The sequence below is a fragment of the Zingiber officinale genome, chromosome 1A, assembly GCF_018446385.1.
Source record: "Zingiber officinale cultivar Zhangliang chromosome 1A, Zo_v1.1, whole genome shotgun sequence".
Taxonomy (NCBI): domain Eukaryota; kingdom Viridiplantae; phylum Streptophyta; class Magnoliopsida; order Zingiberales; family Zingiberaceae; genus Zingiber; species Zingiber officinale.
The window spans coordinates 187,030,460-187,101,378 of record NC_055987.1 but is presented as its reverse complement, the minus strand read 5'-3'; the positions used below and the strand labels follow the sequence as shown (position 1 = coordinate 187,101,378).

The following is a 70,919-nucleotide window of genomic DNA, read 5'->3' as shown; positions in this document are numbered from 1 at the left end:
TGTGAAGAATGGAATGATTGTTACTCTAGGAAATAAATGATTTCAGTTCTACATAATGACTAATGAAATAATCATGTGGCAGGAATGGGAATGGAGCTAGTTGAATAGCCATCAAAGAAAAACCACGTTTGCTTCGGAGGAGAGGGAGGAATATATACGCCGCTAGTGAGAGAGGGAAGAGAAGCCAACAAAAAAACCCTATATCGCGGCACCTTGCAAGACACCGCAGGAGAGAGAGGAATGCACTGCCGGCGAGAGAGGGAAGAGAAGCCAGCAAAAAACTCTAGATCACGACGAAAGAGGTTTGCTTTGGCGAAGAGATCGTCGCGCGTGGGCGATAGAGGGAGGAGCTTCGGCGGAGAGAGATCTTGGCAGATCTTGGCAAGAGAGGTTTGCTTCGGCGGAGAGCTCGTCGCGCGTCGACAATAGAGAGGAGGAAGAAACGTGATCTCGTTTTTTCTTCTGTTTCCTTAACTTAGCAGACATGATTTTTTTTTTTTTCTTCCACCACACCAAACCCACCGCACAAAACCGCAGGAGATCCATTCTGTGCGCGCGTGTGTGTATATATATATAAATCAATTTAATCAATTTTGATTTGTTCAACCGGTTCGACCCTCAACATGGCCGAGTGCAATAATATATTGTTCAGTTATAGAAATTCGAGTTAAGGGTCTTAAATAATCATAATATGTAAAATTAACTCATATTTTTTTTACTCGTTCAACCCAAAAAACTGAATGGCGAGCCAATGATTTTTCCAAACTCAACTCCTAATACAGAATGCTCAGGAGGAAAGACTCCTAACCTCTTTCAATTTTTATTTTTTGTAGTTTTAAGAAGCAAAATTTTTACTAGCAGGATATAATGCAACATTAATTTTTCAGCCAATAATGCCAACATTTTATTCTCCAATCTCACAGCCAAAGTCAGCAATTTTATCTGGAACAATAACAGTACAAATGAAGGGAACAGATAAATAAAATTAAAATACCTGCACGCTGCATCAAGATTGAACTAGATAGTCGATGTGCGAGCAGCATCCAAGCAACGTCACATTCCTGCACGTTCAATCATCGTCTGTTCAAATTGAACTTACCAAACGCGAGATAACAAGTTTCCGATTTACCCTACACATGCAGATAGTTCAAGGAAACAACGGCAGATGTTGCAGCCCTGTGTTCTCTGGAAGTCCCATCATCAAATTAAGATTCTGCAATGCTTGACCAGAAGCTCCTTTCACTAAATTGTCGATCTGTACAGTCAATGATGCACTTGGTTAAGCAGCTACAAGACTGATGAGTGTGATCAAATGAGTGATTGCAGCAAACATCAATGTAGTACATACAACAGAAATTATGATAGCTCTGCCGGGGATTCGATCTTCGAAGACATTCATCAAGCAATAATTTGATCCTCGTACATGACGGGTCTCGGGTACACGTCCTTTATCTAACAGTTTAACAAATTCTTCCTCCTGCAATGGACTACTATCTATTAATGAGACAACTACAAAAACACAATGTACACACAAAGTTCATAGATGGAAATGGCAAAATAACCAATTGTACCTACACAACTCGGTTGCAGAGATAAAGTTATTTCTCACAAAAACATATTATGACAAAATATTCACTGTTGCATCAGTTTGTAGAATTCTAAATGCTATGCAGGCATCTTTCCGCACATGATTGCCTGTGAAATGGCATAGATAAAGTGATATCTAATCCATCAACGGTACCTGATAAGTAGATTTCAAAAGGTCATATAAATCACTGGCATTTACTCCAGGAGCCATTTCAATATATATGGTCGACTGCATCCCACGGCTCTACGTATCCACATGAATGGATATAAAATGAGTATCAGAACTGCAAGCGAAACTTCAAGACAAATGATTGCAAAATAAGATAACAGCATAAACTTTACCATAGGAATCAAATGGGGAGTGAAGCTAACAGTTACTCTAGAATTTGAAGCATCTGTAAGTCCTTGTTCAATTTCAGGAACTGAGAACAGGAACAAAAACTGTATTGTTGATAGTATTTATGCAATGTAAGTAATATAAAGAAAACAAATAATTTTCATTAAACACTTGAGTAGATAGAGAATAGATCACCATGTCGATGCTTGGTGATTCCGTAAGAATGAAGACCTTCAGCAATTTCAGTGTAAAGATTAGCCTCCTTTGCTCCACGACCTATATCATATTCAGAATGGGAAATTACCAAGAGAAGATCCGGTACTTGACTCTAGTATTGCAGGAATAAATTACATATAAGGAGGTAAAGTCCGTTCAGACCTGCACCACTAACTCCAGACTTTGCATCAATAATGATATTCCTGGTTTCAATTAAATGAGCCTACAAAACAATTGATAATCAAGAAGATAAAGATTATATCTCCTGCAATATATTCAATATCTTAACTTTGACACAAAATATGATTATAGGAAGCAGTACTTTGTTTATTGATTGATTCTCTGAATGGAGTTGCGCCATGGCCAAAATTCACATGTGAAATATTGTATTAACCCTAAATTAAACAGACATATACCTATCTAATGGTTACATGTACCATAATATATTATATTCACTTCGGCAAGTCAGGAAAAGCTATTTAATGATTTGGATATAAACATGTCATATAGACTGCTGTAAACTTTGCTTTATAAAGGCTTCATGAAGTCTAAATGGGAACATTATGTATGCTTCATGAAGTCTAAATGGGAACATTATGTACCCAGTACCCAAATCCAAATTGGAGTTAACACTCAACAGTACAGCTCAAAATCTTCCTATGAATGTACCAGAAGTCCTAGCTAAACAATCTTTCTTAGAAGCAATTAGAATTTGAACCTTTATCAATGGAATAAGAGGAAGTTGGATGGATGTTGGATAACAGCCAGGATTTGCAACTAGTAGTGCATTTTGTATTTCATCTCTCGAAACTTCTGTCAACCCATATATAGCTTCTTTCTGGATTCAGGATAAGTCATCACCAAACTTTAACATATGCTGAAAGTGTTAGAATAAGAATAAAAACAAAATAGATTACATACAACATTTCAACTAAGAAAACTCGGTATTTCTGAAATCTCACTAGGAAAACCTACAACTGCCAGTATGTTAGTTTACTATAAATTTGTTTACTTGTACAAAAGTTTCAATTTATATCTGAATCTGAAGTTAACAACCAAATGCAAATAGAAACCAAAAAACATCAGACTAGATTTCATAAGCTGGATGATTGATGCAGTATGCCAGGACTAATGTAAAGTTCCCTAAATATCCTTCTTCTGCTACTTTACAACTAATATATGGAAAATTATTGGAGCTACGAGATCAATCAATCTGGAATCACCAAGAAGAAATTCCAGGCTTCTGACAAATCTTACTTTGGACTCTAAATTATGGAAAAAAGAATATCATACCAAATCTAAAATGCAACAATAAGACAAGGTAGGAAGTCTAGAGTTCAGAAGCTGAAAGAGAGAGAAACCTTACAGTAAGAGCTTGAACCTTTCCCTCAAAGAAACTTCTCCACTGACTAATGTTTTGGGTCATAAGTTTTCCAATCATAAAAATAACTCTCTACTCCCAACTCTTGTCTACTAAAAATGTTGACTGAAATTGTGCAAAATGTTACTAAACATTTGATGATCTCAAGGTAGCTTAATCTTTGGTTGCTGAGTCCCAATTATCTCAGAAGATTTCAATCAAATAATCAATTAATGCAACAAATCCTGATCCTCAACCCCATGATCATATAATAATAGCAAACATATCAACATATAACACACTCAAACAAGCTCAAACAGTAAGAAGGGGTATGTTTAACCAACAAGAAGACAACAGATCTATCTGTGTCAAAACAACCCATATTTTGGTTGTCAAAAGAAAAAAATGGTAGGCAAGCATTACAAGGCCCTGCTACTTACCAGCCAATAAAAGAGGGAGAGATTGTGCAATATTAAAAGTATATTAGCATAATAGGATAAGAGAGGTTATAAAAAAAACAACAGTTATGTAGTCATCACTTTTTTGACAGGAAATTTCATGACTAAGAATGAACTAAGGTAGCACTGACTCAATTAAAATTTCGTAACACAATAAAAAAATACTGCATAGATAAAAAATCATTGAAGATGATTACAACACAGTTCACTCTGAAACCAAAAGAAATAATAAACTCATTACCTGTAATTCAGGTGCTTTATGAGGCAGGCCATACCATTCTTCATATTCATTGATGTTACGCAATCGAAAATCCTGTAAAACTTTTCTCAGTTAGTTTTGACAAATAGGGAATAGACAACTTCAAAGTGCATTGTAACAGTTGAGTTCTTCATATGATAATTGAGGATTACAAAAAAATGCAAAAAAAAGCATACTGCAGAGAGATCGACAATCTTTAGATCCCTGGGAAGGCCTTTGATAATATCCTGCAAGAAGAATGGATCTAACAATAAAGTTAAAGAAACACGAGTTTAAACGAACTAGGATTTTCTTTAACTTCTGGAATAAAAATATAGACTTGATTGTCTTTAGAAAAATATATTCTATTATTGCATATATAGAGAAAAAACCTGTGTTGTGCCATGTGGCAAACAACAAAATACAGCATCCACATTAGAAAAGTCAGCATCTTTAACTGCAACCATATTAGGCAAGTCCTGAATACCAATAAAACACGACGATGAGCTTCACACATAAAGCAATAAAGTGTACCAATAAATTAGTGATGCACAACTAGACGCCATCAGGAGTATATCACATTAGCAATCAAGAATCATAAGGGAATTAGAGAATTAACACTACAGAAAGATTACAAAACTAATCACTAAAGCCAGCCTACAAATTCATAGTGAATGATTAGCCTCTATAATTGACTTCTAATATCCGATTTAATGTTATAGGTTATGATTCATTGGTTCATATACTTTTCTGTAAAAAAAGATAGAAAGTATTCAAAAAGCTAACCTCCTGGTCAACAAAGTAAGATGTTTCGTTTTGGATTGGAACAGATAAGAGAGAATGATTTTACAAACATACCTGTGTAATCAAGTGAGGAAACACCGATCCAAATGATTGCCCTGCTTTTCTATCAGCAGTCATCAGTGTAATACCAAAATGTGGGTGATTTGCTAGGAGCCGAACAATCTATTAAACAATTAAACATCAACCCATAATAATTTTAGTGAAATTATATTTTCAGAGAATGCCGATTCATTTGCAAATAATGACCTGTATGAACAATTCAAAAATAATAGTTTACTACCAAACTCACATAATCCCAAAAGTAATCAGACAAATAAGGTTATTGGTGTAATAATGAACCTGAAAAAGTATAGCTTTGGAAGAATTACTCTATTCATATTTGATGGCATCAAATAATCCGAAGGACAGCCAAGGATATTCTTTATACAACAGTAAGAATGAGCCACAAACATAAGCATGTAGAAACTTAAAAGAATAAGACTCCAAAGGTTCTTGTCCACTTTAATCACCCATTCTTCCTAGTAATGATATCTTCATCAGTGTTTGTTTGTTGAATAATCGATCCAAGGTATCTATCTACGACTCTTGTGCTTCTATTTTCATACATTCAATTTTGATTCCACTTTTTTAATATCTTAGTTTGTAAAGTTTTCACCCATAAATGAAGCAATTCGCCTAACGACAATCCAGGATGAGATAAAGAAGTAACCTATACACGAATAACATACAAATATCTTAACAATTAGACAAAGAAATTGATTGATGCACGAATTTAAATGCATTGAAAAGATGAATAACTAAAAATTGGACAATCATGTATAATATGTGAGTATTTGGATAATAAATGTTAATCAACTCCATAAAGTTTTTAAGTAACACCAAGAAACCAAGAAGAGGAATAATTCTTAAATTTTGATTACCCATAAGATGTTTATTAGGGCCATAATAGACCAAAAGCACTTCCTTTTATAGAAATGAATTCTTCACTTGCTTTACCTTTCACAGATCTTGTTGATTACCACAAGGATGCATTCATGATTTGTATACTAGTTAAGTATGCAACAAAAGATGGTTACTGGTCCAACCAAAGATATGTAGAACTATCATGGAATAGGTAATTAATCCTTGCACGTAGTTACAGATTTTCTTCAATTCTCCTACCATCAAGAAATCCATTGTATCAAGGCATATGACAATCTTATATAAGTTTTAAGACTCATGATATTAGAATGTTAGCTCACATGAGCTCGGTAAGAAAAATTAACTAAGCACTAACAGTAAAATTTCAAGCTTCTGTAGAATAGCGAATTTGAATAAATAAAGAAATCAGTATAAAGATAAAACACAATATTATGCTCAAATATACAACAAAAACTAACAAATTAAATTAGTATAGTATAAGTTTCTACGGAAAGTAAGCCCATAAGGGGACAAGAAATTTGTACCTCAGCTCCAGTATAACCACTGGCACCTAAAACTCCAATGTGAACCTCCTTCCCTGGGTACTTTACATTTGTCTTTTGGCACTCCAATGATTTAGAAGCCACAGATGCCCTGACAACCAGTACAGGACCTCTTCCTCGACTAATATTAAATCTCTTCATCTCGTTCTGACATCAAAGAAGAAAATTGAGAACCCAAAAATAATGTTGTCAATAATACTCCAGAAATGAGAACTGACCTTGCCACGCCAGCCAGCATCCACCGGAAGCAACCTAACCACTGTTGAATGCATTTCAAGTTTTCCTACTGCTATTCTTTGTGCAAACTAGGTTGCTAAGACTAGATAAAAAGCACAATAAAGCTCCAAAAAATGGAAAGGTATATTTCATCGTGAAAGGAAATCATGGAATAAATTGCAAATCAAGACAGCCATTGATAAAGACTCACAAAGATTAGCTTCTTTTGAGAATTAGTTCAAAAACTCTAAAATAACATTTTAAATGTGTTTATTAGGAAATCTAGTAGTCCCATGTACTAGGGATGAGTAAATGCTGTTGATATTTCTTAAGCTTGCTATCAAACAAGAGACTAAATTTTTATGTGTTGCCTGTCAAGATAGCTTTGATAGCATTGATGAAGTGTATAGATATGCTATCAATTTAAGCTAGGGGCAACATCCACCTGGAACAGGACAATAAAAAATACAAAACTCGACAGGGATCATGTTGGTTATTAATATAACTACAGTTTATAAGTAGTAAATTATCTTTTCTACAAGTAAGATACTCATGCAGTCAAGGGGCTATGAAAATGTATCACCTTTTTGCAATAAGTGAAATTTAGTAAAGAGGAGAATAACATCGTTTTACCAACAGAATTTGGGTGAATATCTCCGGAACTTTAAGTTTTCAGAAATCCTACTAAGAGCTTGCAAATTCGATGCATCTAGACACAAATTCATAATCAATAACGAATCTAGCCTGAACATTAACATTTGATTAACTTGCTAACGTGCATGAAGCTAAAACGCTAAATCTTTTATTCAACACCCAAGGTGATTGCAGTAGCGCTATTCACATGAGTGGATAACCAGACACATACCAAAAACGTGGCAGTGGCTACGGATCGATGCCGGTAGGAAATTGATAGGAAGACGGACACCCGCGCGTAAGTGCAAGGAGGAAGGAAAAGAGGTCCCCGTCGAATCTGATGAAGGTTTTGTTGTCCCTGCAGGAACGCAACCCGCACGTGGATCTGAGAAAAAAAAAGACGAGTTACTTTCGTGATTCTCCGAGTACCTGAAGGAGGTATCGCGCTTCTCTGACTCGGTGCTGAGGGAAAGGACGTCTGTCTTGAAGGACCGAGAGAAGGTGGCGATGACCGGATAGACTCTGGAATGGGAAAGCTTGCTCGGTGCTGCAGGCGGAGTGCTCCAGCGAAGAGTCACGGAGAAGGCAAAGGGGATTTTGAGATGGCTCGCTCGCTTCCGTCCGCTTGCTTCCGCCCGTCTTCGAGAGGATGAAAAATAGAGACAAAAACAATTACTGAACCCCCAAATAATACCGAACCGAACCCAACAACCCATCCCGTTTCGGTTCAGTCTCAACTCAACCGAATCCAGTCCAAATTGACTCGTATTCGAACCCAATTAAATCTAATTACAACTTAATTGAGCTCCATTTAGACCACCAATAGCCCTTAAACTTATTTGGTTTAGCTTTAATATGTATAATTTTTTGTTCTTTGTTTTTATAAATTCAACAAACACTTAATTGTGCTCAATTCATACACCACAGCCACCACTCTGTGCACAAATAATCCATAAACAAAAGAATACACTTCAAGGAACACAATTCGACGTGGACGATCAGACAAACGACCCAATTCGCCTCCCCTTGGCCGCCGCCGTCACCGCGTAACTCCGGCTCCTCGGGAACAGATAATCGGAACCACGCACTAGGTCTTCCTCGAACACGCACGGCTTATCCTCGTCGATCCTCCCAATCGCCACGGTCCGGCTCCTCGGAACCACCGCCGGCTGCGGCGGCGGCGGCGGCACCGACGACGTCCCCTTTGCAGCCATGACGAGGTCACGGAAGTCCTCGTCGCCGGAGACGCTGGACCTCCCGGACTGGACGCTGAAGCTCCGGGGAAGCATGGACGCGGCCTGCTGGCCTAATCCGACCGCGCCGCCGTAGCTCATCTTGGTACCGCAGCTGGTGATGCCGCTCACGTAGAGGTCGCACACCCGGTGCAGCACGCGCGCCGGCGCCTTCAAGCACCGGCTTATGAGGCTGCTAGCCGCGGCGCCGCTTCGCTTGCTCAGCATGGTGGCGGCTCGAATGGATTGATCAAATTAAATCTGTGAATTAAGAAGATGAAGAAGGAAAACGGCAAGTCGAGGATGCTAAAGAAATCAACGAGTAGTTTGGCGGACGTAACCGGCGACGAGGAATTGAATGCTTGGGAGATGGTCAGAGATAAATATATAGACGAGGAAGCAATTGAGGTATTGGTGTACTGGTGAGTTTGACCTAGTGGTTTGAAAGGGTCGCAATTGTCAAATGGCGGACAGGAAAGGTCGCAAAATGTCAAACGGCGGACATGGAAGGGAGTTGGCGGACACGGAAAATGGTGGAAAAGGTCCAGGAGTAATCGTTAAATGGGAAAATATAAGAAATTAAAGCAAGATCAGTATTGACCGATTCAACTTTGGTTGGTGTTAGAATTCAATCAAATTAATCTTGTTTTGTTGTCTTATTTGTGTAACTATTCCATAATTTAATTTATGTAAAATAATTGATATAAAAATGATTATTTATATGTTAATATGTAATGGTATCTAGAGTTAATCCCGAACAACTACACTCACTTTTTGACCGGTCAATTTTGTTTTTTGAGCACTTGGTATTCGTCTAGTCCCATTCAGACTTGAGAGGGTCACTTTGGATCTGTGCTCTCAAGCACTCGACGTTCATCCAACAATATCACATTTAGACTCAAGAAGTTGTTCGAGATCGGCACTCCCGACCACTCAGCCTTCATCCTATGACATTCCAGTACTCAGGTAAATTCTTGAGCAATCAACTTCACTCATAGCCGATTTCTACTCGTGAGCACTTGTCTTCATCACACAATATCTCATTCAAACTTAGGTTACTTTCTGAGCAATCAGCTTTACTCTCGAGCTAGTTGGCATGTACTTTCTAGCACTCAAATTTTGTCTAGCGACGTCCCATTTAGACTTGAGAAGTTCACTCAGGGTATGTGCTCACACTAAGTCTTCGTTTGATGACATTACATTCAGACTTGAGAAGCCCAATCGGCTATCAGCGGCAGCCAACTACTTGGTCTCAATGTTCGACAACACGCACACCAACGACACAACAACCTTCGACAGCTCAAATAAAAGATACATTTGGCCAACGCATTTGACCGTGTTAAAAGTATAATCCAACAACTGTCGCCCCTAGGGCTTGATAATTATCATTTTATCACATTATTTATGATCTCATACTCATATTTTTGAGTTAATTGTGGATTTAAATATGCATTTATATTATATGTTAAAACCTCACTCATAGCCAATTTCTACTCCTGAGCACTTGCCTTCATCACACGGTATGTCATTCAAACTTAGGTTACTTTCTGAGCAATCAGCTTTACTCTCGGGCTAGTTGGTATGTGCTTTCTAGCACTCAAATTTTGTCTAGTGACGTCCCATTTAGGCTTGAAAAGTTCACTCAGGGTATGTGATCACACTAAGGGGGCGTTTGGTTTAGAGATTTGGGAATGAGAGAATGGATTCATTCCCAAACTTTGTGTTTGGTTGATGAGAATAAAATCAAGATTTTGGAATGAAACCCAAAAATTTGGGTATGAATGAAACTCACCTCCTCCCTTGGGTTTTGATGGAATGAGAATAAGAATTAAGTTTAGACGAAAATATCCTTAGTATATTTATTCAATTTTTCTTTCATTTCACTCTCTCTCATTGTTCTCTCTCATCATTCTATCATCATATTTTCTCTCTCCTCATTCTCTCTCATCACACATTCTCTACCATTTTCTTTCTATATTCTCTCTCATCACACACACACTCTCATTATTTTCTCTCTTTTCATTCTCTCCTCATTTTTTCATTATATTTTCTCTCTCATCATACTTTCTCTCCTCAATCTCTCTTACCATACTCTCTCTCTATATTTCCTCTCATCATACTTTCTCTCTCTTCATTCTCTTCCATCACACACTCTCTCCTCATTCTCTCTCATCACAGATTCTCTACCATTTTCTCTTTATATTCTCTCTCATTATTTTCTCTCTCTTCATTCTCTCATTATTTTTCATCATACTTTCTCTCTCATCATACTTTGTCTCTCCTCAATTTCTCTTACCATACTCTCTCTCCATATTTTCTCTCATCACACTTTCTCTCTCTTCATTCTCTTCCATCACACACTCTCTCCTCATTTCCTTTTATCACGCTTTCCCTCTCTTCATTTTTTCCCATCACACTTTCTCTCTCATCACACTTTCTCTCCTCAATTTCTCATTTTCTCTCATCACACTTTCTCTCTCTTCATTTTTTCCTATTACTCTTTCTCTCTCAGCATAATTTCTCTATTATCATACTTTTTCTCTTTTCAATCTCTCCTATCATGCTCTCTATTCTCATTTTCTCTTATCACACTTTCTCTTTTTTTTTTTTCCTATCACACTTTCTCTCTCATCATATGTTTCTCTCACATTCAACTTTATCTTCTATCTAATTTTTTCTCTTATTTTCCTCTAAGGATAAAAAAGGAAATTTAAATTCATTCTGATTGAAAATATTCAACTAATCAAACATTATTTTTAAGAATGATACTCAAGCTCATACCTATTTCCATTCCATAATACTATGATACTCATTCCCATTTCGATTCCTATGAGAGAACCAAACGCCATCTAAGTCTTCATTTGATGACATTACATTCAGACTTGAGAAGCCCAATCGACTATCAGCGGCAGCCAACTACTTGGTCTCAATGTCCGACAACACGCGCACCAATGACACAACAACTTTTGACAGCTCAAATAAAAGATACATTTGGCCAACGCATTTGACAGTGTTAAAAGTATAATCCAACAATTGTCATCTCTGGGGTTTGATAATCATCATTTTATCATATTATTTAGGATCTCATACTCATATTTTTGAGCTAATTGTGGATTTAAATATGCATTTATATTATATGTTAAAAGTTTGGATTAATTTTGAGTTATGATGTAAATTATCTCATATTTGTAAAATTATTGCTAATATTTGAATGTGATCATTGTATTGTATGTGATCAAAGAATCACAGACTCGAGTAAGAACAAACCAAGTTGAGTTTAAATCTGGATTTAATTAGGAAGATTAAATTTTGAAATAATCTGAACCGTCCATCTAAAAACTGAGACTATCTTAACCATCCGTTAAAGATATGATGCATCCAAGTCAATAAATAGTAGATCGATCAAGATCTTCAACCTTGCATTGAGATTTGAACTCATCCCAACCCTTAGATCAGATATGAGTTGAGGAGAACCGCTGATCCAGATCTGGAGGAGTTCAAATGAGAAGCCATTTTCGATCGTCATTTTGCTTCAAGCTTACAAGAGATCGCGTCAAAAACAGAGGAGGAGGCGCGCGACAGGGGATCAGCTTCGAACTTCCTCCTCTGATCGCCTACCACCTTCTCCGCCGAAAGCGGTCACCAGTAGGTCAAGGGATTTTCCTTCCTCCGGTGATCGTGCATTCACCTTCCCTCCATCAGCGCAATCCACCGGGGCTTCATCTTCCGTGATCCATCGCCATATCAACCTTCACCATCGCCGAACATCCGCTATCACGAGAGAAGGGGTTACCCACTTCTTGGGATTTTACAGTTTGTCCTAACCCTAATTCTACATCACCAATTCTTGGATCCAACAGCAACTCTGTTCGCATTCATTCCTATCATCTCCAAAGCTGATCCTCCATCCTTGGCCACTTCCGATTTGCTTCTCCCTTACAGATCCGATTCGGCACAAGATTGGGATGCCCTAGCTTGGTTGTAAGCTCCATTTCGAGTCCTGGATTCATTCATTGTTGGTTGTAGATTCCTTCCATGTTGGCAATTTTGATAGATGCATGTTATGTTTCAATTGTTATTTACACCGGATTGGAATTTGGTTTAGTTCTTGCTTAATGTGATAGATGTTAGTTAATTGTGATTTGAATTCAATTGTGATTAGTTGATCTTGGTTAATTACAATGTCCTTGTTCATCTTAATCTCAATTAATTTAGTGGATGATATTAGGTTAATTGCTTGCTTTTCCAATTGCATGAGTTAGTTTGCTTTCGTAGTATATTTTCCTTTATTTTCTATGCATATGTTAGATTAGATTAGTTTTGTTAATTGCTTTGTGCTTCTTTAATTCATTACGAGCATGGTTTAGATTAGATTAGGTTGTCTTCCATTACTCGACTTAAGCATTTATAACTTAAAACCCAACCCTATGTCCAAATAAATTATTCCTAAGATTTGTCATCACCGACTACATTTCTTGTGAGAGATGACCCGAGTCATCTCTATACATTAGCGTAGAACGGTTCAGTATTTTAATTAAATTTGAAACCATTGTACAACACACAGTTTATCAAATTTGGTGGCGTTGCCGTGGAAGTGTAGAGGTGTTTGATAATTTTAGGATTGTTTCTTTTCTATTTTTTCATCAAAAATTGAAAAAAAATTGTGTCAAGTGCTTTCACGTTCAGATATCCATATATTTGATTTTATATATTCTTGTATCTTTTGTCTTATTTGCTAGTTTTTCAATATAAGAACAGAAAATTTCTGTCCATGGATCCACATTATCAGCAATTTGGAGGTGTTAATGGGACTTATGGTTTTGGTTGGAGAGAACAACCAGATTACATGTATGGTAACACACAACAATGGAATCCTGAACCTCAGTACTACCAGCCTTAGTGTTATCAACCTAAGCCTTAATACTACCCACCCATGGAACAATAAAATAGATACGAGTCATTTTCAAATACCTATAATTCTAATTGGATGGATCATTCACATTTCAGGTATGAGAACTCACATGGATAATTTACTGAGTCGTATTCAGCATATCAGAGCCCACGGGGATTTCAGGATGATTATATTCCTACTTGGTCACAACCATGCCAACAAGTCGAGCCAACTTACTAGGAGCAATCCAAGACTATAGCAAAGAAGTTTCTGCCCTCAATCAAATAAAAACTTCAATGCAAAAAATAGATGAGCTCTTGTAGCAAAATGAAGCACACATGCTCTAGTCCCGGTAAAGAAATGAAGTGTCATTACAGAATTGCCAAATACAGTTGGATCAAATTGCAATATCTATTAGACAGCTACAAGCGCAAGGCTCCAGTCAATTCCACTCAGAGATCATTCCTTATGGGATTGACGTGTCTTAGGAGATGGATTGTGAAGTTTGTAGTAATATTGTCTCTGAGTCTACAACTCTATATGATTCCTCTACTTGCATTGTGATATTGTAGTTCTAAATGATCCTTACTCTGATATTATTGTTGTTGCAGATTCTGTTTGCAAAATTTTTATTGACACTGTTGATGCTGCAGGAGTAGATTTGGTTGATGATGTAGGTGTTGTTGATGATGATGGGGAGCTAGTTGAGCATGACTATGCTTTTGTTGATGGGGAGAGTGTAGGAACTTTTGTTGTGGAGCCAGAGCCCCAAGAATCATTTCCTTTAGTTGTATTACCACTAGAGCTAGAGCTTTTACCTGAACAGGAGGATGCCATATTCATATCTTCAGAAACTCCAGGTACCTTTCAGCACGGCAAAGTTAGTATTTCTCCTAATTTTTCAGAAAATTTCATAGAGGTACCACTAATTGATTTTATTGGATGTGATGTATTTTTCGATACATGCTTTGTAGGGATTGACATTATTCCATCTTTTTCATACCCCGCATGCGTACGGGAAGTGTTGTCTTTTCTTGTCTTTGTTCTAAAGTGGGTGCTTAAATTGAACCGTCTCAAACCTCCAAGAATAACTTTCAAAGAGCACAAGGTGAAGGGAGCGGTCATGACTTCAATTTATAGCATTCCACTTTCATAATGGCTCCTATACCTAAACCGTCTTCAACCACCTAGAGGTACCATCGAGGAGACATCTGGAGGGAGCGACATTTATTGACACTGATCTCTTGAGCATAGCTCTCTCCTCCACAAGGACCATCCATCCCACTACCGGTGTGGATATTGCTCTTAAATCGTCTTCAACTACCAAGAATAAAGGAGAGTTCGTTCTTTGTTTTTCTTGTTACGTTATACATTTCTTTACTTCATACTTTGTTTTCACATTTTTCTTTCATACTTTGCACTTTGTTTGGTCTATACTTCGTTTGGTTTGAATAAAAATCTCCATGTGTTTTCTTTGTAATGCCTTGAGAATCGTAAAAGTTATTTAAGCTTGACTATCAAATTTTAGGTCACTTGACACGATTGAATGCTTCACTTGCATACTATTGGTTTGTGTGGTGATGGATTCTATTTTGATTAATTGAGTTTGATTGTCAAATTACTTAGAGAGGACTACTTCAAGCCTATACTTTATTCACTTTTTGTGTGTTATGCACTCATGACAATTTAACTCTAGAACTTGTTTTGCTCTTTTTGAAATCACAATATCATATATTTGGATGAACATGATGAAGGATATATCTTTCCTATTTTTTGATTTCTTTTCCTTCCAAACTCTAGTTGAAAAACTCAACAAAAATGTGCCTTTTGTCACCTTGCTTTGTCATCCTTCTATTGAGAGTTTTGGTTGATTATCTTGATGACTTAGATTGTTGGATGACAGACAAGACTTTAAGTGCGGCGGATGTTATGTGTTGGAAGTTTATGGAGCTATACATTGATTAGAAATTCTGAAATTGTGGAATTTTGGCAAGTGTCCTAAGCTTACTTAGAGAACTTGAAGAGACAATTACTTTTAGTTTGAGAGGGTTGTTTGAAGCAAATACCAGCTGGTTTGAATGTGCAGTTTTGGCATGCTGTAAAGAAATGCTGTGAAAATGTGTTTTTGAGCCATCAGTTATTCAAATGCTGTTAAAAAAAAATCAGATCCTAGGAGGGAAGTAAGTGTGGTGTTTAGATCAAATTATAGAATGGGAACTTGATGTATAAGTTGTTCAAATTATTAATCAGCATTTGAATTATGTTACCGAATTTGTTAAGCTGAAACTATTTTCCTACTCTTAATGTTTAGTTGGTGTGTGGGTGCTGAGTTTTTATTTAAGTGTGGTTTTGTAACCATTGAAGTTCATAAAAATTAATACATAGTTAGGAACTGGCACATTAGATAGAAGCTTGGTGTTGAGTAGTCCAAGGGCTTGAAAGAAAATTCAAACTTAAACTGTTGTGCCAGAATTTCTTGTAATCCCTTGTATAATGATTTCTGAATTTTTAAGGGGTATGTATCAAGTTAATCATGTGTTTGCCAAACCCTATTGCAGTTTTATTCTAAAGATAACTTCAGAATAAGTACATTCCCTGTTGTGGTCATTTGGTATTCTTTCTGACCTTATCCAAATTTCCAGAATTCGGATCAAGAGAAGGAAGGAAAACAAAGGGTTGCAGAATCTGGAGTAGGATGATGAATAGAGTGAAGTGTATGAGATGAATGGCTGCAGTAATTAGAGAATGGTGTGGCTGCTATGAGCAACTCATTCAATTGTGGCTTTTGTCATTTCTGTATTAACTAGAATCTTCAAATCTAAACAAGAGCTTCTGCTGAATCTGAATTTTCAAGGCCTGTTTCCTTGGACAGATTTCTGAAAATTGGAAAAGAAAACCAGAGAATGCAACTCCAGTGAGTTGATTTTTGAAACTGCCTAATTGATTCCTGAAACTTCATTGTGCAAATTGTCAAGTTACTGAACTCAAATTCAATTCGATTGCTGAACCACCAAAGATACACATCAAATTAGAGAAGAGTTTAAGGACATAGAAGTCATAATTTCCTTTTGGCAACTTAAAATTTTGAGGTCTTGCTGAATTCTGAATTCTGAAGATCAGAATCTGGAATTTGAGGGAACAGGAGTTCATAGATTAGCCCAATTCTGGATTTTTGCTGAAAGAAAAAAGATCAAGATGCAGCCAATACATAAATCCAAATTACTGCTAAGGAATTGCTGAAATTGCTGAAACAGAATTCTAAAAAAACTGTAAACTTGTTTGCGTGCCAAGTTGAATTGCAGTTCCTAATCAGTGACAACCTCAAGTGAGGTTTCTATCCTTCCATTGTTAGTTGGTGTTACAATCTCTCCAATCCTGCCAAGTGCTCAAAACCTGTAATTTGCTGAATGCTGATTCTGAAACTGAAGTGCTGAAAAATCAGAGCTTAGTTTCAATTCTGAAATTTCTTTTTAAGCAGGATTTCTGATTCTGGTTTGAAGACATGAATTGCAGAAATTAATTCCATCTTAGAGACTCCTAGCTGATGCTTTTGGGGATGGATTGAGTTGTTTTTACCTGAATGCTACATCAGTTTAGTAGGACAGTTTGAGAGCATTTCCAAGTCCTGTTGTGGCTGTTAGCTCTGGATGATGCTGCTGAAAAATGTCCACAACCATTCTTATCTCAGAAACTTAAAAAAAACTGTACAAGAGTTGGAAAGTCTGTCGAAAGCAGATGGAATGATGCTAGATCTTGTTGCTGGAAAAGGTTTCAAAGAAACAGGAAGTTTCAGGGATTGCTGAAAGCTGAAGAAGTTGCTAAATTCTAATCCTTAACTTTCTGAATTGATGTTGCTGTATTTCCAGAAATGGTTTCTGAAACTCAGTCCAGAAACTGAAATTTTCTGCTGTAATTCTGCATTTGTTGGGAGCCACATCATTCTCAGTTGGTGTGGAGTAGCCATGAACCTGAAAGAGAATTTAAGCTGCTGTGTAGGAATTTATCAAAGTTGCTGATTTCGGATGTTGCTGGAAATAATTGCCCACAGCAGGTTGTAATTCAAGGGCTGCTGATTGGTATAGTTATTAAACCTTGTTTTGGTCCTTTACTTATGCAATATGAATGCAATCATTAAAGATGTTCAGATAACAAGTGCCAACTGCAGGGAAGAAAAGCTAAAAATTTTCTTGAATTTGAGTTTTCAGGCCAGTTTCTGAATTCTGGGAAGCTAGTTGTTGTTGTTGATAATTGAGAAACCCTTTGAATGTTAATTTGAGTACCTAAAATCTGTGATGATCCTTGAATCTTCCTCCCAATGAAGTGTATATGATAGACAAGGAATCATGAGCTACTGGAATTGAAAATGCAAGAGACTGCAATACAGAAAAATTTGAAGAAACTGTTGCGTATCAAATTTGTTTGCAGGGTTCTAATCAGTGAGAAATCCATGTGGAGTTTTTAATCTTTTATTGTCATTTGGTGTCCAACTCTTCTCAAGTTCCTTATGAACAAAAATTTGAAACTTGCCAGGAATTAGAGTTCTGAAACTAACACTGAAAACTGATTTCTGAAGTTGAAGCTATTGGGAAGGAGAAATTCAAGAGAGGGAGTTGCTGAAATAATCCAGCTGTTGGATTGTCACAAACATGTGAAACCGGCTCAGTAGAAGTGAACTCTGAAGTAACAGAGAATTCAATCAGACTTATACATTACTTCAGAGGAAGAAATAAGAATCAGTAACACTCAAGCGCAGGAATTGAGAAGTTTTATCAAGCACTTTGATGCAGGGAGGTTACTGAATTCTTTGATGTTATTGATCAACTTCTGATTGCCAATCTTGAGCAGAGACTGATGTAGGAGGAATATCCAGTGAACTAATTGTAATTACTGAATCACTCATACAAATCAAAGAGTTTCATTCAAGAATTCTGATTTCTGAAGCTGGTTTTTGAGCTATTGCAATTCAGGGATTGAGAATTGAGAAGCCTCTTCTCAAATTGTTGTTGTTGATTCACTCCAATCTTAACTGGTCCTTCACCCATACAATTAAGAGAGATGACAAATAGATTAACTAACAGTAAACTCAGGATTTATTCAAAGAGTTCTGAATCTGTGTCAGAAGGAAAAAAAAAACCTGTTTGATACCAAATCCAAGTGCTGTTATTTCAGTACTAAATGGGATTCATTGCTGAGCTAAATTCTCCATGAACTCAGCTGTAATCACCTGGAAATCAGAATTCTGAAACTCAATCCAGAATTGCAGAAGTGCTTTGAGCTTGAGAAATCCTGCTTGTCAAAGTAATGAAACTGGCTTCTGCAATTCCAATTGAAGATGTATTCTGAAAAAACTGAATTGAATCTGTTACCTCACTTTATCTCTGAATTGTTGACATTCAGCTTAGGAGATTCACATCAAATTAAGAGGATCTTGGAGGGCAGTAGGGCACTTCAAAGAAACTTGATAGGATTTCAAAGAAATGATGAAAGTTTAATGGTGGAATAAGGAAGTCTTAGAAGGGTTAAAAATCTGAAGTTCAGGGGTTGGTATATCTTGAATGAATGTGATTAATTTGACAAGGAAACTAGAAAACCCCCAAATAGGGAAACTTCCTGCCAGTTTCATTTTTGACACCATTAAAACATAGCGAGTGGTGGTTAAAGAATCTTCATTGGAGTTGGTTGATACAGACCAAAGCTCAACAAGACACATTCGTTTTATATATATTAATTGGTCAACTCATGAGGTTTATTTTTTCAATACTCTCACTTCTTCCATATTGATTTCTTTTCTCTTGTTATTTTGCTTGCTTCACTTAGTTCTTTTTTACTCCATTTTAATTCTTAATAAATCCTTTTGATTCATATGTGCTATGTTTTATGATGGTGGAGAATTAGAAAACAGACAAACCTATGATAGTGAAATGTTATGAGTGAACCTCCACTTCCATGTTCGAGTGTGATAGTTAGAATAGGTACATTTACCTTATGAGGTTATATCTTTCTTAGTTAATCAAATGGATTGAAACCATCATGCTTATTGATTGATGTAAGAATTATATTCATGAATCTTTGATCTTTAGATGGTCTTAGTTAATTACATTTTACTATCTTCTAGGTATTGTTAGGAAAATTATTAGGGAGATGATTTTTAATTTGTTTCTTAGTTCTGTTTGCTTGCTCGGGACATGCAAGAATAAGTGTGGAGGATTTGATAACTATCATTTTGTCACATTATTTAGGATCATATACTCATGTTTTTAGAGTTGATTATGTGTTTAAATCAGTATTTATGTCATATGTTAAGAGTTTGTATTCATTTTGAGCTATAATGTAAATTATAGCTAATATTTGAATGTGATCATTATAGGCGATCAAAGAATCATGGACTTGAGACCAAGCTCTGAGATAATCTGAATTGTCCATCCAAGACCTGAGGCAATCTTAACTATTCATTAAAGGTCTGGTCTATCCAAATCAAGGAAGAATAGATCATAGTCATAGATCAAGATCTGGAACCTTGCATCGAGATTTGAACTCATCCCAACCCTTAGATCAAATCTTAGTTGATGAGAACCGTTTATCCAAATCTGGAGCAGTTCAAATGAGAAGCCATTTTCGATCGTCATTTTGCTACAGCAGATCGCGTCAAAAATAGAGGAGGCGCGCGACAGGGGATCATCTTCGAACTTCCTTCTCCGATCGCCGGCCAGTACCGTCTCCATCAACAACAGTCATCATGAGGTTAAGGGCTTTTCCTTCCTCCTGTGATTGTGCATTCACCTTCCCTCCGTTAGTGCAATCCACCGGGGCTTCTTCTTCCACGATTCATCGCCATATCAACCTTCATCGTCACCGATCATCTGCTATCACGAGTGAAGGGGTTACCAAGTTTTTGGGATTTTCCAGCTTGTTCTAATCCTAATTCTACTTCCCCAATGCTTAGATCCAACAGCAACTCTGTTCGCATTCATTCCGATAATCTCCAAAGCCGATCCTCCATCCTTGGCCACTGTCGATTTGCTTCTCCCTTACAGATCCAATACGACACAAAGATTGGGATGCCCTAGCTTGGTTGTAAGCTCTATTTCGAGTCCTAGATTCATTCATTGTTGGTTGTAGATGTAGGATCGTAGATTCCTTCCATGTTAGCAATTTTGATGGATGCACGTTATGTTTCAATTGTCATTTACACCGGATTTGAATTTGGTTTAGTTCTTACTTAATGTAATAGATGTTAGTTAATTGTGATTTGAATTCATTTGTGATTAGTTGATCTTGGTTAATTACAATGTCATCGTTCATCTTAATCTCAATTAATTGAGTAATTATATTAGGTTACTTGCTTGCTTTTCCAATTGCATGAGTTAGTTTGCTTTCATAGTATAGTTTCCTATATTTTCTATTCGATGCATATGTTAGATTAGATTAGTTTTTGTTAATTGCTTTGTTCTTCTTTAATTCATTGCGAGCATAGTTTAGATTAGATAGGTTGTCTTCCATTATTCGACTTAAGTATGTACAATTTAAAACCCAAATCCTATGTCCAAATAAATCATTCCTAAGATTTGTCATGACTACATTTTTTTGAGAGACGACCTGAGTCATCCCTATGTTACATTAGCGTAGAAGAGTTTAGTACTTTAATTAAATTTGAAACCGTGGTACGACACACGGTTGGGCCATAGTGTTGGATTTAATATCTCTTAAGGTGAGTTCACATGTGATTTAAGAGACTTGCGATACTGAAACCTATTAAGTGATCTAACTTAAGGTTATTGGGTTTCAGATTATTAGATATAAGTTTAGTGTATAGAACCCTTTAGCCCAATTCGTTATTATCTATGAGCTGATAACGGATTGAATTCTTATATAAAGGGGAGGTCCCATGGGTTTAGGGTATCATCTTTACCTAATTTCTTGTTCCTTATCGACAATAAGTTTTATGGTGTCGTCATCCCCTAAGTCCCTTGGAAGATCTCTTTGTTTTGCTTCCGCTTCTTCTTCTTCTTCCTCAGAGACAATTTCTAAATGACGCTAAAGACAAGGATAATGTCTCTTCAATCAGATTCTTTATTATGTTTATGTATTTACTCTCTTATCATGTTCTCGATGAAACTAAATCTTCTTGTTCTTATTTTTTTTCCTATTTGAATTTTTATTTCAATGGTCTAAAATATATGCAGCTTAAGTTTTAACTAACACATAGGTCACTTCACGAGCACTCAACTTCACTCCCAGGCCAGCTTAAAGTTTTAACTAACACATAGGTCACTTCACGAGCACTCAACTTCACTCCCAGGCCAGCTAGTCTATGCTTTTGAGCACTCAATTTTTATCTAGTGGCATCCCATTCGAACTTGAGAAGGTCATTCAGGATTTGTGCTCCTGAGCACTCAGCCTTCGTCTAGTGACATTCCATTTGAACTTGGGAAGCCCAATTGGCTATCGGTTGCAGCGGACTACTTGGCCTCAACCTTTGATAACTTGCGCACCTGACCAACAACCCAAGAACCTTCGACAACTCGAATAGGAGATACATTTGGGCAACAACTTTGATAGTGCTAAAATGATAGTCCAACGATTGTCGCCCCTGACGGCCTACCACCCTGCGTGCGACATCTTGCTCAGGTGGTCGCCTGTGGTTCGTGTGGCCGACTACGTGGACATTCCACCTCCGTAGCTAAATAAAGTTCAGTGAAGAAAAGTGAAGGTATGATAATTTTTTCCTTAACATGTGGAGATAACTCTTCTCTACCAACAACCTCTCTAATCTCTCTTAACATTTATTCTCTCTTGCATTTCTGCAAGTTTTATCTCATAGCCCAACGTTAATTTGACCATTGGAGGAGTCACGCCGACAACGCCGGCCCTCTATTGAAGCACTTTGACTCGCAAGCCACTTGAAACACGGCGGAGGACGATGGAAGTTTCCGCTTAAGAGGCGTACGTAGAGAAGGAGCTTGAGTACACAACAAAGGACACCACCACTTTCATATGAAAATTATAGATTTTATGAGGAATAGCTGTAAAATATTCAAATAATTTGTCTAACTTGTTTAGCTTAGTCCATCGAATTTTCTCAACTGATCCCCAGCTATGCACACACCTCGAACACACTAGCTTTGAGGATCACCTTCTCAACAGTCATCGCTGCCGGTAGGAGCTAAAATAAAAGAGAGTGGCGAAAGCACAAAATTTAATGATTTCATGTTTTAGATCTATGCACTCAGATTTCTGAGCCAAAGCTGGCCGTTGTGACCGTCGTACTCATTCCTCTTAGCCAAAGCTGGTCATTGTTAGTCCAACGATTGTTGCCCTTGGCAGCCTATAACTTGTGTGGGACATCTTGCTCGTGTGGTCTGTAGGAAATGGGAAAAGTGTGAATGTGAAAACATACTCATGTTTTTCATTACTCTTAATAGGAAGTTTATTATACCTCTAGATTATTTCTCTTTATAAAGAGTGCGTCCAAGGATTATTAGAAGAGATAAGAAAGAGAGAAGGAGAATATCTGAGGTGGTGAGATTTGGTTCGTGGAATTGTGGAAAGCTTTCTAATCCTGTGATCGTTCTTCCGACAGCGAGTCTTGCCGTCGTCGATTGTAGATCTGCGGGAGATCGCTGTAAGTCTTTTCGGTATTAATTCGTTTTAATTCATGCATTTAGAATTATCAACAATGGTATCAGAGCGGTGCTATTTCTAAATGCTTAAGACGAATTATAAAATCGCTGTTTGGATATTTTCTGTATCGCTTTGCCATCTTGTCACTGGTTTGCACAATTAATATGTCGTAGCATAGAGTCACCGTCGCCGTTAGCGTCGTTGCTCGACAGCGCACTGTGACAAGTTTGAAAAATTACGACAATGTAGCGATTTCCATCGGAGCAAGGCTCGGGCCGCAAGGATATGCCGATGACGACATTCCGTGGCCTGCGATGGTGTCTCGGCTGGCCGTCGATGCGTTGATGGCTGGGACAGGCAGAACAGGGCTGGTGACGTCATCAGGTCTAAACTCGACCAGCGTCCAATGCCGAAGAGGACAGGCGACGGCTCGAGTAGGTCAGAGATCGGCCTATGTGGCCAACGACCGAGTTCGTTATGGTTGCGTGGCGTGCGGCGCGACGTGCGCAGCATGCGGACGTGGGCAGCGTGCGGCGAAAAAATCGTGAGCGTTAAAAAAAATTGCCACATGCAATAAAAAAAACGAAACCTTTTTGGTTTCAAATTGTTTCATGCAAAAATTTTTAAGATTTTATATATATATATATATAATTAGAATTAAGATTATTGATCTAATTTTAATTAATTATATTGATTTAACCAAATTAATTTGGTCAAATTTAACTATTAGTTGGTTTAATTAAACCAGGTTGATTCAAATCAGAATCAATTTGGATTGATTAATTTGGCATGGATCAAATATGATCAGATTTATTCTATTGGGTCAGATTTGATCAATTGATTAGATTTGTTCTAATTTATCAGACTTAAACCAATGAGTATTGATTTGATCAAACGGATCTGAGTTTGATCAATAAGTATGAAATTGGTTAAAATGGACTTAGATTGTAAAATAATAGAACAAAGGTATAGAAAATCTTTATCCAATTAGATCAGTTCTAATTGTGGATAATAGACCAAACTTAGGATCTAAGTTCCTAATCAACCGATCCAATGGGTCAGTTGACTTAGACTCCTGAAAATCGAGAAGATTTGTTTTTCTTGATTTATTATGTTGATACTATGCCTGTATAAATTGAATTAAGTCGATTTTGTACTGGTTAGTCGGTTTTGTACTGACTTATTTAATTTCAATTTTTCTGATGGCACAGACGATTATCACATTAACTCGTCGCGAAATGCGACGAAATTACCTCAGGGAGGAAATTTAGAAGATAAAGTATAACTCTACTTATGGAGTCGACGGACACATTGGACGACTTGATGATCTATTTTGGAAACTTGAGAAAGAAGAGTTTCCAGTCCTGGACAGTTATATGATTTGAACTTTGATGCGTTCATTGCTAGAAAATCCTACGATGATAGTAGACTATATTTGGAGGCGTCATCAATGACGCATCACATATTCAGTATTATGTGAGGAACTGCTTCACCATATGACTGAAGAGAATCCGGAAGAGATCGAAGACGACCCAGAAATGATAGAGGAGGATCCAGAAGAGGATCCAATTGAGGATCCTATAGAGAATCCTGAAGCTATCCTGCCTGAGATTACCCCAAATGAGTTCAGGCTGAAAGCGATAATGTTGGCCACTGTACTAGTGTCTATCCTAGTGGGAGTGGTAGTAGCCCATCTAGTTTACTAGAGTTCTGTTATTGCTATTTTCATTATGTGTGAACAATTTTAGTCCATTTCATTCATGTCAGTTAGTTATATGTTAACAATATGCAGCATAATTTTATATTAATGATATATTTATTTATTTATGTTGTTTACTTGACATGATGCATGATTAGTTCATTTTTATTAAATGATCAGTTCATTTAATTAAAGTAATCATGATTTATTAAATGATCAGTTCATTTAATTAAAGAAATTATGATTTTATAAATGATTAGTTCATTGGTTGGGATGTATGTAATAGAATTGATCAATATTGATTTGATTGGTCATACGAATGATGAGTGAAAATATTGTTGTCATTTAATTTTGTAAACTAACTCAAATTAATATTAAGTCAATCATAAATTGCATGCATATGAATTACACTGAATACTAAATAATGTGTTTATTTATGATAGATTATGACAACCAAAAACATTATAGCTGAATTCAACAAAGGTGAAAAACTAAATAGGGATAACTATAAAATTTGACACCTCAAGATATAATATGTACTTGAGGAGCAAGAAGTTCTAGAGGTTGTAAATCATATTATGATAGAACCTATAGATGGTCCTACTGCACAACACAAACGAGATCTTGATGCCTATAAGATATGGAAGAAAAATGACTCCACTGCGAAGGGCATATTGATTAGTTAGCCTTTAAAGAAAAATACAGTAGAGTAAGTTTGAGCAAGTTTCGATAGCTGACAATTAAGTTTGACAGCTACAAGAAGCGTCTGAATGTATTAATAGTTCAACACCTCAGGGAGATGTCGAACATAATTCGGGAGCTTAAAACTGCTGGTCATGAGTTGACCGATGAACAACAGATTCAAGCAGTTATTCGTTCACTTTCAGATTCTTGAGAGACTATGAAGCAGACCCCAACTCACAGTGAGAGTATCAAGACTTTCACTGACGTCTCACACCATGTAGAATTGGAGGCAGAGAGAGTTGAATCCGCAAGGATTTTTGGACAATGATTTCTACATGATGTCCTGCATTCTCCTGAAATTCGACGGAATCTTGTTTCCGTTACGTGTCTTCTTGATTTAGGGTATTTTATTAAATTTTTACAATCGGTGTGTTGAACTTAAGATTGACTCAGTGTCAATCGAACATGATTTTTTTAACAAATGGTTTTATGATTCTTGATTTAGAACCAGATGTCAATTATGCTATTGATGGTTATTTTTCAAACATTGCTCTAACTAGTGATGCAGATATAACTGATGAGGTTTGGCATGCTAGATTAGGACACATAGGACAAGAATGTATGAATTGATTGCCTAGAGAGGGTTTATTGGGCACTCGGACTAAGATTCAATTGTCTATATATGAGCATTGTCTTGCTAGAAAAGCAACTAGGAAACCATTTGGTAAGACTATTAGATCTGAATCAACATTGTAGTTAATTCATTCGGATATTTATGGTCTGATGAATATGAAGACTAGACATGGAACTTCCTATTTCATTACATTTGTCACGCCCCGAGAGTAAGGTTGTCCGACGAAAATCGGACAACGCCTCCCCTGTAGCAGTGACAAATGGAACCGGTATACATCACCAACAGATAATACGTATGCAAATAGAATCACAACCACGCAGATAATATATAGCCCACACGGCTGGAAAATCAAACACAGCGGAAAACAAAATAACAAGTATAAAGTAACAAAAACTCACCGCGGGCCGGCCCGACTTGACTCATCGACAAAACAACCAAATACAAAGCAACAAGTCCACAACCCAATTATTACAATGCTAAATTCAAAGGTTTAACTCACAATAAAATGAAAACCAAAACTGTAAAACCGTCCTCGGAAGTAATGTGGGACCGGCAGTCGGGATCCTCCTCCAAGCGTACTAGCATCGCTATCAGCTACCTGGTGAAATTACCAATGCGGGTGGTGAGTATAAAACTCAGCGGGTAATAGAGTAGACAGTGCATGAGTATCATAAACAGCTAAGAGTACAACAGGATACAGTCTCGGGAAAGATAAATAGCAGATACTACTGGGTAAACAAAGTATATATCCATACCTGAAACCATATCCTAGGCTAGTAAGGGAAGGTAGATGTAGCAAAGTCCTGCTACAGTACTGCTCATAACTACATGGTATCATGTGAGGTATATACAGGTCAACAGTAAGTAAGCCAGTGTCTAAACACCTAACATAGGTATAAATCACAACCTAAGTAAGCATAACAGCATAAATAAACAACAGCAGCATAGATAAGCAACAACAGCATAAGTAAACAACCAGCAGATATAATAACAACAGCGTATGTACGGATGGTCACCCCGCCCACCTCTCTGCACCACGATCCCTGTATGGTCGAGAGGCCGGATCGATGACAAACTGTACCACCCAAAGGCCGCCACTACTCTCGAGTGACCGGATGGACAGGTGTATAGTTGCTGAATAGCTACGTCTGCGACGGGGGTCCCTGCTGCCGCAACTCCAGCCGCCACTACCCATGAGTGACCGAGTGTGGCACGACAGGACAAGCGGCACGCTCCAGCTACCACTACCCATGAGTGGACCGTCTCAACCACAAGGGAGCCAAAGTCGTCGGCTATGCATGCAATGACATGATGCGAATAATGCAACAGTCATCATATATATATAACAGGAAATCAGGTATGCTACATGAATCCGCATGCTCAAAACTAAGCATAAATAAACAGAAATCAAAGCAGGTAAACATGGTATCAGGTGTCCATATATCCAATACCTACTATCTAATGTCTGGTATCTGGTATCCAATATCTAATACTATAGTATCTGCTAAATATCATCGATAACAACAAGAGACTGTATAGATACAGAAACGAGTAGCTCAAAGATTGAGTGGATAAAGTATCAAGCACAAGAGATAAGACGAGTGGAGTCAAGATAAATACTACGTATATGAAACTAACTCATGCACTAAGATCGATATCTAAAGAAGCAAGTCAAGAAATACCCGCCTCTAAGTGTAGGCCGAATCCAATGCCAATCTCGTCACGACGCTCGTCCCGATCAAAGTCCTGTGTCACGTATCAATTTTAGCTAAATACATATGCAACTGATTAACTATACTACTGTACAAGACAAGCGACTTTAATCCGAGTTCCATTCATTAACTAAATAAAGCCACACGGATCCACTCCCAACCAATCCAATATACGAGATAGATAATTAATCTGAGCTCATCAATTACTCACATAAACCCACACTGAACTACTCCACAACAATTCCCAACCGAACATGATCAACCTAAGGAATTCTAAGCATGCATTGGTTCCATATACACTGGTACAGTACGGAATTATCTCATTCCTTAACAAAATCTACATCTACCAATTATCTAAGCAACAAACAACAAGCTTCCCATTCTAACAGAATTCCCATACCTCACCAGCACCTCCCACTGGTAACTTGCTATTGAAAGGTGAAATCGTTGACACTAGCACACCGATGCTGCCCAAATGCTGCTGATTAACAGATCCAAGTCCTCACAGAGCTACTAATCCCCGGATGAAGCACAGCAGTTGGGAATTGTGGCCGGACTCCTCACAGTGAGCCACTGCCAAAATTCACGAACAGAGCTCCTACAGGGCTTTCAAACTATTGCAATCACACCATCAATGCACAATTTGGATGGAATACAATCTCAGATCCACAAACCTACAATCTTAATACTGTAAATACCTTACCCATGAGTCTCGGATGATGAACAGCTGCTGGAGGTTGTGATCGATCCCCTTCCCAGCAAGCCACTGCCACCACAAAACCTCAATCCATACAATCCTCCAAACCTGGTATCAAATCACAGGTCTTCATCACTAAGGAAACCCTAATCTAAACCATCCATACCTCAATACCTTGCTGCCGAAGACCTCCACAATCGGCTGAGAGAAACCCGACCCGATCCACTCGGCTCCAGCCTCGGGAAGATGAGGAAACTGCCTGAGGTATACGTCCTCGTCCCTATCAAGCTCTGGAACAGGAGTTACCACCCTCGGAGTCACCGGAGCTCAGATTTGCTCCTCTCGACTGAAGATTCCCCGTGTGCCGCTGAAATCCGAGGAGAGGAAGAAGCTCTGGTGACGCTGTCATCGAGGGTTAGAGGCCTAGGAGGTTTTGCCGACCGCCGGATTCATCGTCGCCGTGAGCTCGGGTGTGGAGGCGCCGTCGCTACGCTGGGTCGGTGGTTTCGGGAGAAGAAGACACGAAGAAAAGAGGTCGGGGTCGGCGCTTTTAGGGCTTCGGTAGGGGGTTACTGTAGCTTCTTATAAAGGTAGGGTTTAAGTTCTTCCCAACCCTTAATTAGCCCTCCTCTAAAGATGATTTCCAATACCATCTTAAGCTCAATAATTTATCTCCTTAAATACAGTCATACGTCCTCCAAATAAATCCAGAAAAATGTCTAAAAATTTCCTTAAATCATTATAGGTTATTTTATTTTGCCATATCTCACATTCTCCCCCTCTAATAAAAATTTGGTCCCCAAATTTATAATCCAAATATCGGACCATCGAAATCCACATAACAACCACTGACTTCTTGACGTACAACAAGTACCTCTACAGACAGTAAAAATACCGCTATGTCACGTGTCTAGCGTATAGGTAACACCCCCCGAAAAGATACTTGAGAGATGAACAAATGGGTTCCACTAGCATCTATTAATAGTCCTATAATAAATGTATAAAGTAAAATAATACCTCGGAAGACCGATCTCTCAGCTCCCGGTGCCTCCTCTCGTGTGACAGCATAAACGCGACCCTCCTCTGATCTCAGCTGTGGCATGCCTGGGGTGGTCTGTGCTGGAATCGGAGGTGCCGTAACCTGCTGCTGATACTGAGACTGAGGCTGCTGCTGGTATGCTGAGTAGAGCTGAGGTGGATGAAAATCCTGCTGTACAGGAAATGCCTGATGAGAAGATACTGCGGCAGAATACCGTGTAGTCGCTGGTTCCTGACCCTGCACATGATATATCTGTCCCTGAGAAGGCTGAGGTCTCTGCTGACGAGGAGCACTCTGATTCGTTTGAGATCCTCCCTGCTGCCATGGCTGGGTGGGTCGATCTCCCTGAAAGGTAACTTTAGTAGTCTCTAACTGAGCCTTCAAGGAACATTCCCGACTCTCATGGCCCGGAAGCTTACAGTAGAAGCATATCGAATGATCCAACGGACAATCGGGTTTGAGGTGACTTTTCGAACCGCACTGGAAACACCTAGTTCCACCACTGTCCTTCTTCCGATCTCTCTTAGGGTAACAAGTAGACTCGTCCGTGGTTCGCCCTGATTTCTGTGGCCGTGAAGATCCTTCGGAGGTAACTTGCAAGTCTTGACCCTTATTCCCTCTCTTCTGCGACAGCTGCTTGTCATTACTTTTCTCCTGATTTACCTGCTGCTGAGTCATCTCGATAAACAGTGCACGATCCAAAACTTCTCGGTAGGAGCTACCTGGAAATCCTGACATCCTGAGTCGAAAATATGCTGCTAAACCCTGGGTGAACTGCTGCATCCGATCATAATCCTGTGCCACCAAATGAGGGCAAAACTCAGCCAATCTACAGAATTCAGCGTTGTACTCCATCACCGATCGATCGCCCTGCTTGAGATTCAGAAATTCCTGACGTCGAGCTAAACAGAATGTGGCTGGAAAATACTGGCGCTCAAAAGCATCCCGGAACATCACCCATGTGATGCGTTGCTCTCCAAAGATCGTCTTCTGCATGTCCCACCAGGTGACTGCCTGATCCCGGAGATGATACGCTGCTAGTTCCACTTTCTCTTCATCTGAACAACTCATGTATCCGAAAGTGCTTTCCAAATTCTTCAACCAACTACGAGCAGCCCAGGGGTCTGCTCCGCCCTGGTATAGAGTAACCCTGTCCTTGACGGACTTTGCCAACAGTGGTATACGCGCTCTATCTCTCATCCAGTCAGTAGTAGCAGGAGTAGGAAATGCTGATGGTATCCCGGAGGGAATCCCCTGAGGCTGAAATTCCTGATATCTACCAGAAGGTATGACTGAAGGGATCTCCTGAGGCTGACGTCCCTGATCTCTATGAGTCTGATGGGTCTGTCCCCGACTAACCGTCTCAACATCAGTTGGATCCCTAGACGAATCCGCCTCCTGAGTCACTGGTTCTGGTTCCTCAGCCTCAATGGGTTGTTTCCGTGGTCGTCCCGGACCACAACGAGCCCCGGCTGCAGATCGACCACGTCTCATACCTGGTGTAAACCACTAATAAGTACTACAAACAATATAAGTTCGTACATATAAAACTTACAGCCTGTATCTTGGAGGTGTTCCGCCGCCGCCTGGTCCCAAATCCCAAAATCACTTCGAGGAATAAAATCACGAGAAATCCAAAACGTACGAATCTGACATCGTAAAACCTGTAGCTCTGATACTAATAAATTGTCACGCCCCGAGAGTAAGGTTGTCCGACGAAAATCGGACAGCGCCTCCCCTGTAGCAGTGACAAATGGAACCGGTATACATCACCAACAGATAATACGTATGCAAATAGAATCACAACCACGCAGATAATATACAGCCCACACGGCTGGAAAATCAAACACAGCGGAAAACAAAATAACAAGTATAAAGTAACAAAAACTCACCGCGGGCCGGCCCGACTTGACTCATCGACAAAACAACCAAATACAAAGCAACAAGTCCACAACCCAATTATTACAATGCTAAATTCAAAGGTTTAACTCACAATAAAATGAAAACCAAAACTGTAAAACCGTCCTCGGAAGTAATGTGGGACCGGCAGTCGGGATCCTCCTCCAAGCGTACTAGCATCGCTATCAGCTACCTGGTGAAATTACCAATGCGGGTGGTGAGTATAAAACTCAGCGGGTAATAGAGTAGACAGTGCATGAGTATCATAAACAGCTAAGAGTACAACAGGATACAGTCTCGGGAAAGATAAATAGCAGATACTACTGGGTAAACAAAGTATATATCCATACCTGAAACCATATCCTAGGCTAGTAAGGGAAGGTAGATGTAGCAAAGTCCTGCTACAGTACTGCTCATAACTACATGGTATCATGTGAGGTATATACAGGTCAACAGTAAGTAAGCCAGTGTCTAAACACCTAACATAGGTATAAATCTCAACCTAAGTAAGCATAACAGCATAAATAAACAACAGCAGCATAATCTAACAACAGCAGCATAGATAAGCAACAACAGCATAAGTAAACAACCAGCAGATATAATAACAACAGCGTATGTACGGATGGTCACCCCGCCCACCTCTCTGCACCACGACCCCTGTATGGTCGAGAGGCCGGATCGATGACAAACTGTACCACCCAAAGGCCGCCACTACTCTCGAGTGACCGGATGGACAGGTGCATAGTAGCTGAATAGCTACGTCTGCGACGGGGGTCCCTGCTGCCGCAACTCCAGCCGCCACTATCCATGAGTGACCGAGTGTGGCACGACAGGACAAGCGGCACGCTCCAGCTACCACTACCCATGAGTGGCCGAGCGTGCGGCCCAGGCCAACGACCGTCTCAACCACAAGGGAGCCAAAGTCGTCGGCTATGCATGCAATGACATGATGCGAATAATGCAACAGTCATCATATATATATAACAGGAAATCAGGTATGCTACATGAATCCGCATGCTCAAAACTAAGCATAAATAAACAGAAATCAAAGCAGGTAAACATGGTATCAGGTGTCCATATATCCAATACCTACTATCTAATGTCTGGTATCTGGTATCCAATATCTAATACTATAGTATCTGCTAAATATCATCGATAACAACAAGAGACTGTATAGATACAGAAACGAGTAGCTCAAAGATTGAGTGGATAAAGTATCAAGCACAAGAGATAAGACGAGTGGAGTCAAGATAAATACTACGTATATGAAACTAACTCATGCACTAAGATCGATATCTAAAGAAGCAAGTCAAGAAATACCCGCCTCTAAGTGTAGGCCGAATCCAATGCCAATCTCGTCACGACGCTCGTCCCGATCAAAGTCCTGTGTCACGTATCAATTTTAGCTAAATACATATGCAACTGATTAACTATACTACTGTACAAGACAAGCGACTTTAATCCGAGTTCCATTCATTAACTAAATAAAGCCACACGGATCCACTCCCAACCAATCCAATATACGAGATAGATAATTAATCTGAGCTCATCAATTACTCACATAAACCCACACTGAACTACTCCACAACAATTCCCAACCGAACATGATCAACCTAAGGAATTCTAAGCATGCATTGGTTCCATATACACTGGTACAGTACGGAATTATCTCATTCCTTAACAAAATCTACATCTACCAATTATCTAAGCAACAAACAACAAGCTTCCCATTCTAACAGAATTCCCATACCTCACCAGCACCTCCCACTGGTAACTTGCTATTGAAAGGTGAAATCGTTGACACTAGCACACCGATGCTGCCCAAATGCTGCTGATTAACAGATCCAAGTCCTCACAGAGCTACTAATCCCCGGATGAAGCACAGCAGTTGGGAATTGTGGCCGGACTCCTCACAGTGAGCCACTGCCAAAATTCACGAACAGAGCTCCTACAGGGCTTTCAAACTATTGCAATCACACCATCAATGCACAATTTGGATGGAATACAATCTCAGATCCACAAACCTACAATCTTAATACTGTAAATACCTTACCCATGAGTCTCGGATGATGAACAGCTGCTGGAGGTTGTGATCGATCCCCTTCCCAGCAAGCCACTGCCACCACAAAACCTCAATCCATACAATCCTCCAAACCTGGTATCAAATCACAGGTCTTCATCACTAAGGAAACCCTAATCTAAACCATCCATACCTCAATACCTTGCTGCCGAAGACCTCCACAATCGGCTGAGAGAAACCCGACCCGATCCACTCGGCTCCAGCCTCGGGAAGATGAGGAAACTGCCTGAGGTATACGTCCTCGTCCCTATCAAGCTCTGGAACAGGAGTTACCACCCTCGGAGTCACCGGAGCTCAGATTTGCTCCTCTCGACTGAAGATTCCCCGTGTGCCGCTGAAATCCGAGGAGAGGAAAAAGCTCTGGTGACGCTGTCGTCGAGGGTTAGAGGCCTAGGAGGTTTTGCCGACCGCCGGATTCATCGTCGCCGTGAGCTCGGGTGTGGAGGCGCCGTCGCTACGCTGGGTCAGTGGTTTCGGGAGAAGAAGACACGAAGAAAAGAGGTCGGGGTCGGCGCTTTTAGGGCTTCGGTAGGGGGTTACTGTAGCTTCTTATAAGGGTAGGGTTTAAGTTCTTCCCAACCCTTAATTAGCCCTCCACTAAAGATGATTTCCAATACCATCTTAAGCTCAATAATTTATCTCCTTAAATACAGTCATACGTCCTCCAAATAAATCCAGAAAAATGTCTAAAAATTTCCTTAAATCATTATAGGTTATTTTATTTTGCCATATCTCACATTCTCCCCCTCTAATAAAAATTTGGTCCCCAAATTTATAATCCAAATATCGGACCATCGAAATCCACATAACAACCACTGACTTCTTGACGTACAACAAGTACCTCTACAGACAGTAAAAATACCGCTATGTCACGTGTCTAGCGTATAGGTAACACCCCCCGAAAAGATACTTGAGAGATGAACAAATGGGTTCCACTAGCATCTATTAATAGTCCTATAATAAATGTATAAAGTAAAATAATACCTCGGAAGACCGATCTCTCAGCTCCCGGTGCCTCCTCTCGTGTGACAGCATAAACGCGACCCTCCTCTGATCTCAGCTGTGGCATGCCTGGGGTGGTCTGTGCTGGAATCGGAGGTGCCGTAACCTGCTGCTGATACTGAGACTGAGGCTGCTGCTGGTATGCTGAGTAGAGCTGAGGTGGATGAAAATCCTGCTGTACAGGAAATGCCTGATGAGAAGATACTGCGGCAGAATACCGTGTAGTCGCTGGTTCCTGACCCTGCACATGATATATCTGTCCCTGAGAAGGCTGAGGTCTCTGCTGACGAGGAGCACTCTGATTCGTTTGAGATCCTCCCTGCTGCCATGGCTGGGTGGGTCGATCTCCCTGAAAGGTAACTTTAGTAGTCTCTAACTGAGCCTTCAAGGAACATTCCCGACTCTCATGGCCCGGAAGCTTACAGTAGAAGCATATCGAATGATCCAACGGACAATCGGGTTTGAGGTGACTTTTCGAACCGCACTGGAAACACCTAGTTCCACCACTGTCCTTCTTCCGATCTCTCTTAGGGTAACAAGTAGACTCGTCCGTGGTTCGCCCTGATTTCGTGGTCGTGAAGATCCTTCGGAGGTAACTTGCAAGTCTTGACCCTTATTCCCTCTCTTCTGCGACAGCTGCTTGTCATTACTTTTCTCCTGATTTACCTGCTGCTGAGTCATCTCGATAAACAGTGCACGATCCAAAACTTCTCGGTAGGAGCTACCTGGAAATCCTGACATCCTGAGTCGAAAATATGCTGCTAAACCCTGGGTGAACTGCTGCATCCGATCATAATCCTGTGCCACCAAATGAGGGCAAAACTCAGCCAATCTACAGAATTCAGCGTTGTACTCCATCACCGATCGATCGCCCTGCTTGAGATTCAGAAATTCCTGACGTCGAGCTAAACAGAATGTGGCTGGAAAATACTGGCGCTCAAAAGCATCCCGGAACATCACCCATGTGATGCGTTGCTCTCCAAAGATCGTCTTCTGCATGTCCCACCAGGTGACTGCCTGATCCCGGAGATGATACGCTGCTAGTTCCACTTTCTCTTCATCTGAACAACTCATGTATCCGAAAGTGCTTTCCAAATTCTTCAACCAACTACGAGCAGCCCAGGGGTCTGCTCCGCCCTGGTATAGAGTAACCCTGTCCTTGACGGACTTTGCCAACAGTGGTATACGCGCTCTATCTCTCATCCAGTCAGTAGTAGCAGGAGTAGGAAATGCTGATGGTATCCCGGAGGGAATCCCCTGAGGCTGAAATTCCTGATATCTACCAGAAGGTATGACTGAAGGGATCTCCTGAGGCTGACGTCCCTGATCTCTATGAGTCTGATGGGTCTGTCCCCGACTAACCGTCTCAACATCAGTTGGATCCCTAGACGAATCCGCCTCCTGAGTCACTGGTTCTGGTTCCTCAGCCTCAATGGGTTGTTTCCGTGGTCGTCCCGGACCACAACGAGCCCCGGCTGCAGATCGACCACGTCTCATACCTGGTGTAAACCACTAATAAGTACTACAAACAATATAAGTTCGTACATATAAAACTTACAGCCTGTATCTTGGAGGTGTTCCGCCGCCGCCTGGTCCCAAATCCCAAAATCACTTCGAGGAATAAAATCACGAGAAATCCAAAACGTACGAATCTGACATCGTAAAACCTGTAGCTCTGATACTAATAAATTGTCACGCCCCGAGAGTAAGGTTGTCCGACGAAAATCGGACAGCGCCTCCCCTGTAGCAGTGACAAATGGAACCGGTATACATCACCAACAGATAATACGTATGCAAATAGAATCACAACCACGCAGATAATATACAGCCCACACGGCTGGAAAATCAAACACAGCGGAAAACAAAATAACAAGTATAAAGTAACAAAAACTCACCGCGGGCCGGCCCGACTTGACTCATCGACAAAACAACCAAATACAAAGCAACAAGTCCACAACCCAATTATTACAATGCTAAATTCAAAGGTTTAACTCACAATAAAATGAAAACCAAAACTGTAAAACCGTCCTCGGAAGTAATGTGGGACCGGCAGTCGGGATCCTCCTCCAAGCGTACTAGCATCGCTATCAGCTACCTGGTGAAATTACCAATGCGGGTGGTGAGTATAAAACTCAGCGGGTAATAGAGTAGACAGTGCATGAGTATCATAAACAGCTAAGAGTACAACAGGATACAGTCTCGGGAAAGATAAATAGCAGATACTACTGGGTAAACAAAGTATATATCCATACCTGAAACCATATCCTAGGCTAGTAAGGGAAGGTAGATGTAGCAAAGTCCTGCTACAGTACTGCTCATAACTACATGGTATCATGTGAGGTATATACAGGTCAACAGTAAGTAAGCCGGTGTCTAAACACCTAACATAGGTATAAATCTCAACCTAAGTAAGCATAACAGCATAAATAAACAACAGCAGCATAATCTAACAACAGCAGCATAGATAAGCAACAACAGCATAAGTAAACAACCAGCAGATATAATAACAACAGCGTATGTACGGATGGTCACCCCGCCCACCTCTCTGCACCACGACCCCTGTATGGTCGAGAGGCCGGATCGATGACAAACTGTACCACCCAAAGGCCGCCACTACTCTCGAGTGACCGGATGGACAGGTGCATAGTAGCTGAATAGCTACGTCTGCGACGGGGGTCCCTGCTGCCGCAACTCCAGCCGCCACTATCCATGAGTGACCGAGTGTGGCACGACAGGACAAGCGGCACGCTCCAGCTACCACTACCCATGAGTGGCCGAGCGTGCGGCCCAGGCCAACGACCGTCTCAACCACAAGGGAGCCAAAGTCGTCGGCTATGCATGCAATGACATGATGCGAATAATGCAACAGTCATCATATATATATAACAGGAAATCAGGTATGCTACATGAATCCGCATGCTCAAAACTAAGCATAAATAAACAGAAATCAAAGCAGGTAAACATGGTATCAGGTGTCCATATATCCAATACCTACTATCTAATGTCTGGTATCTGGTATCCAATATCTAATACTATAGTATCTGCTAAATATCATCGATAACAACAAGAGACTGTATAGATACAGAAACGAGTAGCTCAAAGATTGAGTGGATAAAGTATCAAGCACAAGAGATAAGACGAGTGGAGTCAAGATAAATACTACGTATATGAAACTAACTCATGCACTAAGATCGATATCTAAAGAAGCAAGTCAAGAAATACCCGCCTCTAAGTGTAGGCCGAATCCAATGCCAATCTCGTCACGACGCTCGTCCCGATCAAAGTCCTGTGTCACGTATCAATTTTAGCTAAATACATATGCAACTGATTAACTATACTACTGTACAAGACAAGCGACTTTAATCCGAGTTCCATTCATTAACTAAATAAAGCCACACGGATCCACTCCCAACCAATCCAATATACGAGATAGATAATTAATCTGAGCTCATCAATTACTCACATAAACCCACACTGAACTACTCCACAACAATTCCCAACCGAACATGATCAACCTAAGGAATTCTAAGCATGCATTGGTTCCATATACACTGGTACAGTACGGAATTATCTCATTCCTTAACAAAATCTACATCTACCAATTATCTAAGCAACAAACAACAAGCTTCCCATTCTAACAGAATTCCCATACCTCACCAGCACCTCCCACTGGTAACTTGCTATTGAAAGGTGAAATCGTTGACACAAGCACACCGATGCTGCCCAAATGCTGCTGATTAACAGATCCAAGTCCTCACAGAGCTACTAATCCCCGGATGAAGCACAGCAGTTGGGAATTGTGGCCGGACTCCTCACAGTGAGCCACTGCCAAAATTCATGAACAGAGCTCCTACAGGGCTTTCAAACTATTGCAATCACACCATCAATGCACAATTCGGATGGAATACAATCTCAGATCCACAAACCTACAATCTTAATACTGTAAATACCTTACCCATGAGTCTCGGATGATGAACAGCTGCTGAAGGTTGTGATCGATCCCCTTCCCAGCAAGCCACTGCCACCACAAAACCTCAATCCATACAATCCTCCCAACCTTGTATCAAATCACAGGTCTTCATCACTAAGGAAACCCTAATCTAAACCATCCATACCTCAATACCTTGCTGCCGAAGACCTTCACAATCGGCTGAGAGAAACCTGACCCGATCCACTCGGCTCCAGCCTCAGGAAGATGAGGAAACTGCCTGAGGTATACATCCTCGTCCCTATCAAGCTCTGGAACAGGAGTTACCACCCTCGGAGTCACCGGAGCTCAGATTTGCTCCTCTCGACTAAAGATTCCCCGTGTGCCGCTGAAATCCGAGGAAAGGAAGAAGCTCTGGTGACACTGTCGTCGAGGGTTAGAGGCCTAGGAGGTTTTGCCGACCGCCGGATTCATCGTCGCTGTGAGTTCGGGTGTGGAGGCGCCGTCGCTATGCTGGGTCGGTGGTTTCGGGAGAAGAAGACACGAAGAAAAGAGGTCGGGGTCGGCGCTTTTAGGGCTTCGGTAGGGGGTTACTGTAGCTTCTTATAAAGGTAGGGTTTAAGTTCTTCCCAACCCTTAATTAGCCCTCCTCTAAAGATGATTTCCAATACCATCTTAAGCTCAATAATTTATCTCCTTAAATACAGTCATACGTCCTCCAAATAAATCCAGAAAAATGTCTAAAAATTTCCTTAAATCATTATAGGTTATTTTATTTTGCCATATCTCACAACATTTATTGATTATTTCTCTCGGTTCGGTCATGTGTATTTGATTTCGCACAAATCTGAAGCATTGGATTGCTTTATTCGTTATATGAACGAAGTTGAGAATCAAACGGAACGTAAAGTTAAGACTTTACGCACTAACCATGAAGGGGAATATTTGTCTGATATGTTCAAGACAATATGTAATGATAGAGGGATTATAAGACAACTGACAATCCCTGGAACTCCACAACAAAATGGGGTAGTTGAAAAAAGAAATATGACTCTTCTTGAAATGATTAGGTCTATGATGACGCAGATTAATTTGTCAATCTCCTATTGGGGAGATGCATTATTAACTGCAGCATATATACTTAACAAAGTGCCCTCAAAATCAGTTCCATCTACTCCATATGAACGTTGAACAGGTAGAAAATCAAATTTAAGTAATCTGAGACTCTGGGGGGTTGCTGCTTATGTTCATGATAGTTCTCATAAGTATGGAAAAATGAGACCTAAAGGTAAGAAATGTATCTTTATAAGATATCATGAGATCTCCAAAGGTTATGTTTTTATAGGTGAGCAACTAGATGAACCGTTTCTGAAATAGATTCGAGAGATGCATCTTTTCTCAAAACAGAGTTCTCAATCAAAGGTGATGTTGATAAAAATGTAAAGTTTTTAGGACTTCATAGAATGTAACAATATTGAAATAACAATCATGACTTTGTGATTTGATTGTGTCATTTGCCATAATTTATTCAGTGTATATGTTGTATTTGTTACATTCATATAAGATCTCAGTGAGCATGTTGGCAGGTGGAGATTGGTCCACTCACATGGACAATCATCTCTGTTTGTTAAGTACAAATAGGGGTAAGACCGTTACTTATGGAACAACTTATATAGCTGAAATTAGAGACAGATCCATAAGTTGAAGTTGCCTTGATAATTGTGTCAAGATAAGATTATTTATGTGTTAATAATGATCGAAGTAAATGAACCCATCATTTACTGAACCTATTGAAGGCTAGATTAGAATTCATATGTTGAATTCAGGATTAGACATTAAGTATGTCTAAATCAAAATCTGTACAATGTTAAATTTGAACACAATGATCCTGTCCGAATCGCCGAACCAAAGGACGCTAGGCACGTGGCGCTCTCCTAGTCGATGACGTAGGTCTCCTCCTGGTCGCGCGAATCTCCGGCGAACCTGCACAGAAGTCGGGCCGGGGAGATCCCCGGCGACGACCCTCCGACGCTCAAGTCAGGCAATGGGACAAATGAAAAAGGTGGCTGCAGGATGAAGACTGGCGTACCTCCGATGGAGAAATGAGAGGTCTTATATAGAGCACCCAGGGAACACCAAGCACCTACATCGGGAAGTCCACATGCCCTGGGCCATACCACGGTATGGTCCTGTCAGGGGAGCATGTCTGAGGCCGCGGTATGGTCCTGTCAGGGGAGCATGTCTGAGGCCATACTCCTACAGTTTAGACCATTCCCTTGATGGGACGGTTAAACCTTTCTCCTCATGAATATAAATAATACCTAGCCATGGAGCATGTGGGCTTCTTCCTCCCGAGCCGAGAACTCACCCGCCCGGCTGAAGCTCTTCTCCCGACCGGACATATGTGCCGGTCTGGCTTAGAAGACCTCTAGTGCCTGAACACCTTTTCCCCTGTTTCCCTGTGGAACGGCCAGGCGGTCTAATTGCTCGGCCTCTGCCTCCCTTCCCTGCCTCGGCCGGGCGGTTCTTCCGCTCGGCCACTCGATTCCTTGCGTCGGAAACCCAAGCCCCTGGCCGGGTTATCTTTAGTTACGCTTGGACCAGCCGGTCGGGTCAACCAGGCCGTTACCCGATCGGCCTACCTTTGGATTGACCTTACCAAGGACCCTCCTTAAAGTGGGGCCCCCTCTTCTTAACACCGGATCACTTGCCTCCCCTTCAAGTCTAGTCGAAGGAGGCGTTTAAGTCCGACTGACTGGACTGTGTGTCCGAGCGGGTGCTCGTCGCCTTTTGTTTTAAAAGTATTCTACAGGCCGCTCGGCGTGTGCGCCGAATTCAGCCGTTCGGCGCTTGCTCAGATGTGACTCAATGCGGCCTGCCGTCGTTGCCGCCTGTCTGAATCCCCTCGGGAACGGCGGTAATCCATTCCATTAAGGCTGCGCGTGCGTGGTATGGTGCACATTAAATGCGCCGAATCGCTCAGCGCCACGCGTCGACCATTGCGTGGTGGCGGCGTTACTTATGATGGGACGCCATCGTTTGAAATGGACGGCCCGATGGCGTCCTTGTTTCTCGTGACCTGGATCGGACGGCGGAGGCCAACCGGCCTCGGCCGTATAAAGCCTCAATCCCCCTCCTCTGCCGCACGCTTGCTCGTGCTTTGTCCTTCTGCCTCTTCTGCTGCTGCGGCCTCCGGCGATCCAGTCCCTGTGTTTCGGCGGCTACCATCTCACCGGTGATCTTTTCCGCCCGTCTCCTTCTCAGTGAGCCTTCTTTCTTCGTTTACTAGGTCTTCCCTACTCATTTTGCCTCTCTTTCGTTCCCATTCCTTCGATTTCTTGCTGTCCTTTTGTCTTTCCGATATGGCGAGCTCTTCCGAACCCGCTACCAACGTTCACGGTCCATGGTATACGACCATGGAGAGTCGGTTTGATGAGGAGGACGCTCGGCGTCTTGTTCGGACGTACGGGATCCCGGACGACCATAAAATCGAGATACCCTCCCCGACCGGTTGTCCTCATGAACCGCCGCCCGGCACCATTTGCTTCTTCTGGGACCAGTTCCTGGGCAGCCTTAGGTTTCCCCCTCATCCCTTTATTTTACTAGTTTGCAACTACTTCCGTATTCCGCTCGGCCAGCTTGTGCCGAACTCCTTTAGGCTGCTGAGCGGGGTGATCATCCTCTTCAAACTGAACAATATTCCTCTGGAACCAGCAATCTTTCACTTCTTCTTCTATCCCAAACAATCCGAGTTGGGTACTTTTATTTTTCAAACTAGAGTAGGTTTTGTTTTGTTCCAAGACATGCCGAGTTCCAACAAGCATTGGAAGGAGCATTTCTTCTATCTGCGCCTTCCCGAGCGGCCTGCCTTCCGAACCCAATGGCAGACCGCCGTGCCGACTCAGCCGGAGCTCGGAAGATATAGGAACAGCCCGGCGTTCCTCCATGCAGCCAGCCGCTTATCCGGTCAGCGGTACAAGATTGACAAGTTGCTCCTCGAGGGCGTATTGTATATCTTCGGTCTTTCTCCCGTCCGAGCTAGCCTTCCCTGCAGGATGTGTAAGCACCTTTTTCACTCTTTTTACCTTTTTATCTAACTGATTTAATTTTTTCTCCTGCAGCCGAAGTTATGTGGCGCACGAAGGCTACTGAGAGCCTAAAACTGAGGGCTGTGGAGATTGAAGCGGCCACTAAAAAAGAGCTTGCCGCGCGGGGCCTTATCCCCGCGCGCCCGGCAGCCGAAGGAGAAGGGGGAGCGCAATCCACTCCTGAGCTGGAGGTCACTCAGTCTGCCTCAGCGGAGGTAGAAGTAGACCCTGTCTCTTCGGCTCCGGCCGAGCTGAGTGTCCATCAGGCCGATGCCGCCACCCTAGATACTCGGCGGAAACGCCCAAGGGACTTCACCCCACGGCCCACTCAGAAGGGCAAGGCTACTGCGTCCGTGGAGGTCCTCTCCCCGAATAGAACCCCGGCGCAGGTCGGAACATCAATAGCTTTTGAAGTAGAGCCCATTGACTCTCCTCGGAGGACTCGCCGTCGCCTACGACGCTTAGGTGAGATTTCCCCTATAGGCGAGTCCTCGGACCAGGCTACCGCAACCGAGGAAGAGTTGGCCGACCGTCCGGCCCTCAAGATTACCCTCCGACTTCCCTCGGAGGAATACTTGTTGGCTGCTGACCAACCTTCGAGCCCTGTCCACGAGATAACTCTGACGGGTCCGCTAGCCAAGATCTTTGAGGATGCCCAGGTTCGGACAGCTCTCATGACTCCGAAGCAGCTCGGGGATAGTAATATGCAACAGGCGACCGGGGTAAATTCCTAATTCTCCCTTAATAATACCACTTTGTATCTTAACTCCGTTATTTCTTATGCAGCGCTGGGCCGAGCAGAAAGCTATCAGCCACCGGTTGGCTGAGCTAGAGGATCTCCTGGCGAAACTCCAAGCCTCCGGAGGTCCTTCGGCCGAGAAGGAAAAGCAGGCTCTCGAGGCTGAGCAAAAGAAGGTCTCCGATATGGCTGCGGAGGTGGCTCGGCTCGAGGGCCAAGTCAAGAAGCGCGAAGCGGACGCCAAACGCGCTACTGCCCGGAAGAAGCAAGTGATCGCTGATCTGGACAAGATGAAAATAGATGTCCGCACGCTAGATCAGCGATCCAAGGATCTAGAGGCCCTGCTGAACGTCGAGCAGGAGGGCCGTTCGGCAGAACGCACAAAGGCTGAGGTGGACTTGAAGGCAGTCCAAGATTCCATAACCGCTTCTCGGGCGGTACTCAAAAAATATAAGGAGGGAGAGCCGAGTCGCCTAGCAGCAGCGCGCCAAGAATACCTCCGCTCGGAGCGGTTCGGCGAAAAGTTCGGTGGCAACGTCTCCTCAACTTTCGCCGAGGCGGTCAAGGTCACCATGACGTACTTGAAGAAGGGGGGGCACCTTCCTGCTGACCTGAGCATTCCCCCTTCAGATCTGGCGGCTATGATTGACGATATCCCGGACGCCTTTTTTAATTTTGAGGACCCGGAGTGAGGCGAGTTCTTCCACGTACTTTCTGTATTTCATCCTCTCGGTGGATGTAAAATTTTTGTACGTGCCGTTCGGCATAATTGTGTTCCTTTGCTTCTATTTTTGTTTGCCCTTCATTGCCCTCTTCTGTCTGTTCGGTGCTTATTCGTAAAGTCAGTTAAGCTCCACGTGTTTCCCACTAGACGACCGATCAGGTTAATCAATTGACTCGTTTTCCTCGAAATCGTTTAGCGCTTGGCTATACTGTTTGCATTCAGTGAATGCGAAGTATTGGCAAACCGATGGTCGATCGGACTTAATCAATTTAGTACTTACGAACGCTCGTTATTTGGCGTCCTTAGTTCCGTCCAGTAAGTTCACAGTCGCGGGTTCGACTCTCGATCTTTAACGACGGGGCTCGTCGGAGCGGGTATTTATAGCCGGTCGGCGCGGCTCTCGATCTTTAACGACGGGGCTCGTCGGTCTTCCGCTCGGACGTTTATAGACGCCGGCTCGTCTCTCGATTTTTAACGTCGGAGCTCGACGGCGCGGATATTTATAGCCGGTCGGCGCGGCTCTCGATCTTTAACGACGGGGCTCGTCGGCACGGATATTTATAGCCGGTCGGCGCGGCTCTCGATCTTTAACGACGGGGCTCGTCGGCCTTCCGCTCGGACGTTTATAGACGCCGGCTCGTCTCTCGATTTTTAACGTCGGAGCTCGACGGCGCGGATATTTATAGCCGGTCGGCGCGACTCTCGATTTTTAACGACGGGGCTCGTCGGCCTTCCGCTCGGACGTTTATAGACGCCGGCTCGTCTCTCGATATTTAACGTCGGTGCTCGACGGTGCGGTTATTTATAGCCGGTCGGCGCGGCTCTCGATCTTTAACGACGGGGCTCGTCAGCACGGATATTTATAGCCGGTCGGCGGGCTCTCGATCTTTAACGACGAGGCTCGTCGGCACGGATATTTATAGCCGGTCGGCGCGGCTCTCGATCTTTAACGACGGGGCTCGTCGGCCTTCCGCTCGGACGTTTATAGACACCTGCTCGTCTCTCGATTTTTAACGTCGGAGCTCGACGGCGCGGATATTTATAGCCGGTCGGCACGGCTCTCGATCTTTAACGACGGGGCTCGTCGGTCTTCCTTCGGGCGTTTATAGGCGGCTCGTCTCGATTTTTAACGTCGGAGCTCGGCAGCGGATATTTATAGCTGGTCGGGCGGCTCTCGATCTTTGACGGGGCTCGTCGGCTATTTATAACCGGTCGGCGCGGCTCTCGATCTTTAACGGCGGGCTCGTCGGCCTTCCTCTCGGGCGTTTATAGGCGCCGGCTCGTCTCGATTTTTAACGTCGGAGCTCGGCGCGGATATTTATAGCGGTCGGCGCGGCTCTCGATCTTTAGCAACGGGGCTCGTCGGCAAGGATATTTATAGCGGTCGGCGCGGCTCTCGATCGTGAACGACGGGCTCGTCGGTCTTCGCTCGGACGGTTTATAGGTCGGCTCGTCTCTCAATTTTTAGCGTCGGAGCTCGGCGGCGCGGATATTATAGCGGTCGGCGCGACTCTCGATCTTTAACGGGGCTCGTCGGCACGGATATTATAGCCGTCGGCGCGACTTCGATCTTTAACGGCGGGGCTCGTCGGCCTTCGCTTCGGGCGTTTATAGGCCGGCTCGTCTCGATTTTTGGCCGGAGCTCGGCGCGGATATTATAGCGGTCAGCGGCTCTCGATTTTTAACGACGGGGCTCGTCGGCCTTCCGCTCGGACGTTTATAGACGCCGGCTCGTCTCTCGATATTTAACGTCGGTGCTCGACGGTGCGGTTATTTATAGCCGGTCGGCGCGGCTCTCGATCTTTAACGACGGGGCTTGTCGGCACGGATATTTATAGTCGGTCGGCGCGGCTCTCGATCTTTAACGACGGGGCTCGTCGGCCTTCCGCTCGGACGTTTATAGACGCCGGCTCGTCTCTCGATTTTTAACGTCGGAGCTTCACGGCGCGGATTTTTATAGCCGGTCGGCGCGGCTCTCGATCTTTAACGACGGGGCTCGTCGGTCTTCCGCTCGGACGTTTATAGACGCCGGCTCGTCTCTCGATTTTTAACGTCGGAGCTCGACGGCGCGGATATTTATAGCCGGTCGGCGCGGCTCTCGATCTTTAACGACGGGGCTCGTCGGCACGGATATTTATAGCCGGTCGGCGCGGCTCTCGATCTTTAACGACGGGGCTCGTCGGCCTTCCGCTCGGACGTTTATAGACGCCGGCTCGTCTCTCGATATTTAACGTCGGAGCTCGACGGCGCGGATATTTATAGCCGGTCGGCGCGGCTCTCGATCTTCAACGACGGGGCCAGTCGGCGCGGATATTTATATCCGATCGGCGCGGCTCTCGATCTTTAACAGCGGGCTCGTCGGTCTTCCGCTTCGGACGTTTATAGGCGCGTCTCTCGATTTTTAACGTCGGAGCTCGACGGCGCGGATATTTATAGCCGGTCGGCGCGGCTCTAGATCTTTAACGACGAGGCTCGTCGGCATGGATATTTATAGCCGGTCGGCGCGGCTCTCGATCTTTAACGACGGGGCTCGTCGGCCTTCCGCTCGGACGTTTATAGACGCCGGCTCGTCTCTCGATATTTAACGTCGGTGCTCGACGGCGCGGATATTTATAGCAGTCGGCGCGGCTCTCGATCTTTAACGGCGGGGCTCGTCGATATTATAGCCGGTCGTCGCGGCTCTCGATCTTTAACGACGGGCTCGTCGGCTTTCCGCTCGGGCGTTTATAGGCGGCTCGTCTCTCGATATTTAACGTCGGTGCTCGGCGGCGCGGTTATTTATAGCTCGGTGCGGCTCTCGATTTTAACGACGGGGCTCGTCGGCTTTCCTTCGGACATTTATAGGCGCGGGCTCGTCTCTCGATATTTCGTCGGTGCTTCGCCCGGTTATTATAGCCGGTTGGCGCGGCTCTCGATTTTTTACGACGGGGCTCGTCGGCTTTCCGCTCGGACGTTTATAGACGCCGGCTCGTCTCTCGATATTTAACGTCGGTGCTCGACGGCGCGGTTATTTATAGCCGGTCGGCGCGGCTCTCGATTTTTAACGACGGGGCTCGTCGGCTTTCCGCTCGGACGTTTATAGACGTCGGCTCGTCTCTCGATTTTTAACGTCGGAGCTCGACGGCGCGGTTATTTATAGCCGGTCGGCGCGGCTCTCGATTTTTAACGACGGGGCTCGTCGGCTTTCCGCTCGGACGTTTATAGACGCCGGCTCGTCTCTCGATTTTTAACGTCGGAGCTCGACGGCGCGGATATTTATAGTCGGTCGGCACGGCTCTCGATCTTTAACGACGAGGCTCGTCGGCACAGATATTTATAGCCGGTCGGCGCGGCTCTCGATCTTTAACGACGGGGCTCGTCGGCACGGATATTTATAGCCGGTCGGCGCGGCTCTCGATCTTTAACGACGGGGCTCGTCAGCCTTCCAAGGCTAACTCCTTACCAGGCCGAGCGACCTTGGCCTTCGTATCATATCCCGCGCTCGTACAATATTTATGCCCGGTCAAACAGCACGGGTCATTCGCTTACGAGTTAAAATATATAAACCTCCCGGCCGATCGGCTCGGGGGCCTTCGCTATTCGAGCGCTTGGCTCGGATATAAACTTCCCGGCCGATCGGCTCGAGGCCTTCTTTATTGAGTCGGTGGCTCGGGTGTTATACACCATGAAGATAGGCCGCTCGGCCGATAATGCCAATTGCGTTTAACATTTCGCTTCCTACATTTCGAATATACAACCAAACAGAGAATACACAGCATACATTATATTGACGCACCTTTCACCCTGCCCTGGAAAGGCTGGAGATAATGTGCGCTTCATAGTTGATCCAAGTCCCAATCCATCTTCATCCACTCGACGGCTCGTCCACCCATTTTCCTCCTATGTGGTCAATTCATCGCTTGACATCAAACTCCCGCTCTTGAGGTTCCAGAAGAGGAGTTTGCTATAAGTTGAATTCGGGAGACGAAGTATCTGCTTTTGAGGGAAATGACTGGGGCAGTCGATGCTTCCGCTCGGCCCTCGGAGGCTGATGCCGCTTGTTGCTCAGCCGCTCGGCTTGCGAATTCTCTTTCTGTTGCTTCATGAGCTTAGCTGCTCTTGCCTTGATTAGAGCGTCGGGCTCCTTTGTGGAGAGCATTCTCGTGTGCGGTCGTCCAGCCTCGTCCATTGTTTCCGATCGGATGCAGGAGCGTTCCCACAGACGGCGCCAAATTGATCCTGTCTGAATCGCCGAACCAAAGGACGCTGGGCACGTGGCGCTCTCCTAGCCGATGACGCAGGCCTCCGAAGCTCCGGCGATCCTGCACAGAAGTCGGGCCGGGGAGATCCCCGGCGACGACCCTCCGACGCTTAAGTCAGGCAAGGGGACAGATGAAGAAGGTGGCTGCAGGATGAAGACTGGCGTACCTCCGATGAAGAAATGAGAGGTCTTATATAGAGCACCCAGGGAACACCAAGCACCTACATCGGGAAGTCCACATGCCCTGGGCCATACCGCGGTATGGTCCTGTTAGGGGAGCATGTCTGAGGCCGCGGTATGGTCCTGTCAGGGGAGCATGTCTGAGGCCATACTCCTACAGTTTAGACCATTCCCTTGATGAGACGGTTAAACCTTTCTCCTCATGAATATAAACAATACCTAGCCATGGAGCATGTGGGCTTCTTCCTCCCAAGCTGAGAACTCTCCCGCCCGGCTGAAGCTCTTCTCCCGACCGGACATATGTGCCGGTCTAGCTTAGAAGACCTCTAGTGCTTGAACACCTTTTCCCCTGTTTCCCTGTGGAACGGCCAGGCAGTCTAATCGCTCGGCCTCTGCCTCCCTTCCCTGCCTCGGCCGGGCGGTTCTTCCGCTCGGCCACTCGATTCCTTGTGTCGGAAACCTAAGCCCCTGGCCGGGTTATCTTTAGTTACGCTCGGACCAGCCGGTCGGGTCAACCAGGCCGTTACCTGATCGGCCTACCTTTGGATTGACCTTACCAAGGACCCTCCTTAAAGCGGGGCCCCCTCTTCTTAACACCGGATCACACAACATGCACTCTTTTTAGTAAAGAGAATAACATCGTAACATGTGATTCATACAACATGTGCTATTGCGATAATAAATGCAATAAGAGAATGGATCCCTGTTTCTCTACTATGTGAGACATTTGAGATTATAAGTTAATCTCAATTTTTGCCTTAGTGACTATTTAGTTGTTTACTTGAAGTTTTAATCAATGTCTGCTACTTTAGCGTGTATCCTATGATTATGTATGATTCGGTCTATGGAGCATAACTAAGAAAACGACTGATTAAAATGAATAGATTCTAACTAAAAAAGAAGATTAAATATATTTACATCTTTTGATGTTATTCACTGGTCGACCCATTTCTGTTATGTATAGAAATGAATGTGAATATTGGATATGGAACATGCTCTTGACATACTAGTCATTATAAGGGATTAAAGATGTTCATATTGATGTAAATAAAAATTATTTAATCTGGGTAAATAGCAAGACATGGATTAGGGGTGATCGCGAATCGGGTTGATTCGGTTATTAGGGTAAAAAACTATCCGACCCTACTAGATCAGATAATGCAATAACAGGACCTACATCCAATCCTATATCCGGCGGTTATTATGTATCAGATATCCGACGAGTTGTCAGTTATTTGGACATCCGACCATATATCCAATGAAATATAAAATATAAATATAAAACAACAAAAAAATAAAATATTTTAAAATGATAATAGACATTATTAATTACACATTGTAGTAGCTAATCGCGAGTAGCTGCTACAACATATAGTAGCTTATCGGCAGTAACTACTACAACATGTAGCAACTTATCGACAGTAATTGCTACAAGTAGGGGTGATCGCGGATCGGATTGGTTCGGTTATTGGGATAAAAAATTATCCGGCCCTAATATATCGGATAATGCAATATCAGGACCCTACATCCGCCCCTATATCCGGCGAATTTTTTTTTCGGTTCGGTTCGAGTCGGTATAAGCGGGTTGGTCGGTTTGACGGGTTGATTGCTCACCCCTAACATGGATATCTCTAAGATAATGACTATATGCCACTTGAAGATTGGATGGATCCTGGATAAAGGATATGTGCCACCAGGAAATAGGCTATGTGTCATGCATAGTGTCTCTAATTTATTTGAGCGACTAAGTAAAATGTAATAACTTTGTTAGTATTGATTGTTTAGAAAACGACTATGTAAGGTGTAACAATCTTTTTAACAACTATCGCTCACTATGTTTGCTATCGCACAAACCATTTTTTCTAAGTATGGATTGGATGTTCTATTATGGTCTTTGTGATCAAACTCTCAAATAGCCTATGTGATTTAGTAGGTCTTTATGACCAAACTCTCAAATAATTTGTGTGACTTATTAGGTCTTTGTAACTAACTAGTTTTAGTGACTTACCTTGGACGAGTAGGAGATGTAGGAAATAGGGAAAGTAGGAACGTGAGAATATGCCCACGTTCCCCACTACTCGTAATGGAAAAGTCCATTATACCCCTGGGTTATTTTCCTTTATAAGGGAGTGCGTCCAAGGATCATTCGGCAGCTTGAGGAGAGATAAGAAAGAGAGAAGGAGAACATCTGAGGCGGTAAGATTTGATTTGTGGAATTGTAGAGAGATTTCCGATCCTATGATCGTTCTTCCGACAGCAAGTCTTGCTGTCATCGATTGTAAATCTGTGGGAGATCGCTGTAAGTCTTTTCGGTATTAATTCGTTTTAATTCATGTATTTAGAATTATCAGCATGGTCACCTACATGGCGCGTGTGGCCGATTACGTGGACCTTCCACCTTAGCGGCTATAAAAGGCTCAGCGAAGAAAGTAAATGTATGATAATTTTCTTCTTACATGCGGAGACAACTTTTCTCCACCAATAATCTCTCTTAACATTTATTCTCTCTTACATTTCCGTGAGTTTTATCTCATAACCTAGTGTTGACTTAGATCATCGGAGGAGTCATGTTGACAACGCCAACCCTCTGTTGCCTCACTTTGACTCACAAGCCACACAAAACACAACGGAGGATGATAAAATACAGCGGAGGACGATCGAAGTTTCTGCTCAGGAGGCAAAGGTAGAGAAGGAGCTCGAGTGGGCAAAAAAGGACACAACCACTTTCATATGAATAGATTTTATGAGGAATAGCTGTAAAAGATTCAAATAATTTGTCTAACTTGTTTAGCTTAGTCCATCGAATTTTCTTAACTGATCCCCAGCTATGCACACCTCGAACACACTAGCTTTGAGCATCACCTTCTCAGCAGATATCGCTGCCGGTAGGAGCTAAAATAAAAGAGAGGGGCGAAAGCACAAAATTTAATGATTTCATGTTTTCGATCTGTGCACTCAGATTTCTGAGCCAAAGCTGGCCGTTGTGACCGTCGTACTCATTCCATGTGCTCTGGCCTGAACTGTAAGTGAACTGCCAATGGGAACCACGTCTAGCTGTCTTTCCTTAGCTCACACTCGTTTAAAGGGTAAAGAAAGGACGACTGGGATGTGATGGCATGCAAGAGAGGGGCCCAGACCCCATTCAACGCCCCGCATTCCCATCGTCCTACGCCATGCCTCTGGTCGGCCGGGCTCACTCAAACCTTACAACCGCACGCCGACAAAACTCGCCCGAATCCATATGTAATCGTTAATTCCTCCGTCATCAAAGCCATCACCGTTCGCACCATCAAATCCGTGCAATTTGAACGGGGGCATAGAACAAATGTTCAGAATTGACAAGATAAAAAATTCACTAAAAGAACGAATCTAATAGAATATCGATCGATATGGATCTGTACATTCAGCAATTTTGAGTAATTTTATAGTTCTAGATTGGACTGGAGGATTGCCGGCGCAATAAGTTGGAGAACGAAAGCCCCCGCTGGAGCTTGTTGGAGAAGAGGCGGCACGCTTCCATGCTGAGATCCACGGCCGCCGCGACTGCCACGAACGCGGCGGCGTCGTCGGCGCACCGGACGTGCCGCTCTCCGACCTCCACCTTCGGGCGGACGCCGACGCCGCTTCGCCCCTCGCCCGCGATCGTCGACGACATCACGAACCCGACGTAGTCTGATGAGGGCGTCGTCGATTCTCCGCAGGGGCGGAGGGAGGAGGTGGTCCGGGCGAGGGGGTTGCCGCAGGCGCTGGTGAGGTCGACAGTGAACTTACCGCCTCTGGAGGCGCTGATGGTGGACTCAGCGAGGCACACACCGGGGTCGGAGGGATTGGTGGAAAGGAGTTCGAAGCGGTGGCCGAGTCCGTCGCCGGAGGGGCCGCCGCGCTCCCGCCAGGCCTCGAGGCGGGCCCAGGGTTCCCAGGTGCCGACGACGCCTGGCCGGAGGATGAGCCAAGCGCCGGGGTTGGAGCGGCTGACGCGGTCAGTGCCGGGGGAGGCGACGAAAGGGGTGACCATGGAGGCAAGGGCCACGGGCGAGCCGGAGAGGTCGTGGACAGTGACGGACCAGCCCTTGCGCTCCTTTCCCAGCCCCTCCCTACCCGGCGCGAAGGACGACGGCCAGTTCCTGGCACTACTTGACTCCAACGGCATCGAACTGGAAGTAGAGAACAAAACGAACTATTCAACAATTGTGGCGGATGAAATTTATGAAAACAGAGTCGTTGTTGTCAGAAAACTCAAAGAAGTTGGCGGTACGTACTTCGATCTCCAGTTGGAGTCGCCGGAGTGGCGGCGGCGGCTAAAGCTGCAGGTGAAGACGGGCTGCCTTGCCCTGTTATTCTGGACCTGGAACACCTGGGGGCTATGCTCCGGCTTCCCGTCGAACTCGAACACGAACTTGGGGTCCGTCTCCGCCGTCACCGTCAGATAGAGCTGCGCCTTGCCCGCCCCCTTCCCTAACCCGACCCAGCCGCTGTGGAACACCACCGCCTTCCCTTCCGCCGCCGCCTTGAGATCCAGCGGCAGCGACACCTTCCCCAAGAGCCTCCCGGATCGCACCCCACAGGACCTCCCCCGGCGGCCCGAGTAGATCCTAACCTTCAGTTTCGTAGTCGCAGAGCCGGAGGCGGAGGAGAAGAGCGACTGTGACTTCCTGGCGAGCCGGTCGATGTCGGCCTTGGAGAGATGAAACCCGGCGGCGAGCGCGGTCGAGGCCGCGGGGGCATCGGCGGCGTGGTCGGCAGGGACGAGCGGGACGGAGGACGTCTGGCTGGAGAGGTGGTTGTGCAGGCGTACGGTGGCGAAGCAGGGGTGAGCGGAGGGGTGGACGCCGGCGCCTCCGGCGGAGCGGGCGGCTGCAGGGACTTTTAGGGCGAGGTTCCCGACGAGAACGCGGACGAAGGGGCAAGGGTCCATTGAAACTGAGAGAACGGCGTCGGCAGTGGCCCTTTCTCTGTGTCTCTTTACGCTGGCAGGGGCGTCGGCGTCGGCGTCGGCGTCGGTGCCGGAGCGAAGAAGAAAGCGTCTGTGGGTCAGGCAGTGCGCGAGTGAAAGGGCGAAGGACGATTCGGAGATGGAGAATTTGCAGAGAAATATATTGAGTCGAATTCATGAGCTGGAACCGCACGGATGCTTGCCCGACGACACAGCTTGCCCTGTGGACGGAAATTGAAAATTGTCTGTCGGCTTTTAGTTTTACCCCGAGGAATCTACGATCACATATTTCTACTTTTAGTAATACCAAATTTCCAGTAAAATTTACAAAGTGATTTGACCTTTTCGCCATTGAAACTCTCACTTATAATAATCAGTGTTTTACTGAACCGCATCAAAATTATTAAATCAAATCGTACTCGATTTCTATTTTGCTTTTAATCATACAAATATCAGTTAAATCGATTTCAGATCAGTCGAATGGTAATAAAATTTTTAAATAAATTAGTTGACCGAGTTATTTTTTTTTTATCAAAATTAATTTTAAATAAAATCGATAGATAAATAATTTTGACATGAAAATAATTTTTATATATTCGATTAATTTTTTTATTATATTTATATTCTCAAATATTAATTTAATCAATATAATGAGAGTATTTATTTTTAAATAAGAATTAAAATTTTTAAATATATTCATATTTAAAAATAACTACTCTTAATATATTGGATAAATTAACGTTTGAGGACATAGATATAATCAGTAGAATTAGAAGAACACATAGGATTAGTTTCATGTCAATTCAAGAATATTAGGTTTATCAGCTAATTTTATCGAAAACTGATTGATATACCAAACAATTTCAGATTGACATGAAAGTAACTCATATGTACTCTTTTAGTTCTCTTGATTATATTCATGTACTCAAATATCAATTTGATTCAACATATTGAAAGTCATTACATGAATTAAAATTTTCAAATATATTTATATTAAAAAAAACGTCGCTCTCAATATATTGAGTCAAATTGACATTTGACAACATGGATATAATCAAAAGAACTAGACGAACATATAGGAAATGATTTCATATCAATCCGAGAATATTGGTTCATTAGTCGATTTTGTCTAAAATTTGTTGACGGACCAAACGACCTCAGATTGATATGAAATTAGCTCTATATGTCTATCTAATTCTCTTGATTATATCGATGCCATCATACAATAATTTGATCTAATATATTGAGATTAGTAATTTTTTGAACACGAATTAAAATTTTTAAATATATTTGTGTTAAAAAAATCATTACTTTTAATATAATGAGTCAAATTGACGTTTGAGAGCATGAATATAATCAGTAGAACTAGACGAACATAAAAACTAGTTGCATATCATCCGAGAATGTTTGCTCAATCAGTTGATTTTAGGGAAAATTGACTGATGGGCTAAACATTCCAAAAAAATAGTGCTATGAGTATATTGGATTAAATTGATATTTGAGAGCGTGAATATAATCAAGAGAATTAACCAAACACACAAAAGCTATTTTATATTAATCCAAAATTATTTGATCTATTAACCGATTTTGTCCTTAAATCAATCAATTGATTTATTTTAAATTTTGAAATTTCACATATAAAAAATAGATTCATCTTATGAAAATATTATTTAACTAATTTTTAAATATAAAATTATTAATTTTGTTATTAATCGACTAATTAGAATAATGAAAAATCTTAGCCTCATTAACTAGTTTTAGGATGATCGGTCCAGTCTCATCATATAAAATTTTTCTATCGATTATTAGGATAAATTAGAAAGTGCGTAGGATGGACAGTCCAATAATTAGAGATAAAATAAAAAATAAATACATTATTTAATTATTTTAAAATTAACTAGGTGATTTAATAATTTCGATATTTATAAATAGTATAAAAGCGGTATAATATTCAACGAACTCATCTGAACATTTTAACCAGAAAACAACTAGAAATCCTCAGAACCTTTCACAATTTTTTTTTAATCTTTTATGTGTTTAAGTGTGTTCAGATAATGAAGAGGCAGCTGGATCTCGAAAAGGATGGGACGGCTGCTCCTGGAAACAGGTTGTCTGCAAATTGATAGCAATTCCCACTCAACTTAAATAATGGCAACCAATACGGTGGCCGAGTGAGCTGTGGCTTAAGTGTCGCTTAAGTAACGACAGTTTGCATCATTAATTTGCAGATGAAGATCATTGAAGCGTGCGATTAAGTGTCTGCCAGCTTATTTCTTATTAATTTTAGATATATTCTTTTTCATCAGTCGGCGATAAAATACATCTGAATCTGGTGAGCGGAAAAACGAATACAGCCTGATTTAGGAATATTAGAAGTTTTCACGTGTATTAAAAATATCAATAGTCATAAAGGTTAAAGTTAAGATTGATCAGCGGGACCACCTCCATCTGGCCTATTCTAGAGGAGAAGCTTTTTCATTCGCTTCAGCCCACCCAAGATGAGAACTTTGTTATTTAACTCAGCCCACCCAAGACGCGAAGCTTTGTCGATCCAACGCTCTTGCTTGTCCTCTAAGCCTGACTGACCTAACGCCTCTGGCCCTATCGTCTCAGCCCCATCGATCCGACACTTCCTGTTCAACCTCTCGACTTCGCTGATCTGATGTCTCTCCACTTGAATGACAAACCCTCTAACCCAACTCCTGTCAATAACATGTGGGACAACACGTAAGCTAGCACAACACGTGGGACATCACGTACACTGACATAGCATATGGGACAACACAAGAGTTATCATAGCGAGTGGAACAACATGATTGGCAAAGCATGCCTACACGATTTTCTACCGTACAGAACGTGGATGACATGACCCTTTGATACGACGATTTCATACTTTCTGTACCAGAGTATGACACCCCATCAATCAAAACCTAGAAGAGAGAGATATCATCCCATTCCTTCAGCAATAATATAAAAGGAGTTTATTTCTACGAGCAAAGGTATACACACATACATACATACAAACCATTACATATTCTCATTTATTGTCTTCTTCTCCACTTCCCTTGCTGGAAATTGACTTGAGCGTCCGAATGGCTGAGCCAAGGTACCTCTGACATCCATTCCAGCTCTTTCTCGCTTCGTAGGCATTCTTGATGCTCTGGCCTTTCCTTGGTGTTTGGCGACTCCGTCAACATGGAAGACAGTTGGACGGTGGCTCATTCGTCGACAGTCTCAAGCAAGAATCAATTGGTGTTGTCGGTAGAAAATTTGAATTGAGACCTTGAATTGAGATGTTGAAATGGATGATATCAAAAAAACCATCAAGAAGTGCAACTCCACCATGAATTAAAGAGAATTAGTGGAAAGCGTTATATGTTCTTGTCAACATCGAGCAAGAAATCCCGAAGGCATTTCTTCTCCAAATGTGATCGACTTCAACATTCAAGGAGTTCGCTAGAATATCAGCATGTGATTTCATTTGGAAGCCAGACAATAAGAAGATTGAAGCAAATCAAGATCTTTTCTGCATATCTCCTCCGCCTTTGCAGTGGAGGAAATTCTTCCCCTGTTGGTCTTCCACCCATCCCTTGATCGACGTATTCAAAGGAAGTCGATCAGTGTAAAGGACTCCCTTCGCCTCCTTTAAAGCCATCTCTAAGTGGAGGTGGTGTATGGTCATCTGGTGTTTCTTGGCCAACTTGCCTCCCTCTGGCCTCCAAATCTTGAGCAAGTTAACTTGACTTGGCTATACAAGTCAACTCTTCTTGGCCATACTTGGCAGCTCAACTCGGCCATACAAAACAGCTCGACTCGACCATACAAAACAACTCAACTTGGCCATACAAAGCAACTAGGCTTGACCATACTTGGCATCTCATCTAGGTAGCTCAGCTAGCCATACTTGGTAGCTTATCTATGCAACTCAACTCCACCATACTAGGCAGCTCGACTCGGCCATATAAGGCAAGTTGTCTTAGCCATACTTGGCAGCTCATCTCGGTAGCTCAGCTAGGTCAGACAAGGCAACTCATACATCCTAAGCAGCTCATCCTTCCCTGCTTAGCAACTTGTTACTCAAGTCATCTTAACAGATAAGTCTTAACTTAAATTTTATAATTTCAACTCAGAATATATCTTTCTTTATTATTAGACAGAAAGGTCATCTCCCTCGAACTTTCGTGTCTCAGAATTACATTCCCTTGATCTTAGATGAAGATGTTTTAAAAAGGCTTTCATGGTTCAATTTCTCCTAACTCAGACATAGTTACGTATCGAGCTCATATATCCCTTGATCTCAGACCAGCGACATCCATCAATAATTGCCCTTTGTTAGAAGACATGTATGAGCTTGAGGGGAAGTGAATAACTTTGTTCACTTCAGCGCAAACTTGAAGCAATGCTAACACCTCGATTTACTTGGTATCCACCTCTTTGAGATAACTAATATAAGGGCCCGACTCTCTCTCGTAGTATCCATTATGAAAACCTCCTTCTTGGAATCCTTTTAGAGGTGGAGAAACTTCGTACAATCTTGAGCATAAGAAATACAACAAGAAAAAAAAGAAAACAAATACGAAATACAATTGAACACGACTTAACAACAATGAATCTTGCTTTGCTTGCTATTTTCTTATTTGGATTACCTCTTGTTCTGTTGGAAATGCAGTAGTACTTCTTCCTCAACCCTCCAAGAACTATTTTCGAAGAAACTCCACAAACTTCCCTTTTCTAAGGTCTCTTTCGGGTTGAAAAATATCTCCCAATCGATTGACCTTACCCCCAATCAATTGTTACATCAGATTAGATTGTTCAAACCTATAGAATGACTCTTTTCACCCAATCAATCAATTGGTGAATCATACCAATCGATTAGTTAACCTCTAATCTATTACTCCAATCAATTCTAAGGTTTTATGTTCTCTTGGGAGCCCAATCAATTAGTGAAATCCGAATTGATTGTCTCAATTGATTCAAAGACTTTCTGTTTTCTCACAAAAAGCCTCCAATCGATTAGCTCAATCGATTGGTGAAACCCAAATCGATTGCCTCAATCGATTCAAAACTTTCCGTTCTCTCACAAAAAGGCTCTCAATCGATTGATTTAATCAATTGCTTTGGGTCAATCTATTGCTTAACCCTAAACCTGAAATTTTGGGTTTAGGGTTTACCAATTGATTGGTACCTCTTACCAATTGATTGATAACCCTGAATTCAACCTTTGTTAGTTAAATTTGTATCTTGCCTGATATCTAGTTGGCTTCAACCTACTAGGACTTCTTTTGCCCAACATCCAATCATTCATGGCTTATTGAGACTTTTCATTGTCTAGCATCCGTCAATCTTAACTTGCCATGACTTCTTCACCAAGTGTCCGGTCAACCTTTGACCCACTTAGATTTTCATTTCGTGCCTGTTGGTGCAACGAGCCCGGCAAGAGGGAGTGAATTGTCTGTAAGAAAATTATAACCTTTCTCAATCTTTCAATCCAAATTAGTAGCACAATTAAATTAACGAAATTGAACAACTAAAAAAATATAAGAGACGGAAGAATTACTTGGTTACAACCTAGGTGGTTGTTAATCCAAGGTAAATGAAAGAACTAACAAAATCTCCTTCGTTAAAGGCGGAGAAGCCTCTTACACTCTTTGAACGCTCAGAAATAAGTTAGAAAATGAATACTAGAGTTGTTGAATATTTCCTACCTCCATAGGATTATTTTTATAGCCCTTGGAAAACTCTAACTATTAGCAGCTTGAAGGCGCCTTCAAGATGGTCCAAGACGGCTTCCATTAGATAAGTTTTATCCGTTGAGGATAAAACTCTATCTGCGGCTAACGGTAATTGGAAGGTGCCTTCATAGCTGGAAGGTGCTTTCGCACTGTTCATCGAAGGCGTCTTCCAAGCCATGAAAGGCGCCTTCCAAGAGGCAGATCATCTCCTTAGTAGCTGATCTCTTCACGTGGGTGATTCTCCGGCTAACCAGAGTTGAGCTCACCTGAACTCAACTCTGAAATTCTCCTTGAGTAGGCTTCCTCCTTGGCTTCTCGTCCCTCGAACACCCCACATGTCCTTCTCGTCCACCGGTGTACTCTTCCGTAGCATCTCTCCTGTCGTATACACTGAGCCTGTTGACTCCTTTCCCATGTCATCCTTCTCTCTAGTTGCATTTTCCGCTTGACTCCTTGTATTCCTAAGCTTCTACACACTTAGACACAAGGATCAAATACAACAAGACCTAACTTAACTTGATTGACCACATCTAAACTATCACGGGATACTTACAGTACCAAGTGCCTGGTTCTTCATGACCCACTTGGACTTATCATCTTGTGTCAAGTGTTCGATCCTCTATGACCCACTTGGACTTACGATCTCGTGCCAAGTGTCCGATCCTCCGTGACCCACTTAGATTTTTCCCTTGGCTAGCCCCACTAGGACTTCCATTTCTCAGTTCCTAACTAAGTCTTCCGCTACCTAGCCCCACTAGAACTTCCATTGCATAGTTCCGAACTAGGTTTTCCACTACCTAGCCCCATTAGGACTTTTATTGCATTGTCTAACCTCCAGTTATGAATTTCCATTGTTAAACCTTCAGTTAGAGTTTTTTGCTGCCTAGCCTTCAGTTAGGACTTTTCCAGTCAAGTATCCAGTCCTCCCTTAACCTATTTAACTTTCTCGAAAAATTGGGTCCTCCTATGTTGATTTTACATCAAACCTCACCCTCTCACTCAGGGTTCAACATTTGGTATCAAATACACAAATTTTGGAAGATATATCTCATTAAGTCAAAAAGTAGCATGAAGTGTATTATAGAGAATTTAAAAACAAAATGAGCCACGAATATCTCTAATCAGCGTTCTCCGAGTTTGACAACTCCTCCCAAACCTTGTTTAGATTCAAGAAATCTAGGGAGGTACCAAGTGGCAAAAATCATGCCTTGTAGACCTATCAAATGGTGTCCTCGAAGTCATGCTAGAGCATCTTCACTGTTCCAGCTCCTAGCAAGTCAAAGAACTCCTCTGAAGCTAGAGAATCCTTCTTTCATCTCACCTAGCATTCTTCCTCGCCGGCTTGATAGTCCTTCAACTCAACCTTTACAATCTCTAATTTGGCAGCTAACTATCTGGTGAATCATTTGTTAACGGTCTAAGGCAAGAACATAGCCAATTACAGTATTTAAGCGAGATGGAAAGCAACTGTGTTTACTAGGATGATGAGCAACATCTAAATACTGATGCATCAGTATTACTAACATCTATTTTGATGGGAGACCAGATCCAAAGCATAGCTGAGTTAGTCACTTCGTGATAGATTTGTAGAAATAGGGTCGATTCCCAGTGAAGTCGGTAGAAAATACTTTCCCACATAGTGGCTTGCTCAGTTGCTTAATTTACCTCTTTATAAATGGCTGTGGAGCCAAGCGTGTGGGATGTTTAGGGTCTGTGTATAACCTTTTTACAAAAATATTGATGGGAGACCCTCACGGGTTGGTGTAGTTGGTACCTGCATATGTATTTTATTTAATAAGTTTGGGGATTAATTCAGATATATCTATGAACCCAAAGGGAATTATGGAGAAGTGGGAGGGCATTTTGGTCTTTGCACAAGTTGAGGGTTTGGTGCACTGTTCACATAGAAAAGAAAGAGGTTTTCGTTTTGGTTTTGCTCTCCGCCCGAGGAGGTGTTCGTTTTGGTTTTGCTCTTCGACAAAGGAGGTTTTAAGGGGTCTTGGTTTTTCTCTCAAGAGAGGGGGGGGGGGTTCGAGAGAGATAGCGACAGGAGGAGATGATGGAAATCTCAAGCGCGGCGATGGGGCAGTGGCTAGGTCTCGTCACAACGATGTGGGTGTAGTGCATCTCCGGCAACAACTACACCTTCTCTAACTACTCTGACGCCCTCAAGATGCTCATGGGGCTCACTCGGCTCTAGCTCTACAATCTCTCTGTCACCAACGACATCGGAAAGGCCTAGGGCATCGTCGTTGGCCTCGCCTACGACCGTCTCCCCACCCCGATCATCCTTCTCATCGGCTCTCTCGAGGGCCTCGTCGGGTACGACGTCCAGTGGCTAGTCATGTGCCAATCCATTCGCCCCCTTCCCCTACCGACAGATGTGCATCTTCTTGTGCATGGGCGGGAACAACACGACTTGGATGAACACGCGGTGCTCGTAACGTGCATCCACAATTTTTGCTGGAACCGAGGGACGGTGTCAGGGATTTTGAAGGATTGCGTGGGCCTCAACACCGCCATCTTCACCAACATCTGCTATTCCCTTTTCTCAGACGACCCCACCTCGTTTCGCTTCCTGATTGCGGTCGTCCCCACCGCGGTTTGCACCACGACGATGCTCTTCCTCCGTGAGTCACCGCAGGAGGATGTGGAGGCGGAGGACGATGGCACCGACTCACAGTATTTCGGAGTCATCAACGCGATGGCGATGGTCATCACAGGGTACTTGCTGGCCTTTGATCTCACAGGCAAACATGGAGCGGTCGTCTCCAGGGTCTTTGCAGCGGTTCTACTACTCCTGCTAGCGCCGCCGGTGGTGCTTCCGATTCACATAGAACTAAAGTTGATTTATAGATCTAGGATACACGAGAAAGCCGATGTGGAGGATGGAGGAGTGACTAAATTATTATTGACAACAGCGACGGAGACGATGGAGACAGAGGATAGTCATAGTCCAAGGGTGGAAGAGGCGGTGGAGACCGGAGATCGGAGAGGACCACACGATAGTGGAGGTGGTGAAGACGGTTGACTTCTGGGTCTTGCTCTTGTCGTTTCAATGCGGGGTTGGAATGGGGTTGGTAGTGATGAACAACATGGGGTAGATGGGTACGACAATGGGCTATACGAATGTTTCCTTCTTTGTCTCCATGCTTAGCATCTGGGGATTTTTTGGGCAGATCGCATCCAGAACCATCTTGGAATATTTCATCAAGGCCACAAAGACTCGATCAGCATCACGACTAGCTCATCAATTCATCCGAGGGCGCCCCCCTCCAGGGGATAGGGTACGTCACTGTACTCATCCTGTATTTATGTCATTGTTCTATTATTATTCGGCTGCTTATATATTCGTGGGATCCGCCTCGAGCATTGGAGCATCAGGGACTAGGGTAACCCGGTCGCTGGTTATAGGTAGCATTCATCATACTTGGTCAACATGGGAGACAGCTCACCCTCCGGGTCATGACAACTTGGTCAGCATTCCAGCCACCCCATTTTGACAGTTCCGTCTTCTCAGATTCCTGACAGGATCATATTGGCGCCGTCTGTGGGAACTTCGCTTGATCTGGAATGTGAAGATGGATGACGCCGAAAAATTCTGCCATCCTCATGACCTCGGTGGGTTTCGGCAAACATATCATATTCTCCTCACTCCATGGGTATTCGGGAGTTGAGGAACTGAGTCAGATCCTTTGCTGGTCTGCAGGTCAGTTTTTTCGTTATATTTTCTTCTTCGGTCATGGATCTGCTACTGTTCCCCAATCAAAGACTCCTGTGTCGATCGATCGGATTTAAATTATATTAGAGCCACGGGCTCAATATCGAAGACTCTCATACCGATCGACCGAGTTTAAATTATATTAGAGCCACAGACTCAGTGTTGAAGACTCCCGTACCGATCAGTCGCATTTAAATTATATTAAAATCACGAGCTCAATATCGAAGACTCCCGTGCCGATCGGTTGAGATTAAGTTATATTAGAGCCATGGACTCTAGAAGTCGAGTGGTGATTATAAACCCCTGTCTACGCCAACAGTCGAGTGAAGACCATAAACCCCTGTCTACGCCAACAGTCGAGCGGCGACTATAAACCTCTGTTTACGTCAATAGTAAAGTAGTCTTCACTAGTCTCGGACCCGTTCGGGGTCGAGCAACCTTCACTAGTCTCGGACCAGTGTCTCGGATCTCTTATCTCCCCAATTCAGGGTCGAGCAGTCTTCACTGGTCTCGGACCAGCGTATCAGATATCTTATCTCCTCCGTCCGGGGTCGAGCGATCTTCACTAGTCTCAGACCAGCATATCAGATCTCTTATCTCCCCCATTTGGGGTCGAGCAGTCTTCACTGGTCTCAGACCAACATATTGAATCACTTATCTTCCTCGTTCGGGGTCAAGTAGTCTTCACTGGTCTTGAACCAGCATATCGAATCTTTTATCTCCCCCGTTTGGAGTCGAGCGGTCTTCACTGGTCTCGGACTAGCATATCGGATCTCTTATCTCCCCCATTCGGGGTCGAGCAGTCTTCACTGGTCTCGGACCAGCATATCGGAATCTCTTATCTCCCTCATTCAGGGTCGAACACTTTTTACTAGTCTCAAATTATCGTATCGGATCTCTTATCTCCCCCGTTCGGGGTCGAGCAGTTTTCACTTGTCTTGGACCAACATCCATCTTCCCCGTCTTGGAGCATACATCTCCCCCGTTTGAGGTTAAGCTATCCCCAATGGTCTCAGACCACAGTATCTTCACTGGTCTTGGACCAGAGTATCGCTATCGGTCTCGGCTATAGTATCTTCACTGCTCTCCGACTGAGGTATCCCGCGAGCTCCATGCCCTTCGGTCGTGTGAGCCTTGCACCCATTCGGGACACCGACGTCGTGCTTTTCTTGCGATCCTCTCCTGGGCGGCATTATCCCGCTCGGTACTATTCTATTGTCGGGTTAGCATTTTACGATTGCCTGCTTGACATTCTCTGGGCCGCTCGGTCAGTACTTTCGTAGTCATCCGACCAGTATCGCTCGGTTGCCCGCTCGATCGCTCACTTGAACTACTCGGTCGAACGCTTGACATGCTCTAGATGGCTTGGTCAGCATTTTATGATTGACTAGTCGATATTCTTACGACTGCTTGGTCGGCACTTCCATGGCCGCCTTATCCTTATTGCATGACCGTCCGCCTAGCCACTAGCTTATATCGTCCGACATCCTTATGGTCGCTCGATAGACATTTTATGGTCATCCGGTTGACATTTTTCAGTGGTTTGGTTGACATTCTCCTGATCCATCGGTCGGCATCTTCATAGTCGCGCGCTCTGCATCGCTCGCCTAAACGTCTCTCCACCTGACCGATATCCTTCTGATAGCTCGGTCGGCACTTTCGTGGCCGCCTGATCCTTATTGCATGATCGTCTGCCTAGTCGCTCTCTTATATCGTCCGACATCCTTGTGGTCGCCCGATCAACATTTTATGGTCATCCGGTTGACATTTTTCGGTGGCTTGATTTGCATTATCCTGATCCATTGATTAACATCTTTGTAGTCGTGTGCTATGAACCACTCTCCTAAACGTCTCTCCACCTGATCGGTATCCTTCCGATCGCCTGGTCGGCATCTTCGCAGTCGCCGACCAACATCACCTGCTTGCTTGGTCGCTTGATCAGCTCAGCATCCCACTTGCTAGTCGACGTTATTTTCGTGGCTCGTTCGACATTCACGCTGTAGCCCACTCGACATTCACCCTGTTACCGACTCGGTACTATTTTTCTTCTTTCACTCGGCATTGCTACCATTTCTCGCGCAACACCACTACTCTAGCGATCACTCACGTGGCATTATTTGATGGGTTCAGCGATTTGACTTTGTTATCGTGTGCAATTCATCCTTTGTGACACTATCTAGTCAATCGGACTTGCGCTTCCTTCGACTAAACTTGAAGGGGAGGCTTGTGATGTAGATATATCTATGGACCCGAAGGGAATTATGGAGAAGTGGGAGGGCATTTTGGTCTTTGCACAAGGTGAGGGTTTGGGTGCACTGTTCACATAGAAAAGAAAGAGGTTTTCGTTTTGGTTTTGCTCTCCGCTAGAGGAGGTGTTCGTTTTGGTTTTGCTCTCCGACAAAGGAGGTTTTAAGGGATCTTGGTTTTTCTCTCAAGAGGGGGGATGACCCTTCGGGTTCGGGCTAGTGCCGCCACCAGGAGGAGATGATGGAGATCTCAGGCGTGGCGATGGGGCAGTGGCTAGGTCTCATCGCGGCGATTTGGGTGCAGTGCATCTCCGGCAACAACTACATCTTGTCTAACTACTTTGACGCCCTTAAGACGCTCATGGGGCTCACCCAACTCCAGCTCAACAATCTCTCTGTTGCTAATGACATCAAAAAGGCATAGGGCATCGTCGCTGGCCTCGCCTACGACCATCTCCCCACCCCGATGATCCTTCTCATTGGGTCTCTCGAGGGCTTCGTTGGGTACAGCGTCCAGTGGCTAGTCGTACACCAATCCATTCGCCCCTTCCCCTATTGGCAGATGTGCATCTTCGTGTGCATCGGCGGGAACAACACGACTTGGATGAACACGGCGGTGCTCGTAACGTGCATCCACAATTTTTGCCGGAACCGAGGGACGGTATCAGGGATTTTGAAGGGTTGCGTGGGCCTCAACACCGCCATCTTCACCAACATCTGCTCTGCCCTTTTCTCCGACGACCCCACCTCGTTTCTCTTCTTGCTTGCGGTCGTCCCCACTGCGCCACGGCGATGCTCTTCCTCCGTGAGTCATCGCCGGAGGATGTGGAGGCGGAGGACGATGACACCGACTCACAATATTCCAGAGTCATCAACGCGATGGCGGTGGTCATCGCAGCGTACTTGCTGGCCTTTGATCTCACAGGCAAACATGGAGCGGTCGTCTCCAGGGTCTTCGCAGCAGTTCTGCTACTCCTTCTAGCAGTGCCAGTGGCGGTTCCAATCCACATATTGCTAAAGTTGATTTGCAGATCGAGGATACGCAAGAAAGCTGATGTGGAGGACAGAGGAGTTACTGAATTATTATTGACAGCAGAGGCAGAGACGATGGAGGCAGAGGATAGTCATAGTCCGAGGGCGGAAGAGGCGGCGGAGATCGGAGATCGGAGAGGACCACACGATAGTGGAGATGGTGAAGACGGTGGACTTCTGGTTCTTGTTCTTGTCGTTTCTATGCGGGGTTGGCGGTGATGAACAACATGGGGCAGATGGGTACGACAATGGGCTATACAGATGTTTCCTTCTTCGTCTCCATGCTTAGCATCTGGGGCTTTTTTGGACGGATCGCATCCGAAACCATCTCAGAATACTTCATTAAAGCTGCAACGACTCAATCAGCATCGCGACTAGCTCATCAATTCATCCCAGGGCCAGGGTACGTTACTGTACTCATCATATATTTACTTCATTGTTCTATTATTATTCGACTGCTTATATATTCATGGATCTGCCTCGAGCATCGAGGCATCAGAGACCGAGGCAACCCGGTCGTTGGTTACAGATAGCATTGACCAGACTTGGTCAACATGGGAGACAGCTCATCCTCCGGATCATGGCAACTCGGTCAGCATTCCAACCACGTCATTTCGACAGTTCCGTCTTCTTAGATTCCCGAGAGGATCAAGGATCAATTCTCAAAGGGTGAAAAATGATTTATTAGGTGTCTGACCTTCCTCATACAAATGACTGTTGCACTATCGTAAAATGCGCCCTATGATTACTTACCTATATTTTATCATGACGCCGGTGATACTGGACTACTTGGGATAAACGATATTATTTTTTTTGCTCCAATATATATTGATGATAGTGATTCAATTTGAGATTAATTTAGATAAATTAGGATGACTGGTTCTTCCAATTTAATCTATTAATCGCTCATGATCTACTCAACTACCCAACTTGCTCGTCGCACTTGGCTCACTCGCTCAGGTTGTCCAGTGGCTCAACATCCTGCCCAACCCATTTGATACTTCCAGTCCATTCGACTCATCTGATGCATCTTTTTGTAAAATTAACTTCTGTCTGCGCAATCATATCATTTCTTGTAGATTTATTATTGTTCTAATATTATTGCGTATACTGATACTATCTATTCTCTGTTAATCAATCAGTTTATTTGTCTGAATTTTTTTTTGTTATTCAATAATTTTACCACTCCAAAAGCATGTATATATATCGACCTGTAGACATATTAGTCGCAGAGATTAAGATTGAGATGTGGCATGTACACATGCACCAGCTCGACAAACTGAAATCCCATAATCTTCGCTCACGATCAGACATCGATAAACATTCTCATGCAGATCAGATAGCGTTCTACTCATTCACAACGAGAGGAAATTATATTTGAAACTGGCCATTCCATAATATAAATTTTCCCTATGCGAGGCTGAAGGAACTGGCAGTTTTTTCCACATATTTCTGGGCTCCCTTGAACCATCTCTTGTCACCAGCTTGCGCCTTGCAGATGTACAGTTTGCCGTCGGACACGGACGCCGTTATCAGCTGATGCTTCCCGCCCTCGTCGCCGTCGGCTGTGCGCGTCAAAACGGAGATGAAGTAGTACTGCTTCCCGTTGATCACCGGCGTCGACGACTCCAAGATGTTCGCGGTCGCCACGGCATCAGGGTCGAAACCTCCCTGCTCAAATAAAAATAGATTTGTACATATAAATCAATACGCTCTCTGCTTATTACAAGTAACTGACTGTTTATATATAATTACCTCGGCATCAGTCTTGCCGGCGTATGTCTGTTTCCCCAGCAAGTAATCAAACTGAAAATCGATCGAAGTAAACGTTCTGGTCATTCTTGTCCTTCTCCAAAATAATTAACAAACGCATGGAATAATAAGGATATAAGGTAATCAATCGACGATGTATTAAACCTTGCCGAGGAATTCCTCCGGGGGGCCGTAGTCGGTGATGGACTTGTTGGTGGTGGGCGTGACCATGACGGAGACGCTGCTGTTGGAATCGAAGTTGTCCTCGTAGCGTAGCACCTGCCCCGGAAACTCCACCTCCTTGCTCGGGTTCCACTTCGCCGGGAGCGAAATCTTGAACCCCGGCCCGTTGTACGCGATGAAGTCCGTGTTCGTCTTCGGCTTCCCGAACACGTTCGCTGCATCGATCAATTGTTTCGAAATTGTATATTTGGAGCGATTCGTTGACCAAGGAATAATGCCAATTGGCGCACGAACTAATTACCGGCTTCTCCGTAGGCGGCGTCGGCAGGGGCGGCCTTGGAGCCGACCGCGGCGGCGCCGATGAGGACGGCGAGAGCTAGGCGGCGGGAGACGGCGGCGGTGCTGTCGTCGTCGACGGAGGCGGCCGGTTTCTGAGCGGCCCTGCAGAGGAGGTTGTTAGGCTTGGGCACGAGGCGGGGGGAGGAGGTCCGCGAGGCGGCCGTGGAGGCGGTGGAGGGAACGAGATGGTGGAGGAAGCACGCGGTCGCGGCCATGTCTGCGTCGCGCTCTCTGCTTCTTCGCTGCGCTCTGCTGCAGTTCTGCTGCTGCTGCTGCGGCGTTAGTTTTAGACCATGTGCTTCGGGTCGCGATGAGTCCAATCGATAAGGATAAGATTATGGTTGCTCCGGATAGGGTGCTGGAATCTGTGATTGGACCACGTGTCATCTCTCCATTTTCTCTTCGTCTGACGTGTCATCCTTCCCTTGTCCTGATTCCATATTAAATTTTCATGATGATAATTTCTTGTATTTTCAGAGTAATAGATTTTTCTTCGAAGTTTCAAAAAAAAAAAAAAAAAAAAACTTTTTTTCATTTATTCATCAGCTTTTTACTGAACATTAAATTTCTTAAATACCCAACTCACACCTAACTTTCAAAATGATCCGACCATGTATTCTAAACCTATTTTACCTCTATAGTATAGCAGCCAATTGTTGTATTTTTTTAATAAATAGATTTTTTTAAGGATATATTCATATTTAAAAAAATTAATTTTCTGAATATATTATGTTAAATTAATATTTAAAGAAATGAATATAATCAGAAGAATTAGATAAATGCATATGACCTAGTTTTATACAATTCTAAGTTCTCTATGTCCCTCAACCAATTTTGATCGAAATTGCCTGATAGATCTAAAGAGTCCAGACTTGCATGAAACTAAATCCTATGTGTTCGTCTTGATCTCTTGATTATACTCATATCCTCAAATATCAATTTGACACAATATATTGAGAACATTGTTTTTTTTTAAATACAAATGTGTTCGAAACATCTAATTCATATTAAAAAATTATTGCTCTCAATATATTATACTAAATTGATGCTTGAGAATATAAATGCAACCAGGAGAATTAAATGAACACATATGACCTGATTTCATGTTATTCCGAGCTTTCTAGGTCTATCAACCGATTTTGACTGAGTGTTGGTGCGGGAAGCATCCGACGATCGAACATGAATTTTGATAATGACAAAGGATTCAAAGTTAAGGTTATTTGTGATGTAATGTGTTGAATGAGTTTGCAGAAAAAGTCTTAAGGTATCTTAGGCAAAAGTCCTAGTTGCGGTTAGGCATATAGGAAAACCCTAGGGGATGGTAACCCTAGGCGGAAAGCCTTGGCGGGTCGAGGTCTTCGGGCAAAAGTCCTAGAGTCAGATACTTTAGGTGAAAATCTCGGTGTCGCGGATCGGGTGGAAAGTTTGGGCGGGTTGTGGAGCGGACGCCCAGCAGCAAGACCTGAAGACTCGGGCGCTGAGCAAAAACCCAATCGATCTGGAGGATCGAACTAGAAACAGGTATATTCTCTTGAGTGGAGTAGGTGAGGACGCACTCCTCGTTGAGGGAACAGTAGGCGTCGGTTCGACCTAGGATTTCCGGTCGAAAATCCGAAATCAGAACCGGACAGTCCGGAGACTGTCAAATACTTCAGTTATCATGTTTATAGTGTACTAACTTTGTTTTGCAGGATATGTTATTATTTTGTGGACTAACGTATCTTACAGGGACCAAAGAACAAGTTCTGCCTCGGATGAACAGTGCCCGAGGCACCCTCCATAGAGCTTGGAGGCGCCTCGGGTGCAAGGCTGAGGAGTCTTTGCAGCAGAGCTGGAGGCGCCCTCCAAAGGAGCTGGAGGTGCCTCAGACGACATTGGAGGCGCCCTCAAGGGCATCGGAGGTGCCCTCAAGTGGATGAGCGACGAAGAAGTCAAGGCTTATCCACGAGCAGCTGACCCGATGATTGGAGGCGCCCTCAACAGCATATAAAAGGTAGTCTCAAGCAGCAGCATGGATAATCAAGTTCTAAGCAATCTTTCTTCAGCGCACTACTAACGAGATGATCCGGCTAAGCTACAACAAGACCCCAACGACCTGAAGCTACGAAATTTCAATTCTTTGTTGTTGGTATAGCCTCTTTCAATACTATCATTGTAATAATTCTTGTAATATTTGCACGATTATAGTTGTTGCCCAAAGTAAACGCTCAACGAGCGTGAGCCTTGGAGTAGGAGTCGCCCAAGGCTCGCCCAAGGCTCCGAACCAAGTAAATCTTAGTGTCTTTCTATGTTCCTTTATTTATTATTCTGCTGCGTTATCCGATAAGTTTTTCGAATACGAAAAGTAAAAGCCACGAGCGCTATTCACCCCCCCTCTAGCGCATCTCGATCCAATAATTGGTATCAGAGCGAGGTCGCTTCGATTTGGTGCAACCACCAATCAAGCATTTTTTTGTGGTGATTTTTAGTTTTTCGGAGTTGATCGGAATCGATATTATTACCGCCTTCCGATCTATTTCTTTTCGTAATCGAATTTTTTTCTCGAAATTGGTGCAACACCACTCGAGATTGCGTGTTAGT

At 43.1% G+C, this 70,919-nt stretch overlaps 4 protein-coding genes, 3 long non-coding RNA genes and 2 pseudogenes across 15 annotated transcripts; 3 read left to right on the top strand and 6 right to left on the bottom strand.

Moving 5' to 3' along the window:
- Positions 1-865: 865 nt before the first annotated feature.
- Positions 866-7,979, bottom strand: LOC122038727 (probable N-acetyl-gamma-glutamyl-phosphate reductase, chloroplastic). 6 transcript variants are annotated; one of them, XM_042598626.1, is made up of 16 exons: positions 7,742-7,979; positions 7,545-7,670; positions 6,682-6,782; positions 6,446-6,610; positions 5,055-5,162; positions 4,589-4,675; positions 4,394-4,444; positions 4,200-4,271; positions 2,859-2,978; positions 2,303-2,363; positions 2,120-2,200; positions 1,930-2,009; positions 1,742-1,831; positions 1,349-1,477; positions 1,130-1,255; positions 866-1,061 (listed from the first exon to the last, which is right to left on the bottom strand). In XM_042598626.1, the coding sequence occupies exons 3-15, from the start codon at positions 6,733-6,735 to the stop codon at positions 1,148-1,150; spliced, it is 1,206 nt and encodes a 401-aa protein (XP_042454560.1). In that variant the 5' UTR covers positions 6,736-6,782; positions 7,545-7,670; positions 7,742-7,979; the 3' UTR covers positions 866-1,061; positions 1,130-1,147. The 6 variants fall into 6 exon arrangements, with proteins under 6 accessions (XP_042454560.1, XP_042454561.1, XP_042454565.1 ...); XM_042598627.1 differs by having other exon boundaries at positions 1,135-1,255; XM_042598631.1 differs by having other exon boundaries at positions 866-1,017; positions 1,135-1,255.
- A 189-nt stretch (positions 7,980-8,168) lies between these two features.
- On the bottom strand, positions 8,169-8,917 carry LOC122013477. Its single transcript, XM_042569759.1, has one exon. The coding sequence runs from the start codon at positions 8,770-8,772 to the stop codon at positions 8,311-8,313; it is 462 nt and encodes a 153-aa protein (XP_042425693.1). The 5' UTR covers positions 8,773-8,917; the 3' UTR covers positions 8,169-8,310.
- Positions 8,918-12,095: 3,178 nt separating this feature from the next.
- LOC122038725 lies at positions 12,096-20,674 on the top strand. 4 transcript variants are annotated; one of them, XR_006127937.1, is made up of 5 exons: positions 12,096-12,525; positions 14,089-14,295; positions 14,410-14,543; positions 14,627-19,179; positions 19,803-20,674. It is a non-coding gene; the product is annotated as an uncharacterized LOC122038725 (long non-coding RNA). The 4 variants fall into 4 exon arrangements; XR_006127934.1 differs by having other exon boundaries at positions 14,410-19,179; XR_006127936.1 differs by having other exon boundaries at positions 12,105-12,525; positions 14,089-14,315; positions 14,410-19,179.
- Positions 20,675-27,754: 7,080 nt separating this feature from the next.
- On the bottom strand, positions 27,755-29,017 carry LOC122013470. Its single transcript, XR_006120584.1, has 4 exons — positions 28,657-29,017; positions 28,489-28,590; positions 28,186-28,399; positions 27,755-27,819 (listed from the first exon to the last, which is right to left on the bottom strand). It is a non-coding gene; the product is annotated as an uncharacterized LOC122013470 (long non-coding RNA).
- Positions 29,018-32,739: 3,722 nt separating this feature from the next.
- On the bottom strand, positions 32,740-34,035 carry LOC122013462. The gene is made up of 4 exons (XR_006120583.1): positions 33,642-34,035; positions 33,474-33,575; positions 33,171-33,384; positions 32,740-32,804 (listed from the first exon to the last, which is right to left on the bottom strand). It is a non-coding gene; the product is annotated as an uncharacterized LOC122013462 (long non-coding RNA).
- A 17,701-nt stretch (positions 34,036-51,736) lies between these two features.
- Positions 51,737-53,493, bottom strand: LOC122038724. Its single transcript, XM_042598625.1, has 2 exons — positions 52,661-53,493; positions 51,737-52,555 (listed from the first exon to the last, which is right to left on the bottom strand). Exons 1-2 carry the CDS (start codon positions 53,314-53,316, stop codon positions 51,832-51,834), a joined length of 1,380 nt encoding a protein of 459 aa, XP_042454559.1. The 5' UTR covers positions 53,317-53,493; the 3' UTR covers positions 51,737-51,831.
- Positions 53,494-61,146: 7,653 nt separating this feature from the next.
- LOC122008180 lies at positions 61,147-65,114 on the top strand (annotated as a pseudogene).
- Positions 65,115-65,295: 181 nt separating this feature from the next.
- Positions 65,296-66,598, top strand: LOC122008171 (annotated as a pseudogene).
- Positions 66,599-67,300: 702 nt separating this feature from the next.
- LOC122038723 (oxygen-evolving enhancer protein 2, chloroplastic-like) lies at positions 67,301-68,612 on the bottom strand. The gene is made up of 4 exons (XM_042598624.1): positions 68,302-68,612; positions 67,983-68,215; positions 67,821-67,871; positions 67,301-67,736 (listed from the first exon to the last, which is right to left on the bottom strand). The coding sequence occupies exons 1-4, from the start codon at positions 68,552-68,554 to the stop codon at positions 67,476-67,478; spliced, it is 798 nt and encodes a 265-aa protein (XP_042454558.1). The 5' UTR covers positions 68,555-68,612; the 3' UTR covers positions 67,301-67,475.
- Between the last annotated feature and the right edge of the window lie 2,307 nt (positions 68,613-70,919).

What these genes read in the sequence shown, in the direction of transcription:
- LOC122038727 (XM_042598626.1), bottom strand. Translation starts at nt 6,735, where the DNA reads ATGCATTCAACAGTGGTTAGGTTGCTTCCGGTGGATGCTGGCTGGCGT. An exon ending in TGCCACATGGCACAACACAG is followed by an intron (nt 4,445 to 4,588) that starts GTTTTTTCTCTA and finishes TTCTTCTTGCAG; the next exon opens with GATATTATCAAAGGCCTTCC. An exon ending in AATCACCAAGCATCGACATG is followed by an intron (nt 2,010 to 2,119) that starts GTGATCTATTCT and finishes TCCTGTTCTCAG; the next exon opens with TTCCTGAAATTGAACAAGGA.
- LOC122013477 (XM_042569759.1), bottom strand. Translation starts at nt 8,772, where the DNA reads ATGCTGAGCAAGCGAAGCGGCGCCGCGGCTAGCAGCCTCATAAGCCGG.
- LOC122038724 (XM_042598625.1), bottom strand. Translation starts at nt 53,316, where the DNA reads ATGGACCCTTGCCCCTTCGTCCGCGTTCTCGTCGGGAACCTCGCCCTA. An exon ending in GACTCCAACTGGAGATCGAA is followed by an intron (nt 52,556 to 52,660) that starts GTACGTACCGCC and finishes CTCTACTTCCAG; the next exon opens with TTCGATGCCGTTGGAGTCAA.
- LOC122038723 (XM_042598624.1), bottom strand. Translation starts at nt 68,554, where the DNA reads ATGGCCGCGACCGCGTGCTTCCTCCACCATCTCGTTCCCTCCACCGCC. An exon ending in CGGAGGAATTCCTCGGCAAG is followed by an intron (nt 67,872 to 67,982) that starts GTTTAATACATC and finishes ATCGATTTTCAG; the next exon opens with TTTGATTACTTGCTGGGGAA. An exon ending in CCGGCAAGACTGATGCCGAG is followed by an intron (nt 67,737 to 67,820) that starts GTAATTATATAT and finishes TTATTTGAGCAG; the next exon opens with GGAGGTTTCGACCCTGATGC.